This window comes from Typopeltis vanoorti, chromosome 2 (assembly GCF_054136105.1).
Source record: "Typopeltis vanoorti isolate ZY-2024b chromosome 2, IOZ_Tvanoo_1.0, whole genome shotgun sequence".
Lineage (NCBI taxonomy): Eukaryota > Metazoa > Arthropoda > Arachnida > Uropygi > Thelyphonidae > Typopeltis > Typopeltis vanoorti.
The window spans coordinates 85,886,276-85,958,364 of NC_143550.1; the positions used below are offsets into that span (position 1 = coordinate 85,886,276).

Sequence of the window (72,089 nt, forward strand, 5' to 3'; positions counted from 1 at the left end):
ACAAATTAACAATTAAATTATGTTCTTACCGTCATGAACCGTGACTTTATCCTTCTGTCCCTTTTCAAGTGAATTAACGGTGACACAGTTATGTAATTCTCCCAAATGTCCTGGCAATGTATGGTATTTAAAACATCTCCTGAAATACGAAAATGTGTGATTTTTATTTATTAGAAATATAAAATCCATAGTCCATTATTAAAATTTCAATTAATGATTCTTAACACATTTTGATTCATTTGACCAGTAGAATTCTTAAACAGTTAAATAGTGCCTAGAACACGTGGTGACGCACGTGACCAAGTGTTTTGCATATACGCTTCGTGATATCTTCATGATATTTGAATGAACGTTTCAAATTCAGTAGCTGGGGTGTTTATAAACTGATCATACTTTAGCGCATGTATTATAGTTTGTCCCGAAGTTTTAATTACAGTTACTTATATGTAAATAGGAGCAACTTAAAAAAAAACCAGCATTGCAGATGTTAAAGTTTCTTGATTCTTCTTTGCTATTTCTCTTTATAGCATTTGAACACTGATGTTGCTCAACTTATTCTGTTAAACACGTATAAAATCCGACTGTTAAACATGAGAGATGCTTATAAGAAACAGACTTTGATTGCACCTGAGGGCGAAATTAATGAAGCTAGCAAAAACAATTAAAGAAATACTATGTTGACAAACAAAAGATGTTAAACTTCTTATATATCAAGCAATTTCAAGTGGAGTAATTTAAATATATTTTAAAACGAAAAATCGAACAATGCCTTTTGTGTCTATAATCGCTACATATGGATTGAATGGGAATTATGTAAGGATGTTGTCAATTCAATTCATTAGAAACAGCAGCTGACATAAAGAAAAAAAAGGAAAGGTTGTTTCTTGTCGGAGACCCAAATAGCAGAGTAGGAAATTAATTACTTATTTCTTAAATTTCTGGTAGAGTTCAGACCATTTATACTCATGATATTTTCTATCCATTTTCTTCTAGGTCTTTCCAGTGGTATCTTTCCTTCTGCTCTTTAATTTTGGAGAATACGAGAAACCTATTATTTGACGTTCTGTACCCATGTCCATACCACTGCAATAGTGTTTCTCTGATTCTTGTTTTTACTGAAATATTGTAGCCTAACTCTTCCCTGATCTCCAGGATGGGTTTACTTTGATTCATCATGATTTATTTATTTTTCTCAAACAATTATTTTCAAAGCCTGTAAATCTTTGTTCTTCATTCTGTTTGATAATTTAAGTTTCTGCAGTATAAAAACTGTCAGAAGCACCACTGAACTTTGTACTTTGATTTTCTTTGAAGAGACGTGTATTTTTTCAAATATATTTCTAATTTTTGTCATAGCGGACCACCTATCAGTATACAAGAATATGTAGTAATCCGAAATACAAAATTATCAGCATTTCATTTTTTGGGGAATAAAACGAGTATTATAATGAAAAGGAAATATGTATTCAAAGTTTTAAAAAGAATAAAAGTAGGTATTCAGATAAACTACAAATCAAATATATACAAATATTACTTGAAAAAAAAAACTATGAATTTAAAATTAAGAACCGAAACGTAAACGTCCGAGGGAAATATCTGAAGAAGGTTCAGCAAGTGAAACAAGTGTTGTTTCAGCAGTTTGTCTTTAAGAATGGAAAAATCAACACTCCATGGTGGACACGAGAAGTTAACGCTACAGCTTCTGAAAAAACATAATTCATATATCAAAGCTTGTCTGGTAAGGAAGTTAGCGCGTGTCCTTTAAAGAATATACAGGAATATGTCGGAAAAGTGTGCATTAAAGTTGATTAACAAAAGTTACAGGAAAACTCTGGAAAGAATATAAAATATAAATGTCACAATTACAGCATAATTTTCCTGAGACTATTGAAAATAAAAATAAGTATGTAATGAAGTACCCTTTGCAATACTCTTTATCTTATGGAATAAAGAGTACTGCGGAAGAAATCAGAGATGACACTGATGCCATTAAAGCTGAACATAATCATATTCTGAATGTCCAAGATAATTACGTTGGAAAATTATTAAATAACATAAATCTAACGTCGTAGAAAATAATCAGATGGGAGGTTGCACATGCGTATATTTTAGTATTTAGGTAGAAAAGCAATCAGAAGTCTCAAATATGAAAGATAGCTGAGAAATTATGCTTAAACTGAAATGCTGAAATACACAGATGTGAATCTTTTGCACTAACCCCACTGCATAATTCGGAAAGCCTGGTCATAAGATCGAATTCCTGATAATTGGAGCAGAGCTGTCTTATTACTGATCTGTAAAAAATAAAATATCGTTTAATTGACCGTTACAGAATAATTTCCCTGTTCATTGTTCCAGGTAGGATTTTGCAAGCATACTTAAGAAGCTAAGAAACTTGAGGAAGAGAACTTCGGGAGGAATACGATGAGTTTATACCAAATAAGGATTGTTAGAACATAGATAGACCCATCTTTCGATTTTAAGACATGCTGTTGCAAAATAACAGAAATATAAGAAAGATCTTATTTTTCGTTCTTTATAAAGGAATTATACAAGAAGATATACTGCCTGTGCTTAAGGTGTAAGGCTTTAGAAGTTAAAATAGAAAACAAAAAGTACTTATATGAAATCATATGTAGAACAAAGATGATATCTTCGCTGTTAACGCATCATTTTTGGACTACATTATGAGATAAAAATTAAACATGATATCAAAATCTCAAATATTAACTTCCACTACTACTTGTTTAATACAGACATGCCTCTTAGACACTATTTTTTTGAATAACGTCTGCACACATAGAAATTTCAATAGCAGTTTTTCTGTTATCCCCCAAAACGAAGCTCGTGACATATGAGCGAAATATATAGGAGAAATAAATTACTCATATATTTACTTTTCTCTTAAATGTTTTTAAATATGTGAAGCCGCTATTAACAAATATAGCATTATCTTCCTCTCTTCACTTTATGCAAATTATGTCTTACTCTTTAACCAAATTAAATAACTAGGTTAGGGTACTTAAGGGTCAAAGCTGTATAACTGAGAGGAGACTTCCACGTAGCCTTTAAAAGAATGCGAAAAGCCGACCAAGGCTTTTGACCCCTAATGCGCAAACCTCACCTTCTCGTGGTGCACGCTGTTAGGTGGTGGTGATGGTGGTGGTGCACCTGCATACTGAACGAAAGAGGATGGTCTAGCAGTTTGGGATTTAGCTGAAAAACTGTATTCTTACTGGCTTAAAACAGAAATAAAATGATGGTACAACATAGCAGAATATCATACCGACTGGGACATCTCGCGGTTAAACAAGGCCCCCGTTGATGTTGCCAGGGAACCACGGCAAACAGCGAAAAGTCAGCTACTGGCACAAATCCTGAAAAACACGTCCCAACACTACACTACCAGAGTTCAAGATCAGTACTATCAACACAAGAAACCTGAGTGGCAAAGACATGCGCTAGCTGAGGAATTGGATAAGTAGCAGATGGATATAATTGGGGTGATGAAACAAACAAAAAAAAAACTGGTGAGATCTTTCTAAGCAATAAATACAAAATGTTATACTCAGGCAATAATAATCAGGGAAAAGAAGGAATAGCTATAGTATTCGAAACTAAATACGAGGCCAATCTTCTTGAATGGCAGGGAAAAAAGAAACCGAAAAAACAAATTCAAATTTGTTTTTTCGCTCTCTCTCTCTCTCTCTCTCTCGTTTAAAAATATTTGAGAGATATTCACGTTTATTTCACAAGTTGTTCTGTTGAAGTGAGGGAGGAAGCCAGGCAATATCAAGTAGAGCGATATGGGCATATATCAGAATGGGGAAATGGACAATGAGACTTATTTGTGCCTATGGTCCCAGAGAAGGTTCTACTACTGTAGAAGTGGAGGCATTTTTTGAGGCTTCAGAGAAACTGACACAATGAAAAAAGAAAGTTGGGCCTTGTTAGGGATCTAAATACAGAGTGAGAAATGATTGTCAGACGTATGGAAATATTTTGGGAAAATTTGAAGAAAGTAGCAAAGTTAATAATAATCACAAATACCTGTTGGATTTCTGCTCAGGATATGGACAGGTTATTACTAACACAATGTTATAACATACAAATGCGCATAAATTCACAAGGAGAAAAGAGGCAAGGAATAAGAAAAATCTTATTGACTACGTTAATGTTGATAACAGAGGATTTGAAATTGGAAGTGATCACCATTTAGTCTTAAGCAGGATAAAATTGAGTTCCATACTGAAAAGAAGAACATGTAAGAAAGTTGTGAAGCGAATATAAGTTGAACAACTCTCAAATGTGAACTGTAGATTAAAATACACAAAGAGTATTCAAGAAAAAAAATGAAAGAGTTGGAGAATAGGATCCAAATCTTTGAGATTCATTTGAAAGCCCTGAAGAAAACATTGATTGATTCAGCCAGAGAGGCATGAGGTGAGGTGTTGTCTGCAAGGAAGAGAAATCAGAACTATATGGTGGACACAGGAAGTTAAAGAGGCATTAAAGGAAACGAAGAATGCATATCAAACGTTCCTAGCAAATACGTCAGCTTGTGCTCTTAGAGAATACAGAGGCAAATATAAGAAAGTTAAACACTGTGTAAAAGTAGCTAAAAATGTCATGGAAATACTTTTGTAAGAATGTGGATAATTAAATATCAGAAAGGTGGCAAAATATTCTGGAGTCTGTTGAAAAAGCTCAGAAATGGAGATAGGATTGCTGTAAAAGGTAGTCAAGATGGTAAAGCTGATAGAAAAACTGGACGTGTGGAGTAATTAATTCGAAAAATTGATAAATGTAACAAGCAGTGACACTATACTGGTAAAAACACTCAGCAGGCATGCAATCAGGAATACATATCCATACTTGAAGTAGAAAAAGCCATCAAAATCGTGAAATGTGAAAAGGCAGCAGTAGTAGATGATATTAGACCACAAATGCTCAAGTATGCAGGTATAAAAGTCTTGCAGTGACTGGACTACATGTATCAGAAGGCATGGACAGAGGGATGAATTCCAGATGATTGGAGTAGAGCTCTCATAGCACCCATACACAAAAAGGGAAATAAAACTATAAAACTGAATGTGAGAATTACAGAGGTATTTCCCTACTAAGTGTTCCTGGTAAGATTTATGCAAGTATACTTAAGAACCGGTTGAGATGGATTGTGGAAGGGAGGCTTGGTGAAGATCAAGCTGGATTCAGGCCAAATAGAGGCTGTCAGGATCATATTTTCACCTTACACCGAATAATTGAAAAATTGTAGGAATATAACAAAGATCTGTAAGTTTTATATACTGCAAAAGGTATATAACACGGTGCCAAGAGAAAATCTGTTCAAAACGCTACAGTTATATGGAGTCAATGGGACATTATATCAAACAATACTTCGTCTTTATTTGAGTTGTAAATCAGCAGTTAGAATGGAAGGAAATACAGGAAGATTGTTTGATATTAAATCTGATGTCAGACAAGGATGTACATTATCTCCTCTGTTATTCATTATCTATATGGATCGTATTACGATGAGACGCGGTATTAAACCTGATACCAAAATTAGAGATTCTCAGCTCTTTACTTTATGCAAACGATGTTATACTTTTAAATAAATCCAGTACAATCCTGCAAGATTCCCTAACTAAATGGGATAACTGCTGTAATAAATTTGGTACGAAAATCAGCAATAACAAGACCAAGAAAATGAAAATAGGCAGAAGCATTGAAAATCTCAGCTGCTTCATGAATGGAGAGCCTATAGAATAAGTAAAACATTTCAGCTTCTAGGCACAATTTTTAGTGAAGATGGTATATTAAATATAGAAATAGACAACCGAATCAACAAAGCTGGTATGGTAGGAAGTCAACTGAACACATTTATATGGCATAAGAGAGAAATTAGTCAAAACACAAAATTAACTGTATACAAGACGGTGTTCAGACCAATTTAACTTATGGATCTGAGATTTGGATTAGAAATAAAACACTTGATCAAAGACTAGAGACTACAGATATGTAGTCCTGAGAAAGATTAGGGTCGTGAACAGATGGCATCAATGGCAATATCATATTCAAAACGAGGATATTAGGAAAGAACTTGACATTGTCAGCATCCAGAAATGCGCTAGCTGAGCTAATCTCAGGTGGTATGGTCACTTAAACAGAATGGAAGAGGAAAGATTAGCAAAACAAATGTTCTTTGCCATGTTGGCAGGCAAAATATCCAGAGGAAGACCAAGATATAGGTGGATTGATACAGTAAAGAGTGCCTTAGAAGACAGAAATATAAGATCTCATAATTAATAAATATATGAAGAACCAAAGGGTTCAATTCGGCGACATAAGTTATTTAACTTAAGGGATAGTACATCCCATATTGTTTCTTAGCCGAATATAGAAACTATATATAAAGTTCGGCGATTCCAAGCGTAAGCAAATACCTGGATAGCGGCAACTGACCCTTAAGGTAGTGCAAGCTGAGGCAACTCATAGCAAAGGTGGAGCAAGCTCCGATGGTTCACATTATGGGTAAATATCAAGAATAGTGATCGGAACTTGCTCCACCTTTGCTATGAGTTGCTTCAGCTTGCACTACCTTAAGGGTCAGTTGCCGCTATCCAGGTATTTGCTTACGCTTGGAATCGCCGAACTTTATATATAGTTTCTATATTCGGCATGAAATTCTGAGTTTCTTATTCGGCTAAGAAACAATATGGGATGTAATATCCCTTAACTTAAATAAGATCTCATAATGATGTAGTCATGACAGGTAATAGATTGATTTGGAGGAAAATTGTAGATAGGAAATTAGTAATGATGGAAATTCTTAATGTAGTACTATCATAATATCCTGTACACCCTTGAGGATACGAATCAAGAATTTTATGATGATGAAATAAATAGGTAACAAATTTTATATAAAATCAGCAATAAAAAGAGGCGAAAGCTTAATAATGAAGAGTAATTTATAAAATAGAAAATGTTTATTACTGTTGGAAAACCTATTTAATAAACAGAAGAACATTCAAATATTTAAGCTTATTTTCAGCGAATGTGGAAAATTAAATGTAGAAACAGATAATAACAGAATTACTATTGCTTTATAGAAATGTGGATAAATAAATATACGAAATTAGTGAGAAATTAGCCAAAGCACGAAACTAACCGTACAGCTCATTTAAATTTATACGTCTGAAAGATGGATTAAAATAAAACAACTGATCGAAGCTTGACATTAACACTAAACGACAAAATAATATAAAAATTAAGATATTAGGAAGAAACTTGACAGCTTTAACTTTTAAGAATATATGGAAAGAGCTAATCTAAGATGGTATTGTTATTCAAACAGAAAGAACATGAAACTTAGCAAAACAGCTACTTGATGCCAGGGTGGCAAGAAAAAGTGCAGAGACTTTTTTAAAAAAACAACTAGATAGACTGATGCAATTAACGGTGCACAAGAAAGTAAACAGAAGATAACAGTTGATTATATTGGAGACCTAACGAACAACAGATTAAAATGAGAAAAAAATTTCGAGAGGAAGCTTTTAATAATGTAATCTTGATTGAGCACTGCTATCATAATATCCAGTACTCCACTGAGGCTACTTATCAGAAAATGATGATCAAATAGATAATCAAATGAAGCTCTTACCCATCTGAATGGGGCTTTGTACAGTTGATGACTCTTATCATCTCTTCGCTTAATTCTTCTTTAAACAATCCAGAAACATCTGCAAATTGAAATTTTTCACGGATTGCAATGAACAGCTCATCTTCATTTATCTGAAAAACAATACAAAATCTTATTCTTTATTACCCAAATCGAATTAATTATCACTAATCAGTTTATCGATATTTGAAGAAACGTGCACTATTCCTCCGAATAAATTCCCCCCCCCCCCTTAAAGGAGTGATTTCAAATAGGATGTAGTTGACCGAGTTACAATATTACGATAATCAGGACTGTGATAATTTTTATAAAAGTTAAAGCAGATTAAGAGACATTTAGTGAATATAAATGAATACACAACTAAGATTTTAAAGGTTAAAAAATTTCCATTGTTCAATATCGTAATGTTAAGAAATTTTTCTGGTTTCACCGGTTTGCTAAGGAAGCGGAAAGCTTTGTATCGTACTAAATTCAAATTGGTTTTTTCGCTCTCTCTCTCTCTCTCTCTCTCTCTCTCTCTCTCTTTTGTATAAAAATATTTGAGAGATATTCACGTTTATTTCACAAGTTGTTTTGTTGAAGTGAGGGAGGAGGCCAGTGATCATCATGACGAACGAAAAAGTTGAAGAATGGCATATTTTATTCTTGGACAGTCTGCAATACAAATAAACAAATGTATCATAATAAACATTAACAAAAATAACATAAAATCTTAATTTGTCTAAATATTGCTATTCAAATAAAATGACATAAGTATCCACTTCGTTCAGCCAAATACATTGACACTAGGATGCTATGAAAATGAAATGACATACGGTGCATATAACAGTGCAACCCGTCTCTTTGGAGTTTCCTTGGTATTGTACAACTTACAAGACGACTGACCTTGCTCACCAGACTTCATATTTGCCTTCTATTAATGAGTTTGATTAAAGTTTCACTGGCTTTAACCCAATCTCCAAGTATTTAGTTCGACAACCAAGTAGTACAATACCTATGAACCTTCGATTACCATGTTTCTTCTGTCCTATACTGTATACTCATCCTCAGAAATCTGACAATTTCCATATATTTAGAGGTAAAAAGAATAAATAATAGCATATATTTTTTCAGTAACGAAATATAATATTTATATCATTCACATCCATTTACTTGTGTACTTGTTTGGTGTGAATATTTTATTTATATTTTATTTATATTTATTTTCTTTTAATTTACGATATTTTAATTTATCTGTTTATTTGTTAAATAAATTATATTTATTAAATATACATAATTTCTTTATTTAAGTTTACTTTTTATATTCTTTTATTATTGTGTAAAATAAAGTATTTTTTGATTAATTTTATTTTAATCTATTTCGTGTACTTTAATTTTATTTTGAAATCTTACGTTATAAGTTAATAAGTTAAGATGTATATGCCATTAACAATTCTTAAAGTACAGAGTTGAATGAATCGGTTTTTTACAATAACTATTAATATATACAGTTTGTTTATTTCAAATGTTTGATTTCAGCAATAATCACTTTAAAACTGGAAAATCATCAACATCATAACGCGAATTAGGGACATAGACCATATTGGTCTGTTCCAATCAGGATGACCTCCTGGATTTCATGCCTCTTTACAATGATCTCCTTCCTGTTTCTACTCTCGTGATTCATATACCCACTTCGACAAATAAATGAAGTAATCCTTCGCACCTTTGTTCACTGCCCATAGAAAGACTTGGAAGATGCTCTTGATATTTTCATGCTGACAATTTCATGTCTAGAATCGATGTCTTCTTATCAAGTTTTCATCTGAAGGCCTTTCTCCTGTGCTTGTTGATTGAATTGCCAGCTTTTTCTGTAAAAGAGTCTTTTGTTGAGATTCAGCGGATGGCTTCTTCTCATATACCTTTTTCAATGCTGGAGTGTCCCAAGGTTTTAGGCTCTTCCCCAACCTCTTCTTCCCATAAATTAATGATTTCTCTAACCTTAAATAAGAACAAGTTTTGTTGATGACGGCAGGTCTATTGCTGTTCTTCATTAGAGAAACTCTGTAGTGTTCAGACGAGTCATACTTCAAGACCTTCTATAACCAATGTCTTAAAACTGATCTAACGATTCTCAAGGGATGTGAAAACAATCTAGTGAATTTCAATGCCTTTCAAGAGGAATGTTGAAATCAGTTGTTTCTTCTTGGGCTTACTTTGCCATGTAACTTATCTTCATATAAACATATCGCGTCCACAGCGTCCAAATCTTTTGAAATTGCGACTACCATGGAATGGTAGACCAGTAGTTGGGCTAGTTCTTTCCTGATTATGATCATGATTTTCAAATATCAAAAAAAAAACGATGTACTGAAATACATACTGATGTGACGTTTTATTAATTTTTGGACTCTATCCGAAGCTAACACTTTTTCATTGTAAAACTCAATGCGAAAAAAAAAAAAAAAAACTGTCCTCTATTAACGCGATTAATTCTTCCCGCAAGTGTTTCCACGCAGGAAAACAAAATCCGTTTCCATTTTGCGCGATGCACAAAAGGGAACGGCGTTAATCGAGCATAATAATCAATAGGAAAAATAATTATTGATATGTTGTTGTCAGGAATATCGATAAGGAATTTTAAAAATTGCTTTAAATTATCTCTAAACTGTATACCGTGTAAACGATAACGAAAATATGTATACTGTAATTATAGAAATAAGTGGTTATTGCATAATACACACAAAGAAACTATTTCTTATTGAAATATTTGAACACAGTCGTTTGAACAATTTTGACTTTCCGGTTTTCATCATATTATTTCCAATAGCTGAAAACAAGCTTCTTCCCATAGCGAAATAACACATTTTTTCAATGTTATGATCAACATCCATTAACTTTAATTTCAGGTTCTCTGTTATACGAAATATTTAAACTAGTTCTTTTATGATTATCTCCTTTTCCCACCCCCTTTTTTTGTAAGCATCTTCATATGCACTCTGTTTCTCTATTTAAAGGTGATATTTTCAATTACTTGACGTGAATGCGAATTCAGCAATTCTCGAACGATAAACTTATTCACGTCTATAAAGCTGAGGTCAATACCAATTTTGGCTGTGTCTTGGATAACTTTCTGAACTACAGCCTTGAAGCCATTTTATGCAATTAGATGAAAGTTGTTTCATATATCTCTATTGCAGTCGCTTGTTTTCACTTTTTCTTTTAACCATAATTAACCGGGATAAAAATAATTTTAAATGGAAGTCTGCAGGTTACTTTATTAACGGGAAACAAACAAGTAACGTGTCTGCTTACGATGGTTGATGAAATCCACCGAAGCCGGAAACTTATTGCTTCGGAGGTGCAGTAAGCTTAACACCCAATTCAAATCTTTTTCAACTATCACATTAAAAAAAAAAAAAAATCGCGTTAACTGGAAAGTTGCATCTTGAAAAATAAACAGTGATATAGATTTTTTCAAAACCCTCTAAGTGAAAAACGCTTTAATCGATTTCGCGTTATGTGAGGCCTAGATGTATTTAGAGACACCTGTACACACAAAAATTATGAAATATTTTTTTCTATTTTAAAAGTTATCTTATTATGGATTTACAGCTCTCATTTTATAGCCTATCGCAATTCCAAGCATAAATTTAAACAGCAGAAAGCAAGTAGGGATAAAGTGAAAAGAAATAAAAGTAAAATGAAAGTTATGCCAATGTTTTACTAAATAAACTGTTAACAATTATATAATTGTTAACAGTTTATTTATTGTGTTAACAGTGTATTTAGTACTGTATCCTGTGTAGTTCACTCACGCATATTTCTATAGATACGGAATGTTAGTTTATTTCTTTTTCTTCTACCTACTACGTATTAGGCCTACTGGCCTGTTACAGAGCTGACTTGAGCGCTTGTAAGTCGAACCCGTCACGAGGATAAGGTGACTAGCCCTATACCTCCCGGTATATCCTATGGCTGTATCTTGTGTGTTCACGGGGCCGGTTTGCCTGCCTGCTGGAGGAAAATTCCCAGACAAACTAGGGAGAAAAACCGTGCTGTCAACGCCCAAGACCGGCTAACTTGGCTATGTGTGAGAAAGATCCTTAAGCTGCTCAGGTCTTCTATATATATATATATATATATATATATATATAGAACAGTCAATTAAATAACGCATTGAAGAACACGTACGAGATATTGAATATCATAGAAGTGAAGCCTCAGCTTTATCATCACATATGCTATCTTCAGCTATCCCACAAGACGCTTCGCAAATGAGACATCAACTATATATATATATATAGTTATATATATATATATAACTATATATATATAGTTATATATATATATATATATATATATATATATATATATATATATATATATATATATATATATATATATATATATATATATATATATATATATATATATATATATATAACTTTGACTAACACAGAATGCAAATCATTTTTAGTAGAAAACATTAAAGATTATTAGAAATTAATCTACTTACATATTTTTATTGCAGATTGTGAATGCGGGTGGCTGAATCTCGCTTGGTTTGGAGACTTGAACATCTACCACAACAGGATAGGAGTAATAAATTTCCATAAACGTGTAAGTTTGGTAACTAAATCCGCATAAACAGAAGATAAAGAACATAAATTTATAAAACCTTTTTCGCTTTATGTTGTTTTCTTCCGAAGAAGAGGCAGTCTTCTGATTCGAGATATCTGGAAGTGAATCACTGTCTTCATTCCGTCTTTCAGATATTTCCTTTACGTTCATTGGCTTCTGATGACGTACAAAAATTATTGTGGAATTGTTCTTAATCATGATATTATTTAATGCATGTCTCTATAACATATAATAAATATTTAAGCTAAGAAAATAAGAAGTTTCTTATAAGTGAGAATAATTGTCGGAGACCGCTATCACTATTAGTATAATGTCACTAAAGAAAATAAACCACACAGAATAATAGTCAGTATAACTTCTGTTGTAGAACAGTAACTATAGAAACTCCAAAGCTGTTTTTTTTTTCGCTTGTGTAATTAAAACACGAAGCATTTTTAATTTTATTATTCACACACACACACACGTGATCGTGACAAAACACCATCAAACGAAATGAACTTATTTTAATGAATGCTATGTACTCTCTCTCTCTCTCTCTCTCTCTCTCTCTCTGTGTGTGTGTGTGTGTGTGTGTGTGTGTGTGTGTGTGTGTGTGTGTGTGTGTGTGTGTGTGTGTGTGTGTGTGTGTGTGTGTGTGTGTGTGTGTGTGTGTGTGTGTGTGTGTGGTTTATTTCAGACAGATTCTGCTATTTTGACTGCAGTTAGAAATTATTACCCTAAGTTTTTGTTAAATAGTGCTGCCTATTCAAATATTCTTCTCTATTGTTATACAGTTCATCTCTACTCTTTCTACTCTTTTATGTGATCCGCTTTTAATACTTTTAAATTTTAAGCTTTAAACTGTCTTTGAATTTCTTTATTTAAAACAGTGATTTTCGAACTGAAAATGTTGCTTACCACTATAGAAAGAAATAAAATTAGTGCAGTAAATCAATATGAAGATCACGTTTAAAATAAATATTAATTAAAATTTATCTTTTTATTATTCTTTTTTTTTTTGAGAGTACACGAATCTCTAAATATGGTTTAACGACAAAAAATGTCATGTTCGTATCTCTTAAAACTAAACGTTTATAAAAAAAATCAGATAATGTTTTTTATAATGACTCTACACATGATAGGTCATAATCCCTATAAGACATGTGTGTGGTATTGTATATGACTAATTGTATTTCATAACCTGTTTTTATTTGATCCGAAATTGGATAAAAATATGTTCTGTTTATTCTCAAATTCCAAAAAAATCACGCGATAGCAAAAGCAATCCCTTGTACAAATTAATGTCGGAATATTTTTGTATGGCAATAGAACTTTATTCAGAACACCATCAAACGAAATGAAAAACACTGTGAGGTGGGGGGAAAATGCGTCAATTTAAATTCTATGTGAAATTAGTTAATTAAACCCTCCTACAAAAGAGGGTTAATGCCTAGATTTAAATTTCTAATGGTATTTAACAGAATGGTCTTCATGCTCGTTAATGAGAACCATTCAAGCCTCAAGCACACGCGGAAGAATAACGGAAGATTTCGTTCCTCGAGTGGGAAAAACTGGACTATGATTCTTCTCGTGACGACTGCAATTCATGGGCTTTACTCAACTGAAGAGGAGATTCGGCTACCTCACCGTCAAAGAAAATGCACGCAATTTACTGGAGAAAAAAACTACCGTTGTTGTTAACTATAGAATCACACGTGTATCAGAGTAAAACATAATTTATTATGCAGATATTTCACTTATTGTGGTGCACGTGTGATTCTATAATTATAGATACTCCACAGGTCTCATTATACACTGGTGTCCAAAACCTAAGGACGAACAGTATATGAAAATTACAATTTCAATTTCAGACAGATTAGCTTGTAGCAATTTGTATAACTGATGATTCAAGCTTTAAAATGTTTCCTCCCCACGTCAAATCATCTAGGTGATGTCTTTGAGACATTACAAACATCCAAGTTTGCAACTGTATTTCGCTTAACGCTGTCTTTTGCCTTTTATCCTGTTGAGTGCTACCACGTACCTCTTTGAGTGAGATTCGAAAACTGGAATTAGTAGGAAAGGGGTACACATTCCAGTTTTCGAATCTCACTCAAAGAGGTACGTGGTAGCACTCAACAGGATAAAAGGCAAAAGACAACGTTAAGCGAAATACAGTTGCAAGCTTGGATGTTTGTAATGTCTCAAAAACATCACCTAGATGATTTGACGTGGGGAGGAAACATTTTAAAGCTTGAAGAAGGACGCAGCATTACTAATATTGCCAAAGTGTTTGGAATCTCACACGGTGTACTGATTAGTATCCAGGTCCTGGGTAACGTTTCAAACCAATGGAATGTATTCCAGACGTTTGCGAAGTGGTCGCCCTCGCTCCACCATGGAGTACGAGAAAAAGTGTTTGGTTATAACAGCAAAACGTAATCGCCGAACCACGGCAGGCTACATTATAAGTCGGCTCCATTCAAGAAAAGGTATACAAATAACTCGACAAACTGTGGCAAGAGGTCTGCGACATGTAGGCCTATACGGCCGAATGCCCCTAGTTTGCGTCCCTTTATTCATAGCACATCGTAGATGCATCTGCGTAGAGATTTCTTGGATCAATTTTCAGTAGTCTTGTATCAATACAAATCAGACAAGACATCAGTGGAATAATGTCCTCTTTACTGATAAGAGAAGTTTTAGTCTCTTTTCCGACTCTAGACGTAAAAAAGTACCACTTTCATGCTAGAACGTTCTTGAAAGGGATAGCTACGGCAGTGCTGGTGTCATGTTGTGGGGGAGACATTATACTTAATGGAAGTACCGAGTTACAACTGGAAAAAGAGACTATGACTGGTGAACGATATTACAACGAAGTTCTTCAACGTCATGTTCGGTTATTTCGTGGTGCTATAAGCGAAGAATTCATTTTTATGAATGACAGCGCCAGACCATATCTTACACGAACAGTGGAGATACATCTCAGACCAAGGATTAAGAGAATCAAGTGACTAGCACGCACTTCAGATCTCAGTCCGACAGAATTAATTTGGGACCAACAGAAAAACGCATTGCTGCTCGAAATTCTTTTCCACAAAACAAACAAGGCCTTATCCTTGCTCTAAAGGAGGAGTGGAACAGTTTGCCTCAAAAAATCCTGAATCACATGGTGCTGAGCATGGTACGAATTTGGAAGAGCAGCATCGCAATTCTGGGTGGACATATTCCATGCTGAAATGTCTCCGCATAGTTTCCTGTAAACACAGTACGTTAATTCCTTAACTACACCTTAGGAAATTTGTAACTTTTGCCAAAAACGTATTGGAATTTAATTTGTAAGAAATTCGTAACAGACCATTTGTGTAATATAATTTATTATTATGCTGGCAATAGATTTATGTTCACATTTGGCTGTAGTCATAAAAATGTTTTCATATACAGGTAAAAAGTTAGTTCCTTGTTTTCGATTTTGCACACCGGTGTACACTAAAATTCTTGTTGGTAGTGTGAACGGTGAATAGCGTGGTGTGTGTGTATTGATTGTATTAGTGTCGTTGGAAAATTAATTACGGAGCGTTGTGTATGGCGATGATTCCTCTAACTCCTTGGAGGTATATGTAATAATAATAATTTTAATTATGTTATAAGTATATAGAGAGTCAAAAAAGTAAAAGATGTCAAGTATCTGCAGACTGGAAAACATTAATCTATTTATTATTTAATTAAAAATTATCTTGCTAAAGCATATGTCTTTAACTTCAGAAAATACGGATGTGACATCACTTCACTACTAGTCACATTATGTAACTCCTACTGGCTTACTGGGATATGTCTTTTAAAAATGGGGCAGATTACTGGATTTTTAATGTTCGTTTTAGCACGTTCGAACTTCTATCCTTGGTAACTGTATTTGGGATTACAAATGGACCAAGAAATATAAATATATTGCTCAGTTTAATTAATATTATTTTCGACTAAATGATAATATAAAATTTCCTGGATTAGTTATTCAGTTTGTGTTTCATTTTGGAACCATATTCACTTGTGCAGATGCTTAATCATTTACTGGAGCTTCTTTATAGACAATGTTCATATAACCATTCTGGACTTTCGTTATATGAGGATTCTTCTTTATTTCTATTGTTGCAAACTATGTTTGCAACAATATTTTGTATACAAGGAGAATTCATGGCAACCAGACAGGTACCCGATTTGTGAGTACAATCAGTAATTTTCCCATTGTTATTAAAAACATTCTATGATTAATCGTAGATCACGAAAAATAAGACACAGGAAAAAAAATGAAATGTAAGCAATTTCCTTCTATAAGTTATTCAAGTCTGTGTCCATGTGAATTGTGTGACACTAAATGATAAATATTAAGAAGGAAATAACGCATAATGATGTCAGAACCAACACATTCTTAAACAAACAACTGAGTTATTGCTTCATTTTACATCAGTTAAATATAAACATGATTATAATTAAAGCTTCTGTTTTGCACGCACACACGCCAGCGGTTGTTTGTCAATGCCTCATAGATCGAAGCAGAGAGGCAAATCGATGAGATCTGGTACCGTAAAACCCTAAAACATCTGTTATGAATAAATTATTTCTCGATAAATAAGAATTGTACTGAATATCCAATGCATTTAGACAAAAAATACAATCACCTTAGAATTTCTTTGCAATTCTATACTAAATAGAAGTGAAGTAATGCAGTGAAGGTCAACTGACTTCATCGAGTAATTAAGCAGTCAGAACAAAAAAAAAATAAAAAAAAGAAAGAAAGAAAAAAATAAAAAATAAAAACAAAGAAACATGACAAATCTTCTAACTCCTTTTACTCGTTAAAGGGAAAAGACAAAACTCTTACACCTAACTAATTTTTTGGTACTAGTGGGAAGCCAAGCGCTATCTTTTGTTGTCACTCATAGTTAAGTTCGTGGCTACTAGTGATTTTGAAGACTTCAGGTAGCAGAGTAGTACTGTTGTCATCTACCATCGTCTTTCATATCTAAGCGTTAACTGGTATTAATTTTTGGATTAGATATTTCGTATTGCTACACCAAATCTCGACTGACTCGGAAGTAGCTGAAAAGTTGTTTACCCTTTCTGAATAGAATCGAACCTATAATGGGTTTTCTTCTTGCAATCCAGTATTATGAAACGACAATGTTTAAACAACGATACTCCTAAATCTTCAGAGCAAAATGATATAATAAACTGTCAGTAATGTAAATATATATATATATATATATATATATGTCTGGTAAAAATAACTTATTAAAACTACGTTATTTACCAGACATAAGTTACAAACATATTTGGGATTTTATTCATGAATGAATTGCGCTTCTTGTTTTTTAACAAATTATTCATTACAATCGAACACTTTTAACGTAAAAACATAATTGTATTGACGACACAAACTTGTTTTACTGAGATAAGTTATTTTTGTAGGGACGACATTAGTACTTTTATTGCTTCATCGTGAACGCCAGAAGCACTAGCATCGGTGCATAAAGCTATGCTGCTGTTTCAAACGTCTCACCATAGTCCCACTGAAGAATGAAATTAGGACAAACACACTTCATGCTAATACATATATACAAATCTCTAAGACTCGAAATAAATGAGAACACACAAAATAAAGAGAGTAAAACGGCTAGAGAAATGTCTAGCTGCTCTACTATCTTAAAAAAAAAAACTCAAAGAGAGAATGATAGAGAGAGAGAGATAAAAGAGAGTGATTTTCAAATCAAGAACGGTTGTGTAAACTGTCGTTGTACACGATAATCGTTGTTGAAAATTGAACATGTAGAAAGGTAAAAATTATTTCCAGAAACAAATACAGTAATTCCGTTTATTTCATACAGCGGTAGTCCGTGATAATTTGCAATCGATCGAGAAAAGAAAGTCATTTAAACCATGTCACAATTTGCGAAAATTCCTACTGTGAATATGTCATTGTGAATATTGGACGTCCACATAATATTGACAGAAAAATAAGTCACCTTCGTTTTTGTGCATAACAGGTATCGTGCAAAATTTATTTCAATTATATATGGCTTAAGTGCGTTTTTTATTTAAAAATGGTTTCATCTTTAGACAATTTATCACACGAAGGAATGAAGGGATCCAGTGTCGACATTGATTGTCAACAATCAATACGTAGTAACTCGGTCGATGTATTATTTTAAACTGTGAAAAACAGTCAAATAATTTTAACGTAAATTGCATTGACGACGCAAACTTGTTTTACTGAGATGAGGCGTAATCAAGAAGGAATCTACAAAACTTCAGGGACTGGAGGGATTTAAAGGAATAAAGTTTATATCAATATTCATCCGATTCCTTACTGGTGAAGATGTACGATCATGTTAACATTTGGCCAAGACTAATTTCAGCATTTCTTGATTGAGCAAGTATCGTGGTCTCGTCAGATAGATTAATTCTTTCAGTATTTTTTTTGATCGGTTTCCACTTATCTGAACTGTGACTATTCCAAATGTTCTGATCGAGTCTGATCTTATTGTTGGCTTACTAGATCCACTGATCTTTTGGGGTATTATTACGACCCGTATAAAGTAGAATGCACAGTGAGGGTAACTATAATAAACGCGTTACCGATGTTTAACTTAAGTTCTAAGATGACAGCAAACGTTTTGGGATTTCCATCATAATCACCATTATCATCTTCATCAATTTCTTATATGTACACTAAAGGAGTGTCTAGAGAAAGAAAATAATAATATATGATTAAGTTTATGTTATTACTGGCTTCTTATTACATTTTTTCTTCAAAATTGGTCAGTATTTGTTATGGTTGCGATACTATCATATCTTGCATTTCCTTCTTCTAAGACACATATGGGCAAACCCCGACCCGCGGACCGGATCCGGCCCTCTACTTCTTTTGATCCGGCCCTAATCTATTTCAGCGAAGTTACTTTGATTCATGGTGGGAGAAAACATGGTGTGTTCTACTAACTCACATTAAACTGACGTCATATGATTTGCGCAAAACACACCATGTTTTCTCCAACCAAGGTCTCTTTCTCACTTTGACTAGCGGCGTGTGTGATCGTGTTACAACGTGTCAGTTCGATACTTGCGTTGGTGTTGTGCTTTGTTCAGTGCCTGTATTGATGTTATGTTCTGTTCGGTGCCTGCGGTGTAGAAGACAGTTTTCTTTGAAAGTTCTGAATATCGCTTATAAATTTAGAACAATGTCAGGGGTATTGCAAAAAAAAAAAAAAAAAAAAGAAAGAAACGTAGATGCAGAGAATCGTCAATTTCAAGACAACTGGACGGAGGATTATTATTTTATCCTGAATAAAGGTTTGCCCGTATGTTTGCTGTGCAACAAACCGTATCCGTCAACAAAGAATACAACTTGAAGAGACGTTTACTTCGAGACATGCGGATCACCCAAAAATTGATGGACAACTACGAAAAGATGAAATACAGAAGTTCGATACCCAGTAGCAAATGTTCAACAAGCAAAGAACGCAGCACCACACCATTGTCAAAGCCAGCTTTGTGGTAAGCGAAAAAATCGCTCAGCATTCTAAGTCATTTGGTGAAGGAGAATTTATCAAAGAATGTGTGCTGGATATTGCAAGTATAATATATCCTGAAAAGAAAAAAGACTTCGAGAATATTCGTTTGTCGAGACGTACTGTTGTCCGACGGATAGAAATTATGACTGATGATATCAAAAAAATTTAAAAGAGAAGATTGCTAGATTGGAAGCATTTTCAATTGCTTTGGATGACAGCATCGATTCCTCCCATACAGCACAACTAGCAATATTTATTGGAGGAGTTGATGCGGATTTCAACATCACAGAAGAATTATTGGCGCTTCGGCCGTTAAAAGGAACAACTACCGGTGAAAATACATTTGAAGCAGTGTCAACACAGTCTTCGAGAGATTGGGCTTAAACGGAGTTCACTATCTGGCATATGCACTGATGGAGCCTCTGCAACGGTTGGTGTACAGAAAAGGTTTATTGGAATAGTTCATGAAAGAGCAATAGAAATACAGATCCATCAGGAAAATTTAACACATTTTCACTGCATTATCCACCAACAAAATCTGTGTACAAAATCGATTAAATTCACAAATGTTATGGAAGTTGTAGTAGCCAGAATTAACTTTATTAAGTCACGTGCACTTAATCACCGCCAATTTAAGGAGTATCTGGCAGACCTATATTCGGATTATGAAGAGGTGTCTTATTATTGTGAAGTGAGGTGGTTAAATAAAGGTAAAATGTTAAAACGATTTTATGATCTGAGACAAGACATTGCAGATTTTATGGACATAAAAGTAAACACAATTAACCCAGTAAAAGATGATGAGTGGGTGTGTGATTTAGCATTCCTTGTAGATATCACCGGATACCTAAACGAACTGAATCTTAAATTGCAAAAACAAGGACAACTGGTTCATGAACTGCATGGACTTGTCAAAGCTTTTTTAATAAACTAAGGTTGTTGTAAAGTCAGATAAGAGCTAAAAATTGTTACCATTTTCCTACTCTAGCAACTCATAAAATATCCCTTATAATTGTTATGGAGATGAACTGAAGGTACTAATAGCGCAATTTGATACAAGTTTGCCGACTTCAAAAACAAAGACTCCACATTCGCTATATTTGCTCGTCCGATGGATGCTGATGTAAATAATGTGCCAGAAAACTAACAGATGGAACTTGTTGAGCTTCAGGCGGATTTAGTACTAAAATCACAATTTAACAACATTGCTTTGACGTATTTTTATACATTTTATTTGGTGGAAGAAAAATATACAAAATTTACGCGCCTTTTCAAGAAAAATGATTTGTCTTTTCGGCAGCACATATATGTGTGAACAGGTTTTTCGAGGATGAAATACAATAAATAAAAAATTCGGACAAGAATAACGGACGATAACCTCAAAAATTCTATGCGATTATCCTTCTCTCATAGTTGAAGTACAAGGCCAATCTTCACATTAAATTGTTATATCGTTCATTATATTATAAAATTTATTTAGAACTTTATACCAAAGCATTATATTATAAATAAATGAAATATGAAGTAGCAACTTGTTTTAATTCATTTAATATTAATTTATTTTATTTAATAATTTGGTCCGGCCGTTGACTCGGAGACGGAATGATAATTTGGCCCCGAACTAGGAAAGGTTGCCCATACCTGTTCTAGGACATCATTATCAGTAACAATCCGCCTAGATCTAAATCTTTGCGTAAAACACTGGTACTTCCTTAACTGACCATATCAATTTAGATCGGTTGTACTCACTTACTCTTGAATTATTCTCACATGTTTTATATGATTTTGTTTTTGTCGTTGATGCCATCTGTTCACTCCGTTAGTTTTTCCTCAGAATTTTTATGTCAATAGTCTTAGTCTTTGATCAACGTTTTCATGTGGCTCCCACAGGCTAAATGCATTTGTAAACTTACAGTTCCTTCTTACTGTAGGTTCGCTAGAGTTTTTTTCCTTTGTTATTCAGTCTTTATATTTTTTTATTAAATTTTTTAATAAAAATTTAATAAAACTTCAGGAAGTAAAGGAAGGAATTTTGCTTCTTTTTCTTAACAAATTATTCGTTTTAGTAATAAATATTTATATATTATTTTTTTATTGATGCTGCTTCAGGTTTCCAGTAAGCTGGATGGTAATCTCCTTCTTGATGATGAAATTCATCTCCCCCTCCTCGAAGGACAATACGAAATATTGTCCTTCGGGGAGGGGGAGATGAATTCTGTCCATGACAGAATTCCATCCTGCACCATGTTGTTTGAAGAGTGACTAAACGTTCAGCCAGCCAAGCTTGCATTATTTCTGATTTCGTAATAATCTCTCAGATTCATTAGTTAAAATGTGTTTTATAGCTTACATAATTCCATTGTGTGTTATCGGATTATCATATTTATTGTGTGTTTCTACTGAAAAGATGCGATTAAGTTTCATAAGTGTAGTACTTTGATATCCATTTCAAAAGATGTTTTTGTAATTACAACGCAGAAGCCACTGTTAATGACAGATTTCATTCACAATCGTATATCGTTACATATTTTATTACATTTTTGTTACACATACCGTATATTATAAATCTATGCAATAGAAAGTGTTTTCACACTGTTAAACACATCGATAATTAAGTATACAGAAAAAATTAGGATATTATTTTTTTCCTTTTTATTAATAATTACATATATTGATATAATGTGATACTTGTGTTGTTGAATATCTTTAGTAGCAAATATTTCGCCTTGCCTTTCACATTAAAATATTATAAATGAAAAGTGGGTAACAGCTTAAAATAAAATACACTGAATTCTGTATTAGAATAAATACGGAAAGATTACATATGTACAAATATTTTTGAATCTGGTAAAATCATAAAATTTCCTTTTCAAAAAAAAAAAATATTTGACTCATATTCACATAATATATGAACTGTTCCTAGACGCATCAGCAACTAATTTTATCATAAACAATTGCCATTGCTCTTCACTAGAAAAATGCATTTTTTCTGAATATTAATATGTAAAAACCGACATTCTTTGGCCGAACCGTTGAATGCGGAGTTCTGAGCATCAACTGGAACACGAATCTGCAGAAAAACATTTAGAACTGGGGCTCACAACATGTGTCCCCTGGTAGAACCACAATTTGCAAGTCCCACATTTCCTGAACCAACATGCGGTGTCGTCTTCTGTGGCGCACAGTACGTGTGCATTGGAAACTTGGAAAGCTGAGTTATGTAGCGACGAATCAAGCTACACCCTATACCGGGTAGATGAACTGGCGCAGATCTGTCGACTGCCGATGTACGTCTCTTAGCAGAGTGCGTAACCAACCAGCTATGAAATTTGGAGGTGGCAGTTGGATGGTATGGTCCTGTCTTTCCTGATTTGACCTTGAACCTCTCTTTGTGGTTCAAGGTCATTGAACTCAGAGAGAGGTATCTGAAGATTCTGAACAATGCAATGATTTCTACTTTGTGGCGGTTCTAAGGAACTGATAAGGCTCCGGTGTTATAAAGCTGCTGCTATAACTGCATAGTTTGTGGAAATAAAAGTCGCCACATTTAACTGGCCACCACAGAGCCCTGATCTCAACCTTATTGAACATCTGTTGGATAAAGTAGGGCGTCAGGTGAGGTCAAGGGAAGGCCAATCAAAAACAGTCAGGAATCTCATTACATGCGTACAGGAAGAATGGTTCAAAATTCCCTTTGATCACCATCGTACGTTTGTGGAAAGGATTTCCAGGAGGATTTTTGCAATCATCGCACCAAACGTAGGCACTACGTCTTATTAATGTGACCGCGATGGTTGTTTGTTTCTCATATTATGGTGTATGTTAACTTCTGTTGATGCAGTGTATATATGAGACTGATGGAAGGGAGTACTTCAAACTGGATATTATAAAACATGTGCATAATGCTATATGTCAAATATTAAATTTGTGTATTAAATATAATCGCTCGTCTCAAAGAATTTCCTAGAAAGGAACTACACTACAGATGCAACGTATCCCTACTAAAGTTTACTGTAGTTCTAGAAAGCGGTTAGCAAATGAGGCATAATTTCTTTGCCTCATTGCTTTGATTCTTTGGCGAAATAAAGATGTCATCTATAAGGATGTCGAAGATTATGAAACACTTTTACGAAGGTTATTAAAAGCAAGAAAAATTGGACTGTAAATATATCAAAAGTAATGCTTTTGTAAAAATGAAAATATTTTTTATATTCAGTATGTTTGTATTTTATTTTCTGAAAATAAAAATGGTAAATTAATAAGGTTTCTTTGAACGCTATGTTGAGGAAAATTTCTATGAAGTTTCCAGAGGAAGAAGATGGTGGAAAACAGCAAAACTTCATATTTTCAAGATAATAACTGTATTGAATACATGTAGTTACTTAAAACTTTTTAAAATACCTTACACCTATTTCTATAATGGCTTAATTTTACTATCTTCAGCTGCTTGACAATGTTTCAGGAATTCAGAAACCTTTATAATTTCCCCAAGAGAGAAATGGTCATCGGAACTACAAGCAGTGAATGAGTTTTAAGATAATTAAATGGGAGAATACCAAAACATTATCACCATTTCACGTGCTTGAATATCATTCTTGTTGTCTTCTGTAAGGGATTTACTCCCTATATTCTGTTACTAACCACAGAAAACGAAGCTATAATATATTTAAAGTCTTTCCTGCGTTTACTAATTGTTTGATAGAGACTTGTAAGTTTTAGTCGTATATTTTTTGAATAAGGCTTCACACGTAAGAGACATGACATATTGAACTCATTGCATATTACGCGAAATATATAGGAGTAATAAATGATATTTAGTTTTATCTTACATGTGTGAAGCCATTATTCAAAAAGTATAGTATGTTTTCCTCGTATATCATATTCGTATGGATCTGCAGTGAGTTAATTTAGTAGAGAATGATCTAGAAGATATCTGCATTTATGAAATTGCTCTTTTCATTTAAATCAGAAAAATGAAACATTACTTTAGTAGTGTAAATATGTAATCACACCGTGGTAACTTTCTCATTCAAGTCCACGGTAATGCCATAAAGGTTTTGGCACCGTCTCTTTTGAAATAACGTTGACTCTTCTGCGCTTTGTGGAGTGTTTCCTTTTACAGAGAAAGCGGTGACAAAATGGACCTAACGTGAAATACGCCCCTTCAAAATACTCAAATACAGCAAATAAAGACATTCCAAGCCAGATGCCTATGAAGCCTCCGATGTAACTGAATAGCTCCACTTCCTAAAAGATTGTGCACAAAAGAAAAATAATAATTAAAAGGATAATATATAAGTAAGATTTTTGTTATTTATATAACATTTGCAGTAATAATAAAAATGATTACTTTCTGGATTGATTACTAATAAGTAAATATGATATACGTGTGATTAGACTAAAATGAATTATGCAGCCCTACACTATTATTATTATTTTATTTATTTATTTAAAAAAATATTATTTGGAGCATCTCCATAAAGTCCCAAGGATTGCCTCATCGTGAGTGAGATGTTTTATAGAAGGTACTTGGTGAAGTCCGTTTTCTTTTGAAGCAAGACATAATGCAGCATTTCCTCTCGTCATTATACTTATCAATATAAAAATGAGCAGAAATAAGCTTAGCTAACTGAATTACTATTTATTGAAAAAAAGCATTAAATATGTATACAGTAAGAATGTAATCAAGAAAATTTAGGTCAAAAAAGGAAAACATTTAAAATAACACAGTATCATTTTAATCTATAAAAATATCATTTATAGAATTGATACAGTGGACGATTTTCAGTGGAGTTGGGTTCTTTTGAAAGTAATGTTCTCGTTTATCTTACATATTTTCCGATCTAATATAACATCTTTATCTCAATAAGCAAGTCTATCTCAATAACCTCCTGCGAGCTTGTTTATCTGAATAAACAAGCTCACAGGAGGTTTTGCTTTATACTATCTCACGATGATTTTCCCTAATCTGTCAGCACATCGTCATACAGCTTTCACGTCATGTTCTGCAAGCATGCATTTCTTTTTCTAAACTCTTAATTTTTGATCTATTTAATCTGTTTATTCTTTTCATATATACATCTTCAGTCTTGCCATTTTATCTTATTTGATTCCATATCTTTAATTTCATTTCTAATGAAGGCAAATACCAGAATTTAGAACCTAACATTAGAATTATTTTTCTATATAATCCCATAGAAGATTTTAAATTGAAAGAAGTTAACCCACCAACCGGCCACGACGTCTATAGACGTCGAGATAAATCAGGATACGAAGCTCTGAAACCCATTGAATAAAATGGATAAGAAGTGCAATTTGGTATCACTATTTCATCCATATTGGCCGTTTTAAGGCATTTTTCGAAGGCATAGGAGAAGCATTTGAAACTACGAAACAAGAAAAGTAAGTCTTTAGTAAAGATCTGAATAGCAGATTAGGTAATTACTATAGAAAAAATTATTTTATTAAACTTTGGAGAACTAATAATTAGTAGTTATGAGCACCTGTTGTATTTCTGTTCAGAATGTGGTCTGGTTATTATTACGAACATATTTCAACATACAAATATGCATAACCCCGAATGGAGAGAAGATGCAAGATACCAGAACAATATCATTGACTATTGTTTGATAGCAATGTTTTCCCACTAGTGTTTACCATGATCACCAGTCAGTTTTGAGCAGGATAAAATGGAATTTCATATCGAAAACGGGAGTATTTAAGAACTATACAAACGTTATTCAAACAAAAAATGGAGGCATTCATTTGAAAACAAGAATTAAACCTTGGAGATTCAATAACAAATCCTGAAGAAAACGTTGAAATGTTTCAACTAGAGAGGCATATTGTGAACGTTTCTGCAAGGATGGAATAATCAGAACTCGATGGTGAACTCAGGAAGAGAAACCAAACAAAACAAAGAAAAATGTAAGGAAGTGAAGCACTATGTAAAACTCGTTAAACAGAAGTTATTCGACACCTTTTCTCTTAATGGTTCTTCACTAAGAGCAAGAGTGTCGAATTTTAATAGCAGTTTATAACCTGAGATGTTTTCGTTTGTTATTAACAAGATATCATATTCGGGGACTAAGTCTTAGTTAATTACTTAACAATATATTAATCTATATTCAGTGTTACTCACCTCGTACTTCGGTCTGTAAATGTAAGTTGTTAATTCCATCCTTTGAAAACTCATTTTAATGGTGAGGTCAACACAACTGAAACATAAATAAGAAGGGAATATATCTATATAACATCGTTTATATTTTTATATTATATATTGTTTATATAACATAAATAACATTGTTTAAGAAACACAATTAGTAACATTAACTTATCAAAAGAATTATATAAACTGTGACTGTGATTTGTTTATTAGTTATGAAGGGCAGTTTCCAAATGATATGTGGATCTTTACACCTTATTTTCGTTAGTAATCCATTCATATTAGAAATGTCTTCCAATAAACATTGTCTCAAAAATATCTGCATTCGGTTATATATATATACTGTTAAGGAATATTCTATGAATTCTTCAGATCACTTATGGTTATATTAACACGTGTTCATAGAAACTGCTTTTAATATTATACACACGGTATTTACCATAAATATAATCAACGCAAAAAATCTCATGATTTAGATAGAAATTCTTGAAAGTGTCCATGAAACATTTCATGTTATTTATGTGCAAGTCTCGGGGAACTTTTGCAAGAAAGATTTCACACATAATTTTATATTCCATCTGTTTTAAGGAAATTTTAAGGAAAAGTAATAATTATATTGATTGAATACTTTCTTCTGACAAAAATCCATCTAAGACAATGTATTTACTAAGTATGAGATTTACTTACGAAGTATTTCTGTGTATCAAATCTTGTTCATTTTCTTTGCATTCTGGCTACAAAAAATAACATAAAGGAAGTATATACTTGAAAACTATGAATAGCGGCTTATTTATCTGCAATATATTGTACTTATTATCTAATTCATAAAGTTGATAATGATAATGCCAAATAATTCCAGCCATGCTGGCCTAGTGGTCAAGGGTATGCTCTCTCTCTCTCTCTCTCTCTCTCTCTCTAACCGACAGATTTCAGGTTCGAATCTCCTCATAAGGATGGATATTTCTAATTATGTTTAGGCCGGTGATGAATTTCATTGCAATGTGTGTGACCACCGCCCTGATTAGTGGAGACCTCAAGTGGCTTGGGAAAGCCCTACAGCTAAGCTCTAGAGCAGAGTTTCTCAACCGTTTTCTACGACGGAACACTTCACAAATCATGAAATGTTCACGGAACACCTTGGTTATTTTGTAGTGTATTAATTAATAATTAATTGGTAATTTAGCTTATTTTATTGTTAAATAATAATTGATAATTAATTAATAATTATTAATTAATTACACATCGATTAAACCATTATTAAATTAATTTGTGCTGATTTTCATTGACATATCCCATTCTGATCACCAAATATATTTATAATATTATTATAAGTACTTACCAGTGAATGCAGACTTTTTCTTCTGTGTGCTGGTAGTTTTCCCCTCCGTTTTGTACATCCTGGAGATCTTTGTAGGCTTGAGGTGGATGACTCATTATCTGTTCCAAACACCTTCAATAAGAGATTTCTTAATAATAAAATTAAACAAAGTGCCTTGTCTCTTATTCATATTAGGTTTTAACTCTGTATTCCTATTACTTTAAAAAAAATCACGGCACTCCGGTTTCAGAATAAGCACTTACACACTGCAATACGAACTTGCGAAGAAAGTATTCAGTAAGTAGTAATAGATTTGAGAACCGGATGCAGACTACCTTGATCTTCAATTTCAGTGGAAAAATTTTCTTTTTACATCCTTGCTGATTGGTCACTGACATTTGCTACACAGATATCATTTCTTTCAGTTTTGAGGACAGAGGATATGACCAATTGTTGTAATGGGCTTGCAGGCAATTTTTATGACCTGTCATAAACAGCGGCATTCCCTTTCCCAAATGTTGAAAGGTTTCGATGTTTGAAAATTAACGATACACAGATGTTATCAGGGGTTCTGGGTCTGAGCTTTTAGACATATTCTTGAATATTATTCTCCCCAGAATATTTTTACTATAAAATATTTTTCATGAAAAATGCTTAGAAAACTAAAATGACAAATTCCAGAACTTCTGGCGGAACACCTATTCACCTTCCGCGGAACACTAGTGTATCGCGGAACACAGTTTGAGAGACCCTGCTCTAGAGAACGGTATATGTGTGTCATTGAACTTTGATGTTTAAAACACCATTACAAGAATTAACAAGCTGTTCTTAACATCTCGTCTCATCGCTCGTGTCTTTTTTATTTCACACTATATGAAAACTAATTTTCACAAAATAATACTTTATGCAATTAATTAATTAAGAGAAAATCCTTCAAATATTCAAAACATAATTAAACAGATAGTTGATATCTTGAATAATGTAGTTTACTGTCCGTTTTGCAAGTATCTGGCAGTCCCGAAGAGGCAAATATCAAGGTTGTTTTTCCAAATAGCCATGATTTAATTCAGCTATAATTATTCTGCATTTATATAAGTTGCTTAAAATCAATTTTATTATCCTCCAATATCAATATATAAATTAGTGGTTCTAGATTAAAAAAACTCAGACAATTCCACTATATTCTGTATTCCATTCATATGAGTATTTACATCTTTACCAATTAAAGAAATTTTATTTATTTTCGATCATACTTCTAATTCCTGTAGTTCTCTGTGCTAAATAACTAAAAATAACACAGAAAGTTTTTCTACTTTGCTATACTGGCTGAAAGTCCAATAACACAGAGAGATAACAAAGTACACAAAGCGGAAAGTGCAATAACGATGAGAAATGCCATAAAACGAATTCCGTTATTTTGAATCCGAATATTATTCAAAAAAATAAATAAATAAAAAGCAGTAACTAATGTAAATTGTGAAGTGTATATAACTTCAAATAAACATTTTTCAAAATTTGTCGTTCTATAAAATGGGAGGAACACCTGTGAAGAATGAAAACTAGCTTTTGCAGAAAGGTAGAAAGCTTCTCAATCAAAAGTGTAGTGATTTCATTTAAAAATAATAATCCACTGAAAAATGTTTTCCTACCTCAGTATTATTACATGCTATGAGATTTGCAAATTTATTATTTCCAAGATTGTAATTTCATATGAAATTGAAAAAAAAAATCCATTTTGTATTTAATCACTCATATATAGTTATGTACCAAAGTAGGAATTCTCGAAGAAATCCTAAATTTTACACGTTTTTCAAATCATTATGAAAAACATTTGTATGAATTATTCATACAAATATTTGGAGTTTACAAATATTTAAAGTAAACAACTAAACCTTAACTTTTATGATTTGTTACGATAGAAACTTACATTTTGTTGAAAATACTGAGTGTATTCCATACGATTTTCATAAGTTCTCGATCTGGAAATATAAGAAATGATATATCTAGTGTGCCGTTAATTAACAAGAGAACATTCATTTAACAAATAAAGAGCGACGGCATGAAGGCGAGTAATTCATTTCTCAGTATAATCTACTCTTAAATTATATCTTTCATACAAATAGGAGTACTGCTGCTAGGTATCTGAAAGTACAGTGTCGAGATTATTGGTCATTTTCCTGAATGACTTCCATTAAGTAAAACGAATATGTATTAAATTTCCTTTTCAGTTTTGGAAACAAGAAATGGTCCAGGTGGAGCAGACAGTGAGAAACTATTTCGTGTTTAAAGCAAAATATGCAGGCGCAATGTTGTTCAGCACTTTGTTCAGCTGTTTGTTCAGTATGGCACCGTCATGAGAAGGGAGTAGTACCGAAAAAACAGCTGAGGAAAGGGATTCATAAGCAGTTCGTTTCATTAGGCCAATCAGTTACCCTTTTTGGCCATACGGAAAAAAGTTTCTTATGAATAATTTCAGAAATATCTAAGAAACCATTCCGCATTCTCGAACTCGGACTTTTACAGTCGTAATTTTCTGTCTTGGAGAGATCGGCAATTTACATTCCATGTCTTGCCATTTTTTACCATTTCATACCACGATTCATCTCCTATTCACGATCCTCTCAAAAATGGTATGATTTTGTAAACCATGTCAACGAAACTTTTACGGCAAGGAACATGACGATCTCCCTATCTCTATCACTCTCTGCCCAAGCTTCAAAGAATGCAGTACGATTTACAAACAATTTTTTTCCCAAAATGTCAGCAAAATTTCACAAGCTGCTTCCTTTCTGATATATACTTTTAAGAGTCACCATTCAAATTTCATTTAAATGGTGACTCGTGAATTGATATTGAAGTGTATACGAATTTTTTCACAATTTCATCTTACCAAACAGCAATAGGCGTTCCCAGCCTTACGTTATCTTCTGTTGAATGCCTACCATCTGAAAATCGCGCGACCCACTCACAAACATCACTAAATATTTCAGGATCATAGTTTTCCGCTTTAAAAAAAAATTTCACCGTGCATTATTCCAGTGTTTCGAATTTTTGACATTAGGCATAACAACGTTTAACTCAAATAGCATCAGCAGATATGGTGGAAAGAGTGCCCAAATTCATTCTGGATCATAAAAGTCAAGTGGTGGCCCTTTAGAGGTCACACAACAGAATAGAGGAGGGCGGAAGGCAGAGGCTTATATTTGTTACTTTACAAGTGTTCCCTGAGTGTTAATAGGAAACGGCGAGCATCTTCATATTACCATCTCTGATGGAGTATCTATTTTTGTTGGTAATAGTCTATATTTCTAATCTGACATTCCAGAAAGTGAAGAGGGAAAAAAACAACATTGGTTTCTAACTTTGCCATTAATTATTTAATTTTTGGAGGATGGTTGTTCAGGTAATATAAGAACTCTTTAATTGGGTCCTTACCATAACTCTATATAAACGAACTTCAATGTATCTTTTCTAGCTTATTGGTCTTAATGGTTAAGTGCTTATATCTCTTTTTTAAAAATATTATTTTATAGATATTTGCTTGCGCAGTAGATAGAGGCTTCCTATTAACTGAACTTGTTTGTAGATAGTACCGGTGTAGGTGTATGTAAAGTAACCTGAATCTATATAATGTTATAAATTTAATATGTATTTTTGGAGAATTTCTAGCTCAGTGGAAGTGAAGCTTGCATAATATGCGCTAGATTGCCGAAAGATAGACTTAAGTTCAAGTCTGTTCGCCGACTGGAGGAACTTATTATGGAGCCTTTCTTCTAGCGGTTCATGAGTTAGTAAATTTCTGACACGTGTTAGTAGGTTTTTATCCCCGAGACTCGGGTTTTTCGTCCCGTTAACTCAAGAACATGGAACGTGGAACCCATATTATTATTTCAGACAAGAAGATATCCTGTTAGTGTTAGATACCAAGATATGGCAGCAGTTGTTTGCCAGTTTCTTCATCGGTTGCCACTTCTTAGGGATATTCTTGAGAAAGCTATCTCTGATTGGCTGCCGGTGAATATTGAACTTCCCACTTGTCTTCAAAAGCTGGATAGAGTTTTAAAAAAAGGCCTCGCCTACTCCATCTAAGAGAATAAAACGTGTTAGCTGATTTTTTTTTCACTGTTATTATTTCTTCAGTGGAAATATTCGTGAAAGGGGAAGCGATATCGATGGTGAAATCTTTACGAGTATTGTGGAAACAAAATGGTCAAAAGTTGTAGTCTCTCAGTAATTTTAATGATTTATTTAAACGCTTTGATAACTTAGGTGAGTCAATGCTTTCCACAACTTGTATCAATGGAATATTTTCCATGTTTATTTTGAGAACACCATATAAATGAAGAATTAGTCGAAAACGCGATCATAATTAGAGTCTTATTACTCTTGCCATTTCTACTGTTCTTTTAAGGAAATTACTGATTTGATTTGTTTGCCAGGTTGGCAGAGCGACTAGAGTGTTAGTTCCCCAACCAACAGGCTATGTTTCCAAATCCTGCCTCAGACACAAATGTTTATGATTGTTAACAACTCGGAGTTGAATGTCATCGCCAGGTGTGGGGCTATTTCCTACACTTATTAGAGGCTTGAAAATGTAACATGTTTCGTTTCTAGAGCAATGTTTGTGGATTACGTATACAAAACAAATAAAATACATTGGTTTCCATAAATTAAGGAACAAATGCAGTTCATGAGTTACAGCAAATTTTTTCTTTGTTCCTTAATTTATGGAAACCAATGTATTTTATTTGTTTTGTATACGTAATCTAGAAACGTTGCTGTAGAAACCAAACATGTTACTTTGTAGATGTGAAAGTTACAAGGAGATATAACTTGACATTAATAGTTTTAATTCAGTAAGAATGGGTATATGAAAGCAATGGTCAAAAATAATATGTCAAAATCAGATTGTTAAAATGCTTCAATAAGGAATGTGGTCAAAGCTCACAGCGATGTTTCGTACAGCATATAAATGTGTTCAGTAGCTAAGATGGTGGTGACAACCATTCCTCTTGCAAAACTCTCCCAAAAGTCCCTCAAGATTTTGAGGAAGGGAGAATGGAGAGCAGCAACACCTCTACCCAGATCATCCCAGACATGTTTAATAATAATAAGGTCAAGACGTGGTTGACCAGTCCATACATACGATAGTCGCTTCTTGAAGATATTGGTCCAAGAGCTTAGCTGGGTGATGACAAGCATTACCATCTTGTAGGATAATGCCCCGCCCCATTGCCCAGCATATGGACAAACATAGTAATCCATGACCTTCTCTCTATATATAAGTTGTAACGTTCGATGTTCCGCTAAGAAACACATCCCGTTCGTTGGAGCCACCGAGATGCACTCATCCCCCAAATCAGCACACTATATCCACCATAAGAGGTGGAAGGTACACCGCAAGTGTACCTTTCACGGATATTAGAGTGATGATAACATGTCTATGTCTCTCTCTCTCTCTCTCTCTTTCTCTTTCTCTCTCAGGAGCATGACTGGTATCGCTTTGTAGTAGAGCAATCGAAACTCGTCTGTAAACAATAACGATTCCCATTGGCATCAGGTGTAGTTGACATGCATTTAGCATAGAGACTATCTTCATGAAGCATATTGAGCACAGTTGAAGCTGATACCAAAGTTCCTTTGCCTGTTTCGAAGAGTGGTTAATCAGTGGATATGCGTCACCAACTGTGGTTGTAGCTCATGGACTTCCTTCAATGTATCTACGGGATGCACTTTGAGACTGTTGAAATTATTTCCACAGTTTGTGAACCATGGAATGTCTCGCATTCAACTATCTGACCCGCCTGACTTTAGCATTTCTTTAGTCTAACAGTGGCTTGAATTGTCGCCAGGCTTCATCCATTAAATGATGTCTGGTAGTCATATTCAAGAATGTTTCTATCACGAAAGGTTTTGTTCTCACTCCATACACGAAATGGAAAAAAGATTCCAAAATACCGCTTTTATGTCGAAGCTCAGTTTCATATGCCGCTGACAGCGCCACTTGTTTGTATACAATAGCCAGACTGAGCGTGTGGCTTGCTGGATAAGAAGCGATGTTCCTATCATTTAGTTGTATACAAGTTCGTATTTTACAATCGGGTTTACGGAATTGCAGTATTAAAACCTATCTTCTAAAGAAAGACCTACTTGACTACTCCGGTCATGAATATATACTACATTAGAAAATGTGAGATATTTTGGCCTGTATGAAATGAAACGTAAAGGAAAATATTTCTAAAACTTGTGTTAAAACTGTTTTTACATAAAACCTTTGTAAACAAACATCACTTGGTATGAATCAATAATTGGCGTCCTGTAATCTACAACTATGTTCTCTATACTTCTGAGCATATCCAAAGGGAAAACTTCAGCATCAAATATTGAAAGCCATTACTATAAACTGTTGTTGCATACAAAGATGCAAAAAGAGAATTTAAAAATCCTACTTACTCACAATCTGGCTTGCATCTTGAAGCGCACTCGTTCATTTTCTTTAAATGTCTCAAAACAGCTTCTAAAAGAAAAATATTTCAAAATTAAAAAATGAACTCTTAGTAGTAATTGCAAAATATTTTAAGTGATAGTAATGGTACGAATAATAGAAAACATAAAAGAACAATTAAATTATTTTGTTTTCCAAAACCATTTAAAACCTAATTTGTTATCTCTTTTAATGGATTTATTCCAATTACATTATATATTATTCGTCAAACGCGATAAAATATCTTGTTTATTATCAGTTTGTTTATCATCTCCTCGCACACCAAATTGGTTACGCGGTTAAGAGGGTAGCTGTTGGATAGATATTAAATAGTGATATACGGAAGAGCAAAATCCAGGCGAAAGCTTGTGACTAGTGGTATATGCCGTAAGGTTCAGTGCAGGGACCATTGCCGTTTAATTTGTACATAAATGATATAGGAAATAACTTGAAAGGAAATATTCAGTTGTTTGCTGATGATGCAAAATTAGGTAGAGTAATAGGTAACACAGGCGATGTGAACAGCTTGCAGGACGATTTAAATAAGCTGTCAGTATGGACAAAAGTTAATGGGTTTTCAGTTTAAAAACGAGATATGTAAAGTCATGTATTTTGGGATAAATAGATTAAAACCTGTGTACCACATTGAGGAACTGTACTCCAGGAAATAGATGAAGTTAGGGATTTAGGAATAGTGGTATTAGACAAAGAGTTGAAGTTTAGAGGTCATATTGCGAAGGTAACTTGTAAGGTTACCTGGCTATGGGAGGATTTAGTGGCGAGCAACCGTGATTTTTGAGAGGCATAATAACCAACTGGTGTCATCCTCAGATAAGCTTACATATAAGCTTCGAGGATGAAAGCAAAGAAATTAGTTCTCATCCAAGATGTATCATATGTATCCAAATGCATGTAATGTACGTATCACATGAAAACCAATGTATGTAATGTATGCATTATATGTAAACCAATGTACGTAAAGTAAATATCACATGTAAACAAATGTAAGTTATGTATCATATGTAAACAAATGTATGTAATGTATATAATAATTGTAACAAATGTATGTAATGTATATAATAATTGTAACAAATGTATGTAATGTATATAATAACTGTAACAAATGTATTCAATGTTAACAAAAAATTCTTTTAAATGTAAATCATGAGTTTACACCGTGTAAGGAAACATAATATTTAGATTGCATATGTGTAAATACTGTTGTATAATCTCACCTTTTCAAACTTGAAAAAAAAATAGTAAACTACAACATGTAATATTATACAAGTTATGTAATTCTGAACAATATAATTGTAGATTATTATTATGATTGTTATATAAAAAAAACAGCAACTGTTATCAACATTACTATTTAAATCTCATTATATGTAGTACAAAGTGCTGAACCTTGTAAAATAATATACTGAATAGATGATCATTGTACATATGTAAATATTTGAAAGAACAATAAAAAAATAATAAATAATAATAATAATAATAATAATAATAATAATAATAATAATAATAATAATAATAATAATAATAATTTTTATTGATTTCTAAAATATTTACACAATTACAATAATCATCTTTAATGACATTTCAGCTTGTAATTTTTACAAAATTCAGCACTAAGTGTTGCATATGTGTTTCGTTATCTATACTGATTTATTATTTCGATAATTATTATTATCAAAATTTGAATTGATTTCAATTCAAATTTTGATAATAATACTTTATGGCATCTATATTTGCAACACGTGTTCTACTATTAACAATGAAGATTACAGAATTTTTGAATAATGGATAATAATATTAATAATAATAATATCATAATATCTTAGATAAATTACATACATCTGATTATTACAGATATTTTTCGCATGTTTACACATTACATTAAAATAAAAAAATTTCTATTTTCATCGTACAGAGTATTTATATATTTACAATTAATGCGTATTACACTTGATGCTCTGTACATTGTACTGTATGCAGTTTAAGGCATATTATTTCTTTTCAAAATTTTTTATTTAGATACAAATTCATGTACCTTTGTTATCATATATATGTGCCTTCATTATTATTATATACCATACTGACTGTTTTGTTACATAATTTGCAGTATTTGATTATGAGGATTACTCGTGCTATCCGCATGCTGAAAAATAATAAGGCTCGAGGAGTGAACTGCATACCGACAGAGCTCCTGAAGAATGGTGGGTACGTCCTGCTGGAGCAGCTGCTCCGGCTCATCTTGATGATCTGGCGAGAAAAAGAGTTGCCGAACGGGTGGAAGGAGTCGCTGATCACCCCAGTATATAAGAAAGGAGATAAGGCTCAATGCGGCAACTATAGGGGCATCTCACTTCTGTTGACTGGCTACAAGGTGCTGTCTAACATCATGCTAATGCGCCTCACACCATATGCAGAAGAGTGCCTTGGTGACTACCAGACAGGCTTCAGGAGGAACCGTTCTACAATAGACGAACTCTTCACGCTGCGCCAAGTTTTTGAAAAGTGCTGGGAATATAACCGGGAAGTTCATAATATTTTCATAGACTTTTCTAAAGCCTATGACTCAATGATACGCCCAAAAATATTGCAGGTGTTAGAAGAGCTGGGAATTCCTCGAAAACTCCGAAAAATGGCGGAAGTGTGCGTAGCTGGTTCGAGAGCAAGTGTGAAAGCAGAAGGTGACCTTTTGGACCCGTTTCAAGTACAGACCTGTGTGAAGCAGGGTGATAGGTTTCTCCAATTCTCTTCAATCTAGTTTTGGAAAAAGTAATTAGAAACACACAGCAAGTGGCAGGTGGAGTCGACATGGGGGTGCAAGTTAGCATTCTTGGCTACGCTGACGACCTGAACGTTATGGCGCATCAACGGGACGACGTGGTGGCATTGATTACTGCTATTGAAGAAGCTGCAGAAGAAGTTGGTCTGAAAATAAATGCCGAGAAGACAAAATACCCTTTTATGACTCGCCATGCTGCTCAAGATCCAGAGGGAGCTGGAAAGTTTGAGAAGGTGAAGGTATTTAGGTACTTGGGTTCTTTCGTGACTGAAGACAACAAAGTCGAGGCTGATTTCCAGAGTCGGGTAAATGCTGCGAATGTGGCCTCTTATCAGGTGCGTCCCCTTTTCGCCAGGCTTGTTCTCCTCTACGGTGCTGAAGCGTGGACTCTCACGGCGAGACAAGCTCATCACCTGAGATTATTCGAGAACAAGATGCTACGACGTATCTATGGAGGGGTCATGGCAGAAGGAGTCTGGAGGAGACGGTCCAATGCTGCCATACACGCTTTATACAACTCGGCAGATGTCTTAATGGAGCTGAGAGCCCGCGTCTTCAGTGGCTAGAGCACCTGTACCGTATGGGCCCCGAAAGGACTGTGAGACAAGCGGGGGAGGTCCGACCCCGATCAAGGAGGCCGTCAGGGAGACCGAGAAAGAGATTAGCGGATTAGGAGAAGAAAGACCTACAGGCTGTCGGGCTGGAGACCAGAACGTGTCGGACAGTCGCAGAGGACCGTGCCCAGTGGCGACATGTGGTGCTTGAGGCCAAAAGTCCCCCCGGGCTGATAGCGCTGGCTAATGTAATGGTATATTTTCCAGAGTTTGTGTTTTAATGTTCTGTACTTCTATGTGTTTTAAATGTCTTGGTAGGTTGTTGAGTAGCGTGGGTATCTGATGTGATCTCAACAAAGAATCATATGAGTTGTTGAAGGATGTAGAGGTGTAGAGATGTTGAAGTAATTTTATGTAGTGTTTAAGATTTGTAATTATCAGGATTCTGTGTATCGCCATGTGCTGGTCGGATATTGGTTGTTGTGTATAAGGTGTCCAAATCACTGTTGACACAATTTTCCTATGTAATATTTCTAATTTTGTTAGGTGGCTGTTTGATGTATTTGCATAGACTGTTATTCCGTAACTGAATAGGGATTCGCAGACCGTGATATAGGAGTTTTTTTTATGTTGGATGGAATAATGTCTTTTACTTGAAAGAGTATCACTGCGATGATGCAGAGTTCGGTATGTAGGTATTCTATATGTGTTGTCCATTTAAGGTGGCAATCTATGTAAAGACAAAGGTATTTTGCATGTGTTTCAGGTTTCATTTCGGGACATTGGCAAGTATTTTTGTTGTTAATGCAGAGGTATATGTGACAGTGTATCGATAGTGGTGCGGGGCGCATGATTCTTGAGTTTTGTATTGTCAACATCTGTGTTCTGGTGGATTAGAACTGCGTTTTTGCTAGAAGTATGTTGTGATTTCATTTAGGTCCTGTTGTGCTTTGGAGAAAGTCGTATTAATGTCTGTGTGGATTGCTAGTAGTGCGGTGTCATCTGCGTACTGAAATATTTGACTTCTAATGCCAGGAGATGAACATCGTTAATGTATATGTTGAACAGAGTGGGTGATAATATGGGGCCATGAGGAACACCGTGTTTTATTTGTATACCATGGCTGCAACATGTACCTATTTTGGTTACTTGTGTTCTGTTTCAGAGATAGTTCCTGAACCAGGTATGCAGTGTTCCTCTCATACATCTTTGGTATAGTTTGGTGAGTAGTATGTCATGTTCAAGTGTATGAAATGCTTTGGTTAAGTCAAGTAGTATAAGGAAAGCGTACTTGTTTTTGTCGATAACTTTGTTTATTGCGTCGGCGATGTCTTCTAATAAAGTGTGGATGATTTTTGTTTTCTGAAAGCCGTATTGGTTTTGTGAGATGATGTTGTACTTCTGTAGATAGTTCTGTACTATGTTATGTGTTATTTTTTGAAATGCCTTGTAGAGTTTTGAATTTTGAATTTTTGAAATGACTTGTAGAGTTTGCTATTGGTCTGAAGTTCTGAGTATCGTTTCTTTTACCATGTTTGTAAATTGGCGTAATTATTGCAATTTTTAGTTGTTATGGAATAATGCCAGTGTCGAATATTATGTTCACGAGTTTCAAGAGATTTGAATTTATTTGTTCAAAGTGTGTTAAAAGGTCTGTGAGTCTTATTTTATCTATTCCTGGAGTGGTCTTTGGATTTAGCTGTAAGAGTTTAACAAAACATGAACTGTTTCATTACAGGTAGAAAACACATAGTTTGTTGTTGACTTTTTGTCGGTAATTTTTTGTTGATAATTGGTAGATTGTCTTTTTTGAGTTGTGTGATATTGTTTGTGAAGGCATGGTTGAATGGATTTGCTAGTTCCTCTGGGTTTGTGTCCTGACCGAAGTTTTTTGCAATGAAATCTTGTGCTGAAATTTTCTTTTTTCGAGTTACCAATTCATTGAGTGCAGTCCGTATTTGCTTCATGTTGTCATTATAGTCCAGGAATTTTTGAAAGTAGTACTGTCTTTTTGTGCTACGAATTTTTGCTGTTAGTTGATTTCTTGTGTCTTTGTATAATGTTTGTAAATGTTTGTAAAAGTCTGGGTTTTCAAGGTTTTTTCCAGTGATGTCGACAATGCTTTTTAATATGATCGAGTTTTGTAAACATTTTTGATGGTGAGAGTGGGGTAGGTAACGTAAAAAAAAAAGTTTAGACAAAGCAGTGATCGGCAATTTTGACGTTAATTACTGATGATGTATATGTGTGGATGGGAGCCCGTATGGTGATATGATCAATGCATGATTGTGTTAGTGAGTTGTTGAGTATTTCTTCTCTTGTTTGGGAGTTAATGGTAGGGTTTGTACTGACAAGGTATGTGTTAGTGGGTGAAGAAGCGTGGTCAAGAGTATTTATATCAATGTCTCCTATAAGAATGAGCCTATGTGTTGTATAGGGTTTGATGATACTTAGTCATGCTTCTAACTCATGCAGAAAGCTGAGTGGATTATTATCTGGGGTTCTTACAGTATGGTTTTGTATATTTGATACTATGTTTGTCTCTATTTGTGATTTCCAAGTTTAGTGTTTCCACATGCTCGAAATGAGTTTGTTTTTCTATCACAGTGTATTTTCTTTGATGAATGACACGATACCGCCTTCTCTTTGGTTTAGATTTGGTAATTATTAATGTTGTATGCCTAAATTCCTGTGTCGTTTATTGCAACGTATGCCTAAATTGTCGTTTATTAGCGCATCTATGTTTGACAAGGTGTAGTTGAGCAGTGTTATGAGTGTAAGCCAGTGTTTTTATATACTTATTTCTCGGTGTATGATAGTGAAGTTGGTATTGGTGGAACTGTTTTGTGACCATTTCTTCAAATAGTCAAGGACCTTAAAATTTATATTGTCTGGTTGAATATGTTCGCCTATATTTGAGGTCTCCATGATGTAGTTTTTTTTAAGTGATTTCTAATCTTGTTCTTAAGAATGTAAAGAGTTAGTGTTTTATATTGGTAGACTTTGTAGGTCGAATTCTTTTGCAATTATATAAACTCGAGTGTTTTCATTCTTTATCATAAATATCCGTGAATTCTTCGTCCACAGGAACTTGCAATTTTTCTCTGTTTTTGTCTTCCTTGCTTGGTATAAAAGATTTTTAAAGTATGCAGTCCAGTGTTCAGATATACAGATTGGTTATTATTATTATTATTATTATTATTATTATTATTATTATTATTATTATTATTATTATTATTATTATTATTATTATTAATTTTGACAATTGACAAAGTTTATTATTCTCCCTGCATATATTGAATATTTACAAATATGCAGTTGACATATTACTGACGGCGCTTTTTATTCCAGAATATGTTTCTCAGAATTTTACATTGATGATCAAGGAAGAAAAATTCGACAAATATTTTTCAAAGCAGCGAAAACGTGTACTGTTGTCATATTTATAACCGTGATTTTAGAGATTCTTCCAGGTGTTCAAGAAGTTGGCCGTTAGTGGATTTCTCCATTAATTTAACAGTTAAATAGACTCTGAGTAAAAATTTACCAAATGTTATGGAATCTCCAAAGACATTTGTCTTAACTATCCGAGGAAAATTTGTTTCTTTTCGGAGTAAATTTCCATAAATATCTAAAACGACTTCCTCAAATATTATTCTTCATATCATTCTATGTAAGAAAAGTAATATTTCCAAATTAACGCACTTATTCTCTCTCTCTGTCTCTCTCTCTCTCTCTCTCTCTCTCTCTCTCTCTCTCTCTCTCTCTCTCTCTCTCTCTGTGTGTCTCTTAGAATTTCAGAGATCAGAGATCGAAAAAATCATAATAAGTAGTGGAGGAATGAGAATGAGAGAGAGAGAGAGAGAGAGAGAAAATCACTATATTTAAGAAATGCAATAAGTCATATAGATATCTTAGATCGATAAATCTAAATTGAGAAATCTTACTTACGGAAAGTAGCATTCTTAAATTTTGGGTCCTGTCTTCGTTTCAAGGATTCATTCTTGCAATCTATAGAAACATAAAGCCATATTTAATGATAATTGTAATAATAGTTATAACCAAAACAAATTTCTTTATATTTGTAAATATTTACTACAGATTAAAGAGACGGTTGTTAAAAAAGATGTTTGTCTTTTTTACCAATAGTCAATTTTACAGATATAATATATATTCTAAATATGAAAATCAAAACTTAGACGAGTTTATTAAATAAGAGTAACCAGCAACTAACAACAACATACATAATATATATATTTTAGTAAACTAATTTTATTGATTACACGACGAGTCTTGATATCCTGATTAAAGCAGATTGAATTTTGTGTAGTGTGCTGGGAAAACCGGAGCCATAAATAGTGAGCCATTTTGACGGCTGAAATTTATTTTTTCATCTGCTTCTGTACTGCCATTCCAAGATACTTTATTATGGTAATGACTCCCCCTCAAGTTACAGTTACTGCTGTGGTTCAATCTGTGTTTATATATTTTTAATGGAATTCACAATGATGAATGGTTCAAAACCTATAGTACATCAGTTCCGAGAGCTGACTAAGGATTTGTTTTCTGTATTTTATTAATTCTATAATTTTTTGTAGATTTATTGATTTTTTACATAGTCCAGAAACCATGCTATATAAAACGAGTATGGAAGGTGTTCTCACACCGAGCGATGAAATTCCTCCTGCACCTAAGGACAATCAAAGACATCACGGATGATATTGATCAAATAATATCATCAGCATTTCGTACTAGCTAGCCATTGATGGGAAATCTGTTATCACTTTCCTATAAGTATAGATTATTAAGATCAGGGAAAGAATGGTTCCTTATAGCACACCTTGTCGAGATAACTTGAGATAATTATTTTACCAATGTATTTTCGTGCATAAGTGGATTGCATCTTATCTTGGATATTTCTCAGATCACTTAGTTTCGTACTGAGACCAGTTTCATTATCAACGATGTTCATATACTTCCGAATTCTTTCCCAAGATAGTGATGGAGCATAGGAAATTAACCACTGATTTCTTTCTTTTACTTTTCTTTTTTAAAAATTGTTATTATTCAAAAAATATTTATTTTTAATTATAATAAAAAACACAGTCCAAATATACCATTCGAATTTGGACTGTGTTTGCTACGTTGCTTTTCCTTTCGGCGCTTTCCTTCTCCAAATATACTGCAAAGCTGAATCCGAGCACATTTTATAATCTGGATATACATAAGGTTAATTGAGCAGATTGTAAAAATCGGTTGACTGTAAAGTTTCCAGTTCCGTCCTAAATAACATGGCTATGATTATTGTCTATTATATAAAAATTATATATAATAATTTTTTATTATATATATATATATATATATATATATTATTATTATTAAAATATTATCTGAATGCAAACTTGTATCATTAATTAAGCTTCTGCTGCCGTAGAAATAATTAAAACTAAAATAATGTTTAATAATTTATTTTACTAATCGGTTTAAATATATGAGCTGATATAATTACGCTTGTCCAGTGCATATAACGCAGTAGAAGTTATCCATTTCTAGAAGCAGTTCTCCAGTGGAATTTATTACTCGAATAGTACTTCAATCCTTTATTCATAAAATGAAATGGATAGACGAAATACTACTATAATGCTTTTTAATTGTCACTGATTTTAAATATTTCAAATAGATAACCAAGTTTCGTTCATAAGAGTACTCAAGAAAGTGGTACCTCCTGACGTTGCTCGTAATTTTTCTGTCATCAACAAACTTTTCGAAGCTATATTTTAGCATCGAAAATACCTATCGTTTTGTACACAGTGAGGATTGCAAATTATGTGGGACATATGACTGACTGCAACATATGTTTATTCCGAATATACCTCAGTCTTTATATGCTAAATCTAAATTTTTAGAAATATAAAAATTACCGATGAATCATGAAAATCTAACCATTTAAAACATTTACCTTGCTTTTCTTCTGAAGACATCGACGTCTTTTCTATTCCTTCCTGACACGAATTGTTGCGATTTCTTTCCATTTTATAATCTTTTATTCTTCGGCACTCAATTGTGCAAGTCGTTTGCAATATAAAATCAAAAAGAATTAGATGTAGCGTAAAAATATTAACAAGAATTCAAATAAAGCGTTAAACTCGTCTAATGAGGAAAATGAATGTTTTGTTGTTGTTGTAAAAGTTAATAATATCCGATTCACTGGTCTCTCTAACTGGTAATTGAGATAAACATGAGTGACATTGATTATATCAAAAATAACGGAAAACGGAGGCATATCGTTCGCCACATTTGCTTATCCTTAGAATATTAAAATGCAAAACTGTTAATTGTAGTACAATGCAGAATACTGAAACGAAAATGCAATATAATAGAACAAAATATCAACAAATGTGTAAAACTGAGAGATATAGCACACTGGTTCCATTGCCTTAGTTGCTTCAGTCAACCAACCAACCATACCAATCTGATTTCGACATTAATGTATGAATTTGGTGCCTTTCCCATCTTTCAAATCAATTAATAGAAACAATTTAGAAGTATTGTCTGTATTATTTGTCCAATATCTTATTTTAGCGGAAATATGATCCTTTAATAGGTAATTATTTTAACTTTTCAGGAAAAAAAGTTGGGTTTTTCTAAATAGTTGAAAATAGTTTTCTCTGCAGGGTGAATTAAATCTTTGCTATTAGTCTTCAATCCTCTTTGAAAAAAGTATGCTTAATCGGTGTATGCTCGTGAGTTTTTATGATACGAAAATAATTCTGGTCCTCTCGATAAATGCAGATAATTATTCGCTGTAACTCTCCACGTAATTTTATTCGCCCATCTTACAGGCAAAAAAGAATTTCAATGTTTTCAGTTTAAAGTTCTCTTTACAACAAAAAAGATAATCACTTTCTTGCTTGTGACATAAACTGAATATTTTCAATTATTAACGATGTCAAAATTTTCCCTTGCTGACATGCTCAGATTTCATCCTTTGCTATTATTCTATTAAGCAAGTAATGTTCTCTGGGATTTGTTATAAAATATGAGCATAAATTACTTTCCTTTGAGAATTATCTGCGTCTTGCAATTTTTGGAATCTATCTTTGATCCAACCTTTCTTTATGCCCAAAAGAAAAAAATCTGGTAGATTTTTATGCTGGTCATTCTTTTAATATTAATTTCGTCTAGTATCGTTTAAAATTTCCTCCTGTCATCCTTGATATCGTCTCATTCACAAGGAAACATTTCGTTCATTGAAATTCGAGAGTGCAAAGTGAACTTTTCCACATTATAGCGGATATGATTTAATATTGCATTTTTTTTTGCTTCACAAAAAATTGTTTTTTGTGAAGCAATATTTGCACAAAAGTTATAGAGTCCTCAAAACATTGAGGTAAAGAGTAATTCTGCCTTTGTCCGTCTAAAATGAGAGGAGAAGTGAAGGAGAAGTTTTTTGGTTTTCGCAAAAGTTTGTCAGACTCGTTAAATATATCTAACAAATTTATAATTGTTAATTATAAATTCAATCAGTGCAATTATATGTTACAAATTGGTTATAATTGCACTGAGACCAATATGTCTGTTTATTGTGTACGTTTATACTGTAAAACAAACCAACCGCTTTTCTGACGCCTGGATTTGTGTTGGATACTACTACAAAACCGAGTTTCCTTAGACTATTTCCTCAGATCCTAGTGAGAATTTGAACCATGGTGTTTTCAACGATTAATGGTTGGAAAACTCTGGCACAGTCATTGAAGACAATGTTAGAGGTTGCACCAGAATCATAGATATACTTCCTAGTTTACACAGTTGTCAGGTTTTGTTGCAGTATGTTGTCCGCCATTGTTTAGAAATAAACTAGATTCATAAGCAACTTAAAACATAGAAACAAACGGAAATTAGACTCAAAATTCTACGTGCTGTAGCAGTTCAAAGGTTTATTGAACTGCTACATTTAAAGGTACTTTCAATAACAGGCAGGTATGGAAAGTATATTATCACAATCAATGGTCGTAATTCTTGTCGAAGGAAAAATATTAAACAACCATTTCCTTGCAGATGATAAACTTTGCATAATGCAGCACTTACAAATCAATTTCTGTTAAACATATCGCAAATTTCACAAAAATTTCTCAAAAAACCAACTGTTGCTCTCTTAACATAACCTGCACAGTTCCTACTTTGGCACAGTTTCATTTAGTGGTTACAAACAGCTGTAGTTTGAATAGCCTGCTCATTTCTTTAGCACTAATATCAAATGAGTGTGGCTATTCTTTTGTGATATTGTTCATATCTCGAACAAGTAGTTTATGTACCTAATTATCCGAATTTCCATGAAGTCATGTGCAGTGCAAATGTTATGTATTTGAAATACTAAAATAGTAGTCTATCAAATGCATTGATGCTGGCTCAAGTCTCTAACTGGAGACAAGCTCAAATATATATTTTATAAAATTCTACTTACCTTATACGAAGTTACGTTGCTGTTTTTCTTATTCTCAGTTTTGTAATCGGAACAGTTTGTAGGATACGGTTCAGGTAGTAGATACTTCATAGTCTTCCTCAAAGAAATTACAAAAATAAATGAGCAAATAAATAAATATGATTGATAGCTAACTGGTTGCAAAACGATGGCTAATGTTAATCAAATTATGTACTAAAGCATATGTTTGTTGTTGCTATAAAACTGAAATATCATGGAAGAATATCGTTATTATTATTACACTGGTTTTGCGCTAGCAGCGTTACTGACGCTATGCTACCGATGCTATTGAAACCAAAGCACATGCAGGCGCGCGAACTATTACGAGTACGCACGAAATATCACGAATATACGCAAATGTATCCGAAGACGCAAATTATAAACACTACCGATCGCTTCCGATTAACCATCGTATTATTTATTTATTTTTATTAATTATTTCGTTATCTGTATTTATTTGTCAAATTAGGTCCATTAAATCCGAAGTTCGTTGAATCGGGGTCCATTAAATGGAGATTTTACTGTATTTTTAATATTTAATTAAATACATACTTTTGTATGTAGAAACAATAGTGGTCACGGGAAAAATTAAAGCGCTTGCCATCGATAACCTGTAATCTAAAAATGCCACTTCCTCAAATACCTTGGAACACTGAATATTCGAGACAAAAAAAAAAATAATAAAATAAAATAATAATACAGATATTCAAGGTAGAATACATGAATGCAACAGAACTTATCATTCTGTACATCATTTATTATCTTCCAAAATTCTATCAAACAGAGTAAAAGCAGAAATATATAAGACAATCATTAGGTCTATTGTTTTATGTGGAATAGAAAGCTAACAGACCAAGATGGAGAAGTTTTGCAGACCTACGAAAAAAATCCCTTAGAAAAATCTTTGGACTTCTAAATCGACATAATCAAGAAATATGTAAACTAAGTAAATCTTCACTTAGAAATCAGAGCATGCAAAGTACGATAGGTTGAACATGTGGGGAAACAGAATGAAGTGTAAATGGCTGAACAATTGTTCAGGATGAATCCTAATGTTAAGAGACCTATACGAAGACCCAGGAAAAATTGGGAAGATAATATCCTTAAAGCATAGCTTAGATAAGAATCATGAAATGGATTAGAAGAGCTCGCCCCAAAAGAATAATAGAAACTGGTTGTTGTAGCGATGAACCTAAGAGATTCATCAAGATAAAGAAGAAGAAGAAGAAGAAGAGCTGAGTGTGTATATACTTGATCAATATCTTTATATTGTTCCTGACTTTTCTGTTACCCATACAATGAAACCAGTTAATAATACATTTTATATGGCTAAGTCAAAGAACGAGTTAATCTCACATCTGTAGTCTTTGACCAAACTGGTGTAAGTAAATTTCTGAAAGGTGAGCAAAGTGTAACTAACTCACTCAAGGATATTGTACAGGAGAAAATGGGAAAATAGTTATTAGATATTTCTTTAACTTTCTTTGTTTTTATTAGTACAATTTACTTCCAATTTCATTTATAGCATTTATTTCATTAGATTTTTAATATTAAGAATTCTTTAAATATAAAAATCTATAAACTTATAGCATTTAGAACTACTTTTCGAAGGTAAAGTTTCAGTTATGACAATCGGTACTAACGGGGGGGACGCTGATAAAAAATTAAATCATTTAAAGTTTTTAAATAAACCATCAGCCATCTAAATAAGTAAAGCTGGAAAGAGCACGAGAAATAATATTAGAAATATTTCAGATTATTCTTCTGATTTTTTTATTTATATCATTGATGAGAAACAATTTAATGAAGATCACTAAAGGTTAAGTGGGTGTTCTTCGGTAATATTTCTTTATATATCATACAAAAATAGTAAATACTAATTGAAGATTTAAGGCAATAATGCAAAAGGCATTTAATTGGATAGGAAATTTGAATTTATTGACAGAAATTTCATGACGTACCTGCTGCACAAAAATCGTATAACTGTGGAAAGGACGCAAAGAAAATCCTTCTTTGATTGGATTTGCTTCTTCATATGGATCATGAATCGCCATAAAGGCAGAAGCCCTCTTGGGATAGGAAATATACTTGTCCAAGTTCAAGTTTATTTCTAAATAAATATCTGGAGGGAACAAAGGTTTTTATATTATTTTAAAATACGAAAAGCTTAAAATTAGATTATGATGAACAAATGATATGACATTTAAATATATGTAGGTGAGAGATTGAAATGAATTTCGATATACAATTGAATTCTTTATTAAATTTAGCAAACCATGATCACAAGACATTCAGGGGAACAAATGAGATGACACTTGTGCATTTTACTTGTATGTGGGGAGTGCAGATATACGTTACTGGACCAGCTAAAAACATATAAAGAATAAACTAAATCTTCTTCTTCTTCTTCTTCTTCTTCTTCTTCTTCTTATTATTATTATTATTATTATTATTATTATTATTAAGAGAGACCTCCAGGGAGTCAGGGACGCATCGAGGGAGGCCACATACTACACGCACCTTGAATTCATTCACGCTGTTTGCATTCACAACATCCAATGGCAATCCATTCAAATCACTCACAAACTTATGAGTAAAAATTCTAGCCGTCGCCTCCTCTTTGGCGGCATTCATTCTCAGCTTCGAAAGATACTCTATTGTTCTTTCCCCACCCTCCATAAACTGAAAGATTCCATCAAGTGAAATCCTGTATGACCCTTTCGGAAGTTTGTAAGTCTAATCATATGACCCTCTTTCTCCTGTTTGCTAGTGTTTCTGGTCCACAAATTCTCTATCTGTGTTCACTGTATTCACAATTCTGATATCATTTTAACACTCTTCTCTGCATTCTCTACTGTATAAGAATCACTACGGAATCCAAGAGACTAGACCTGTGCACAATAGTCCAAGTGAAGTGTTATCAAGGCCTCGTAAAAAGTAAAATTGCACGCTTATCTTTACATGTGAATGTTCATTTCAGCACTGCAATTATCTTTTGAGTTGTATTTGCAAAATACATGGCCCCTGAACTTCAGCTTCCTATCTATTAACACTCCCATATCCCTAACTTCATCAGTTTCTTCTAGCATAACCCTACCAATACAATACAATACGACATGGATATTTAATCACGCCAAAATGAATAACTTGACATTTACAGACATTAAACTGACGTTCATTTTCTCGTGCTCACAATTCCAGCCTGGTCCAATCATTTTGCAAGTACTGCATTTCAACAGCATTCCTGAATAATCTACATATCTTTTTCTTTGCATCGTCAGCAAATAGCTGTGTGTTACTTGTTAAATCCTTCTCAATATCATTAATGTATAGATTGAATAACAGTCGTCGACCAAGCACTAATCCTGTGGTACACCACTAGTTACCTAATCTCTTACAAACTGACATCCCCCGTATACCACTTTTTGATATCTGTCACCAGCCATCCGCTTATCCACGCTAATATTCTATAATCCAAATCCATATTCTCCAATTTTTGTTACAGTCTACCATGCTGCATTCTGTCAAAAGCCTTAGCAACATCCAAAAGTATCATGGTATCCATTCCCCTTGTCTAGTTCAATGATAACATTGTTATATAATGTGAGCAAGTTGCTAAAACATGACCTTCCCTTAGTAAACCCATATTGCGCATTACAATTTACAGATTCACTCTCAACCCACTTCTTAATGCGAGCTCGAACCATTTTTCAAAACCTTCACCACATCTCCTGAGACATTAATCGGTTGATAGTTGGATACTTCTGTCTTTTCACCATGTAATTACATTTATAACTTGTGCAATGTAATTACATTTAGATCATTATATGATATTATATTATTTTTATAACATAACATAACATAATATATTCTAGATAGACAAAATGGTTCACGGATAGATCATGTAGTGATATATCTAAGAACTTCACATACAGGTCTTGGATATCTCACTAAAATAAAGTGACTGTCAGGGAAAAAAAAGAGAAAACCTAATCAAGGATCTGTGCATTAGAAGTGCAGAGATAACAAATGAAAATAAAATACTGAAAGTGCAAAATGATCGAACTGAAATGGGAAGTTAATGGATTTCAGAAGTGCTGTTTAGGTTGAACAATATCGAACTAAATGGTTTACCAGAAGCTCGTAATGAAAATATGCATACACCAATTGAAAAACTGGTGTTAAAAGGGAGGACATCGTGCATTCCCATGGAATACTCACCAGCATAAAAAGAGACATCAAGCTAGTTGTTATTTAATTAGTGAGCAAGAATGCAAGAATATTAAAGGTAAATGGATGACCGAGGTAAGGAAACTCAACGAGATTACAGCTCAACAATGAACAGTTAAAACCGGTGCATGTCTACATGAATGACCACTTGACCAAACTTAATAAGCAACTTCTTTATGAAGCAAAAGAAAAGAGAGCAAGTGGTTCAGTCAAGTATGTACAGGAAATGTATAGGAAAGAGATGGTAAATAACCTCAGAATATGCTTTCAGAAAAAGATTGAAATACTATCTCATGGTACTAAATAATGTTGATATTTATTTTAAACGTATATTATAAGCGATCACTATAACTTACATACCATGTCCAACTACCATTCTAATATATCAACAAGAACTCGATTATATCATATATAAATAAACTAGCTTTATTTGTCTATAACAAAATAACCAGCCAAAAATAAATATAAAACTAACAGAAAATATGATAATATTCGATTTGATACTTCATTTATATAATTATAAATATTATGTATCCACTTAATGAGAATAATAAACTTTGAATTGTATTGTATTGTAATGTAATGTAATTAGTAAAAAGATGCAGGAAATACTGTGATGAATAGTATCGATGAATAACACATGCCAGCTACTAAATTAGAAACCTTCATGTATACATACCTACGCTGCATATATGCAAAATAGGTCACGTCCTCTAGTTATAATTAGCCCTTTATCCAACTCTTCGGAGTTGGACAAAGGGCTTAATGTGGGTGCCCGTCAGCTGGGCCAACGATTGTGAAAACAGCATAGTACTTGTTTCTCAAAAGATGGGATATCTAGGATGTTTAATAAGTGTAAAAATAACCTACACTCGTTGACAGTCAACCAATAATTAGTATTTGGTTCACTGTTATTCAATCTGTATGACATTGGGGAGGATTTAACAGGCGACACACAGCTATTTGCTGCTGATACAAAGATAAGTGGGGTAATCAGGAATGCGGATGATGTGGAATGGAATTTAGAATTGTGTGTATATGGAAAGGAGTGTAAGTTCAATGTCAGTAAATGTAAAGTCATGCACTTTGGCGCGGTTAGATACAAGATATCCAATGTCGTATTAGATTGGTGGGATTAAGCTAGAAAAAACTAATCATGTTAGGGATCTGAGAGAGTTATTAGACAGGAAGTTGAAATTCAGAGGACATGTAGCAAATATTGCAAATACAAATGAAAAGATAATTGCAATGCGAAAAAAAATTTCACATGAAAAAAATAAGGATGTCATTTTGCTTTTTTAGAAGGCCTTCATAAGATCTCACTTGGATTATTCTCACAGGTCAGGTTTACTTGGTTTCCGTTGTGATTCTGATAGAGTGGAGAAAGAGAATGCAAATGAGAGAGTGTTAAAAATGATATCAGGATTGCGGAATACTGATTAGAAGACACATTTGTAAAGAGAATTTGTAAAGTGCAGAGACTAGGAAACAGGAGAAAGAGGGGATGATATGTTTGAGACTTACAAACTTCTGAAAGGGTCATACAGGATTACACTTGATGGAATTTTTCAGTTTATGAAGGGCTGAGAAAGGACAAGAGGGCATCCTTGGAAGCTGAGAATGAAGACCACTAAAAAGGGGATGAAATCTAGATTTTTCTCCCATAGAGTGGTGCGTGATTGGAACTGATAACCATTGGATGCTGTATGTGCAAGCAGTGTGAATGAATTCAAGATTAAGTATGATAGCCGGTGCGTTTAGTATGTGGCCTCCCTCGATGAGTCCCTGACTGGAGGTCTCTCATAATAATAATAATATATGAATACAGAGTAATTCCGCGCGCGCGATAGCGCACGCCCCCCCCCCACACCTATTGCAAACTTAAGCCATATGCTACACCTCAAAACCAATGAAAAGATGGCAATAAACCCAAGTCTCGAACTTTCCATCTCTGAGTGCTCTTAGCAAACTTTCTTTACTAGTCGAAAATGAAACTCTTACGATGAATGTAACTCACAAAAGTTGTTTAAAATGATCTCTGTTATTACTAGAACGTAGCCGTTGTGACTAACTACTGGCATTCTTATGTGTTCTAAAGTTTCCGACTGGCATCTAATGAAAGTGCATTCATTTTCAACAAATTACTACAATTTATCAACAATTTCCACTCGAGTAGAGTGCGCCAATGGTTTCAAATGGTCGAGCAAATAAATATCGACAGCATTTAACTATTAAGTTAATTACTTTTTGGATTATGCTCATAGAATTGATAAGTATTTTTCTTTCTTTTCAGCATGTACCGTGCAATGATTTTTTTGTATGAATATCTATATGATTTCAGAGAATTTAGAAGCAAAATATTAAATTCGCTCATAATCTTTTAAGGTATGAGAGATGGTAAATGTGCGAGGATTTTTAACCTCTCGCATATCTTAAATATTAAATTCAAATGTTTTAGGTATGCCAGGGAGATAGAGAGATCGCGATTTGTGTCTGTGGGTGCAAGGATGAACAATCGTTTCATATATAGTTCTTTAAAAATTAAATAACTACATAATTTGATCTACTCATTCTCACAGATGTAGGCAAAACTCATGTAAGCAAAATGATAAATGTATTTTAATAGTAAATTTGTAAAAGGTGTGTATTATGTTTTGTTGTTGTGCATTATTTTTATCAACATGCCTTTAATGTAATCATTGATTTAAATCTGCAGTCGTTGTAAATTCATTTACATAGGACCAGGTTTAATGAATAACATTTTTTCCTGTTTAACCATGGACGATAAAGAAACAGAAAGAAAAATAAACAAGCTTGAAAGAGCACATTATAAACAATATATTTTAGTTTCAATCCGCGGTCTTGTACGAGTTATAACAGCATTATTTTAGTGTTAAATTTGCTTTATTTTTATTATTTGTATAAGTGCAAAGGATATGCGGCGAGTCCTGAAAGAATTAAATGTGTTAATAAAAGACGGGTGATGACCCTTTAGAGATCATGAAAGGGTGTTCGAGGAGGGAATTGTGAGAGTGACGAGATTTCAATATGATGCATCTAGGTGTTTCCCTGGATGTGAGGGATACAAAAATAGCTGCGAATCTTTTTGTATCCCATTGTATCATTTGGTGAGGCTTCTTCATCATTGGCTGCTACGTCAATCTCTTGCTGGTATATATTTCTAAACGTTATATGTTTCTGAAGAGATGTATTTATTGCTGGAGCACAGAAGTGGGAATGCCAATTTCCGAAGTATTGCTTTTGTCTGTTCCCGGTGTTGGTTGGTTAGAAATATGTTTGTGGGACAAGAGAAGTACATAAAGTAAAGCAGTAACAGAAATCATATCCCTATACCTAGTTTTATGTGCACTAGCTATTCTAATTTTCTGTTAAAAACAAACTTTATTTTAATCTCATTTCTAGAAATCAGATTCTGGAAATTCGAACGTTTCTATATGTTATTATATTATATTATTATATTATATTGTATGTTACTGGTAGCCATAATTAGGATTGTTTTTATTTTATTTTTCCAGAATAATACGTATAGGTCCACGATGCATGTCATTAAGAAGTTCAGAAAACACTTTCCCTTTTGCAGACTACGTCTATTAGCTTTGTTTATTTAATGAACTAGGCTGATGCTGCTGGGTTGCTTGTGCTCTTAGCTATTACTTTTATATAACTCAATATCCTTTTTGGTTCTTTTATCGAAATAAATAGAGTTTCACTATAATGAATGTTACTGCATGAATAATATCAATTATTTTGGTACTTGAACCAACAGTCAGATATTCGGTGCAGTAGCAAAACTGGTGTGCATATGCTTAAAATTTCCTATATACTGAAAAGGTACTGCTTCTCTAAATTCTTATACAAAGAAAGCAAAAATTATTTCGCATACCTTCGTAAATTGAAATTGTATCCTTTTGCCCTTTTTCAAGTGAATTTATTGTGATACACTGATGTTCCTCATTTAGATATCCTATCCTTTTAACCTTATTAAAGCAATTCCTAAAAATAATAAAATAATAATAATATTAATATTAATATTAATTTTTTATTAATAATAATAATTTTTATTGATCTCTAAAATATTGACATATATAGAATAATAACCTTGAGTAACATTCAGTATGTTATTTTACAAGGTTCTGCACTAAGTGCTACATATATTTTTCACAATGATGAGATTTCAATAATAATGATGATAATATAGTTTTTTGCTATTTTTTAAAATAATAATCACAGTAATAATTATATATTTCAGAGTTGCACAGGTTAAATAATACTACATGTTGTAGTTATTTTTTTTTCCAAGTTTGAGAAAGTGTGATTATACAAAATATTTACACATATGCAACTAAAGTATTATATTTTCTAATTCTTACAAAGATACAATGTAAATTCATTTTTTAGATAATTTTTTAATAATAATAATGTTTTATTACATTATTATTTTATTATATGCTAATGATATTATCACATAATACTTTTTTTAATATCAGTATCTTCATTGTTGTTATATACTTTACTGACTGTTTTATTGCATAATCTTCATTATGTAATATTTTTTTTAAATTTGTTTTATTGATTTGCTAAAATATTTACACATCCAATAAACATCTTGAGTGACATTGCAACTGATAATTTTACAGAATTCAGCAAAAAGTGCTACATTTTCTACATTTCATTTCAATTAAAATTTCTAAAAATAGTTTTTTGCTTCTATATTATGTATTTACAACACATGTTCTTCTAATATTATCAATAAAGTTTGTACAGAATTTTTGAATATATACATAATAATAATAATAATTTTTTATGTCTTTAAGATGTGCGTTTTATTGGTACGTGCTTGAAAGACTTCGACTGCTATTACAGTTTAACTTTTTTTTTTTGTGCAAATAGGGTTGGATTTAGACATGGTGTGTTTGTTTCTTTGTGTTCTTGTTGTGATAGTTTTTGAGGGGGGGGGGGGAAGTTGTCATAGGTTTGTGTGTGTGTATGTGTGTGTGGGAGAGAGAAACAGAAATTGCTCTATTTTTCATTCTCGCTATAATATTTATATAGTGCCTGTTTCAGCTCTCTGTATGTTCCTAGGTTTCTGTTGTCGAGTGGCAGTTTGTTTATCATGTCAGGTACATTGAAGTTTCGGGTGGCTTTGCCGTTCTGATTGTTGTACTTATATGTTATGTAGTTTGTTGACTGTGGTCTTGTTATTTGATATGTTGTTCTGTTACTCTATATGTTGGGCTGTAGTAGTGTTTTAACATGACTGTGTAGTGGCATAAGTGTTTCACCTTAAATATTTTGTGTTTTGTCCGTGCTTCCTACATAAGTATGGGTTGTTCCCAGAATATCAGTTTTACCATTTTATCTTGCAACCATTGTAGCCTGTTAAGTCTGTAGTCTGGGCAGAATGTGTAAGATGTGATTGCAAATCTTAAAATATTTTCACATAATGCTTTATAGATTAGTATTTTTATAAAGGGTTGGATTGGGGCAATGTCTTTTAATCTGTATAGTTTGCTTGTTATTATCCTAATCTTGGTGTGTAGGTAATTTGTATGGCTATTCCAACTTTGATCAGCATCGACGTGAATTCTGAGTTAGCGTATTGTTTTCACCTGTGTGACGGTTGTGATTTTAGGTTCTGCACTTTGTGTATAGGAGGATGAATGTTGGATAGTGAGATATTTAGTTTCTATGGGCAGGGATTGGGGGTTTTTGAATATCTGATATGGTTAACAAGGTTTTATGTGTTAGTGTGTCAAATGCTTTTGTTAGGTCAATGAGTACCACTAATGTTATTCTGTTTTTATCCAATGCAGCGTTTATTAGATCTGTGAAAACTTCCAGGAGTGTTGCTGTTGCTTTATTTTTTTGAAAGCCATATTCTGTTTTGGGTATGATTTGAAATTTTTCAACGTATGTGGAGAGTTTCTGATGTACAATGTGCTCCATGATTTGGTTGATTACAGGCAGTGTGGCGATAGGTCTGTAATTACTTATTATGTTTCTTTTTCCCTGTTTGTGTATGGGTGTGATTAATGCAGTCTTCAGTGTTTCAGGTATGTATCCAGTTTCGAAGATTTTATTTAACAGTTTTTGTATAACTGGAAGTAGGTCGGTTAAGTATTTCTTGATGTCTTTTGGTCTGATTCCGTCTATCCCCGGTCCTTTGTTAGGATTAATTTGTTGAATTGCCAGTGATAGTTCTTCTTTTGTTACTGTGGGGAACCACATCGACTGGGTTGCTCGTGGACCTAGTGGAGAATGTTCTTTTGTGTGAGGAAAGGTTGTTTCTTGTAGCTTTTGGACAGAGTTCACGAAGTGCCTGATTAAAGTTGTTTGCCAACTGTTTGAGAGATTTGGGATCGCAGGCAAAGCTGTGTTTTATTGTTTCTGTGGCAGTGGTTCTGTGTATATTGTCCAACATTTCATTAATCAGGTGCCAGGTTTCCTTTATGTCATTCTGTGCTGTTGTTAATTTGTTGCTGTAATAGTTTCTTTTTGCCGTTCGAATCTGGGTTGTTAGGAGATTCCGCTTTCTTTTGTATTCAGCTTCTAAAGTGATATTGTTCGGCGACTTCTTAAGTTGTTTCCATAGGGCATCTTTTCTTTGTATGTCTGTTAGTATGTTGTCTGTTATCCATGGATTTTGTTTCGTTTGGGGACGTATTTTTATTTTTGTTAATGCTTTGTTATATATTTTGTTAAATGCAAGTTTAAGATTATTATATACAGCTTTAGCAGAGTCTAAAGATGCTATCTGCATCCAGTCTGTTTTTCTGATTTCATCGTTCACTATTGTTTCGTTTACAATGCTATGATACTGTTTTGTAGTCTCAGTGATTTTTATGGGTTCTGGTTCAGTGTGTAACTGCAATGCTGTGAAATAATGGTCTGCTAGTTTGCATGTTATGACGGCTGCTGTGTGGCTGTTTGGAGGGGCCCTTATATTTATATGATCAATGCAGGTTGAGGTTGTTGTGTTTCCGACTATCTCTTCTCGTGTATACGACTGTATGGATGGGGTTATGTTATATGCCGATAATAGGTCTAGGTATTGTTCTGTGTTGTTATTTATGTTCCTAATGTTTATATTAATGTCTCCTATTATTATCAAGTATTTTGAGGTGCCTACTTTCGTGGCTGAAAGCCATCTGTTTAGTTCTTCTAGGAATTTTGTTGTGCTTAAGTTGGGTGGTCTGTATATTGCGTTTAATATCAGGGAGTTTTCTTGTTTGATGTTTTTAATTTCGATGCATATGTTTTCTGCGTATTCTAATTTATAGTTTATTTCTGTTACTTCTAGTTTATGTTTGGTAAATATTATTATACCACTGCCTCGTTTTGTAGTCAGTAGTCAGTATTCAGTATTAAAATATTCAGTATTAAAATTTGTAGTCAGTATTAAAATGTCTATTTCGTCTATATCTTCCTTCAGATAAGCTTGCAGGTTCAGCCAGTATTTTTGAATGCTTCTGATGTTGATGTGGAGAATAGATAGTCCTTTTTTGGGAATTGTCACTTGTTTCCATTCCGTTATTGATTTCAGAATGTGGCAATTATCATGTTCTGGGGTGATTACGTCTGCTTGATGGTCTGTATTCATGTTGGTTGGTGTGCTGTTCCTTCTTTACGAGTTGTGAATATTCCTTTCAATGTGACAGCCTGTTGAGGTCATCTACGGATTTTATTTCGATTGGTTTTGCGTCTTGTGTGCTTCTAAGGAATATTTTGCTGTCTCTTATTCATATAAACTGGAAATTGTTTTTCTGTTTTTACTTTCCTTGCTTGGTAGAATATTTTCTGATAATATGGCGTTAGGTATTCGGACAAGTATATTGGGGTATTGTCGTGGTCTCCTTTCAGATCCTTTACTACTGGATTTTTAATCCTGCTAGCTTTTATAAGTGTAGTTTTTGTTAGGCTGTTGGTGAGTCGCACTACGACGGGAGATGGACGGGTATTATTTTCTCTTTTCCTTTTTGTGGTAGCCGATGCACTGACTGGATGTCTCTTGATTCAATGGGAGAGCCGATTTTTTGGCTTAGTTGTATTACGGTGTCTCTTAGATGTTCCGTAGCTATTTCTGGGAGACCATTTATGAGGAGGTCATTTTTGTGCTGCTGTTGGTTTGAGAGCTCGTACTGTTGCTTTAGAGAGTTTAGTTCTTGCCGTAGGTCCGTTGTCTGTAATTAAATTATGCTGTCTTTCAGTTAGCTCTTTGACGAGTATTTAATTTCTCTAGCGGTCTGTAACATACCTTCTATCGAGTTATTATTAAATTTAATAAATTCCTCATATTGGTAGAATTTTTCTGTAATTTGTGCGGTATGCTTTTTAAATAGTTCTCCAACAAAATCGATTAAAAAGTCTTTTAGGTTTTGTAATCTATTTTTAAGTAATGCATTTAAAGATGGCTCACCTTGGTTTCCGTTGTTGTTTTCTTTGTTTTTAATTCCCTCTGTTGTTGATAGCTGTTTACTGCCTGCGGTTGTTTTCTGCATTGGCTGTTTTCCGCCTGCGGTCGAAGGCGACGTTCCTTTGTTGTCTCTGCAATGGGGACACTTCCACTCGTCACGACTCTTGTTTGATTTTCGTTGCCAAGTAGTCTCGGACAATCCTGAACATAAAAAGTGCATGTTTCTTTGGCAGTTACTACATGTTACGTGGTTTTCTTCCCCCGTTAGGTCTTTTTGGCATTTATAGCACTTCATATTTCTTGTTTGACGATCTTGCTGTATTTTCTAATATGGCGTCTTCCTTTGTTTTCTTCTCGCGTAGTTGACAAACGTACACTTCGAACTTTGAATACTTATATTTTACTTATTACTTAACAGATACTTACAGTTTTTACATCTATATGTTCGTCTTGAAGAAAGGAGTTCACTGATGTACTTTAAATTTTAATTCACAAGAAAAGATCTACTTTGCAACTTAAAATATGGGCGCATCGAAATAGCGTGCTTGCAACTGCTTGCTGCTAAAGCGCCCTCTTATATTAATAATAATTTTATTAATATTAATTAATAATTAATTAATAAAAAATTAATAATAATAATAATAATAATATTAATAATGTCTGCGTACATTTTTTCAAATCTAGATTACTTTGATTAAAATACCAAATCCTACAAAGCATCAGATATATTAGATAATTAAGCTATTCAATAAACTGACTAGCATCGGTTTTGCAGTTGGTTTCGGCGAAAGCCCTTTGGTTTCAGCAGGCCTTATTCGTATCAGATTCAAGAACATAAAGAATCTTTATTAGGGCTTTTCGCTTGAAGGTAAATTAACCAGTCTCCTCCAAAGGTAGAAAGGTTTCTTTCTCCTGGAAAGTCGAATTATCCATCCCACAATAAAGCAACCGGTCACCAAAACATGTGCAATTTACTCATAAATAATGTACACAGACGTGAGTCTAACCATCTAGCAGGTCCTGACTCTAAAATGCCTATACGTTCCACGTCTTTTATTATTTTATTTCATAAACTTAGTCTTTTGTAGCATTATCTTGCGATTCACCTTGTGTTCTTTAGCTTTATTACTGAATACATTACATTTTTGTCCTCAAAACGAAATTTCAAAAAAAAAAAAAAAAAAAAAAAACCGAACAGCTTTTTTAAAATCTTGGTTGTAATGCATTTAGCGACTGCTGATACATTAAAGAAAACATTATTACCTACAGGAATCGCTATTAGCAGTGTTCAAATATTGTCATTTATTGCCATCCATTTCACTCATATTAAACTTCCTGATTCATGTAGGACATACATAATAAAGTGTCGTCATCCCTTGATTCTTAATGTGCTATGCCGTAATAAGTATCACCATCGCATCTTTGAATCTTTTGATTTATCTGAATATGCAGTGTACAGCATTTTTTGTCTCGTGTTAGATATAATTATGTTACTCCTTCGCACTGTGCAACACTAATCTTAACTTTTTTACTTCTGTTTACTCAATGTTTTTGATATACTCACCACTACGAGTTTCTTTCGATTCACCGACCCTTCGGAACTTAGCAAATGCCATACATATTTCATTCAAAATGATTATTCTTGAATTTGTGCAGAGATTTCTGAATCTAAAAATGAATGCAATATTCTTAATTCATGAAGTCTACTTTAATTTCATTATTGTTGAAAATGTGTACGCACTTCTTAGTCACCAGCTTTTAATGTGGATAGATCAACATTCTTTCATAACTGTGAGCTGTATTGATTGTTCGTTATCTGTAGTTAATTTCTCTGTAATAAACTAGAATCATAACCATTTTTGATCGCGATATCTTTAATGTAATGCAGTTCTTGAGTTATTTTGTCTCATCACTTCAGATAGCATCATTTGCTCTATCATTCAGAGTGCGTAGAAATAACATCCCTATTTCTGATCATGAATTACGATGCAGCTCTGCATGCAGGTATCATATTTGTTAAGGTCATTTCAGTATATGACACAAGTGAACTTGTCTGTTGACTGTTAATATATATGACAAATTACATAATCTAGAGGTAACCTCAAAAGTCCCAAAGATGGCCTGAAATTCGAGTATGCACTTCATTCCGGGATGAAAATGTTTCTCATTGGCATCCCTGAATTCATATTTGCATTTAAATCTTGGTGAATTTTAATTTTATATTTTCCTGAGCATACTTTGAAAATTAAAAAAAAAAAAAAAAAGATTTCAGCATATTTTTCTACCCACTGCAGCGTGAAAGCATCTCCCATTGCTTTGTGTCTCTTACTCCGATGGTGACCCATTCCATATTAGAAGAGGACAATCACAATCATCCATTCCTAGGAGAGATTCGAACCCACAGCCTTTGCGTTCGAGAGCCGATATGCTAACTACTCGGCTCTGAAAATACGATATGTATATCAGATACATTTTATTAGTTAAATAAAGTAATGTAATAGGTCATTATTTAAAGGACAAGAGGAAATACTTGCTAAGCTGAAATGATATAGTCGATATATATGAAAATTTAAAATAAAAAGAAGAAACAGAAGTAATATATAAACGCGCTTCATTCACTTTATCTTGTTACTCTCGGAACACCTGTAAACAGACTTATCACTTTCAAGAAAACTATAATATTAGCGGCTTCAAAAATCAAATCTTTGGTTTGATTCCAGGAAACCTGTTTCATCTAATATGTTTTTAGAACGTTTGGTGTCAATAATTCGGACATATTTCGTGCTATATATATCTCATGGTATTGAGATATATATAGCACGATATATATAAGGTGACCGGAGAGAAAACCGTGTGCCAATTAGTAATGCAAGAGGAACACAATGTACTTAAATATTTCTCCTTAGGGCAAGACTCAATCAAGTGCTTTGGAATTATCAAACGCAGAAACCTTTGTTTTGTTTTGTTATTTATATTTCCATCGCTGATTCCTGAAATATGCGAAATAAAATAGAAACCTGAATGTCCAGCAGCAGTAATGAAAAACCAGTTATCACCCCGAAGATTAGTTGATTTAGATTTAAGACTGTCGCAACTTAGGCTGTGAAGTCAGTGCATTATGTCTATTAACTGTGTGCATGTGGGTTCTAATGCAGGTTTGCCTGTTCTAGAGGAAATCAAACCCAAGTTTCTGGGTGAAAGGCATTTCACCTCTGTATAAGTCCGGATAACTCACCTTCAGTTTAAAAGCCTTTAACCAAAGATACAAGAAACGTTCAGACAGTTGCAGGGATAGCTGTTAATAGATTTCCCTCTTTTTAAGACAAGTATAGTGAGAGAAATATTCCAGTAGTTTAATATCAATTATCTGTATCCGTTATTAGGAAAGCCTGGATATTGACTAGTTTCCAGTTATAGGGCATAGATGTGCAGGGCAGAATACAATAGAATAGAATAGAAAGTACTTTATAATTAAAAATGGAAGTAAGCTCTCAGGAGCACAAAGTTTGAAGGTGATTGGAGAGTAAACCATTAATACCAACAGATTTTGTAATATCCAAGTTGCTGAAGCGTTTCTTTAATTATATAGAGAGGTATTTGATATATGGAATATATAAAGGTGCATTTCTATTGTCAGCTGTGTAGAACCTCTGAGAATACTTACGGTGCCAGGTAGTCAAAATGTATCTTTCAGTAATATTACAACAGAACGACCAAGTTCTCGTAGATAGATTTTCATCAGAATTGTTATCAATAATTACTAATTTACTACTGAACATGCTGAAGTACAAACAGTAGCATACCGCTAACCAGTGAAGGTCGACATTCAGGGTCGTTTAATTAATTATTTTTCTTAAATTAGCATTTCTTCACACTAAGAGCATATTATGAATAGATAATAATAAAATACATTTGCTACAAGTGGTCCAGGAGGATTGGTACCTTTGGATGCCTGGTTAGAGACATAGCTTCATATTATCAGTGTTACATCTCTGGGGCTTTTTTTGTCTGAAGCACCAGCAATATTCCACAAGGGTAACACAACCAGCGGGGGGGGCGAGCACGGGAAGGCTGTCTCAATTCCCCGCTCCCGGCTAATCATTTACTGAAAACCTCCAAAATACTCCCCAGCTCTATCAGGAAAGTCAATGTGCAATCTTCCATTAGAAAATACCTGAAGATGGGCAGCGAGCTTCCTGAATTTGTACACGCAGTATCTCGGGAAGAGGTACAGAAAGCCTTAAAACTCACCAAGAATGGCAAGGCTGCAGGAGTGGAGATGGTATCCTCCCCGAGTTTCTAAAACATCTCGGCCAATGAGGTCAAACATTGCTGGCCGCCCTTTTTGCAAATATTATAACTGGAATCTAGGAAATCTGTGACGGAAAGCCAAAATAATTGCGATGCCCAAACCAGAGAGATATCCAAAGGTTGTCACAAGTCTACGACCTATCTACTTGCTTTACTCCACCTTTAAGCTCTTTGGAAGAATTCTCCTTAAAACAATTTCATCACTCATTGAAAGAGCACTACCGTTTGAACAAGCTGGTTTCAGGCGTGAAAGAAGAAGTTGCTCTGACTAGGTTCTTGCCCTGACACCTCAAATTGAAACAGGCTTCCAGTGAAGCAGGCTTCCAATGAAAGTAACTCCTTAAATCCAGAGTCACTTTCATTGACCTAACATCAGCTTAGTCTGGAACAGGAGCCTCCTCCTAAAGCAAAGCAATATTATAAGGTGTAAAAAACAATTTCCAGCTTTTTGAATCCATTCTCTCCGACTCAAAGATCCAGGTCTATATTGCTGGAAAAAAAAGGCAGGCCCAGATTCCTTCACAACGTTCTCCCACAGGGCTCTGTGTTAGTCCCTTTACTCTTTAACATTTACGTGTCCGACTTACCACATACCAGCTCAAGAAAATATACGTATCCCGATGACCTAGCGATCCTACAGAAATCTACATCCTTTGCCAGCCTGGAATCAACCTTGAATACAAACCTGAACATCCTGAAAGATTACTTCAAGAGCAGTGGTACCTGAAGCGAAATCCATCAAAAACTGTGCCCTCAGTATTCCACCTGAACAATGCAGAGGCAAATCGACACCACAAACCTCCTTCTGTAACAAAATAGCAAAACATGAGCCTTATCCGAAATACCTTGGAGTGAACCTCGACAGAAGCCCAACCCTATAAAATGAACATCATCAACCTGCCCAACAAAATTAAAACAAGAAATAATATCATTTCAAGACTTTCTGGTAAAACCTGGGGATTGTGGTGCAGTAGTCCTAAGGTCGTCTGCACTAGCCCTAACATTCTCTGCAGCAGAATACTGTGTCCTGTCTGGGAAAGTGCACAAAGCCTTGATTAAAAATTTAATAAAGTAATGAGCAACCCACTCCAGCCCCCTCATCAGATTCTCATAAATCCACATAGTCTTCGCCTAAAATCAAGAAACCCCTTTCTGGTCCATGGACAAACTCTCTTCAGCTACCTTACCAACAACACTCGACATGTGGAGAGACCATCGACACTTGATATGCGGAGAGAACACTGGTCCAACAATCTTCCAACAAACGACTTCCAGGTTGAAGATCACTGTGCTCCACAGCCGGAATTAGCTCTTTTTAGGAAGATCTGGACGTCTATTGACAGGATCAGAACTAACCAGGGAGACGTGGTTGCCTCATTCACAAATGGAGACTGTCAGACCACTCTTATTATGATTGTCCCTCCGTGGCCCAGACGATTACTCATGTTGTGAATGAGTAATCGCATGGGCCACGGAAATTGGCTCAAAGCGCCAATTTCATGGTGGTGGCCTCCAGGACATCCCAAAACGACGAATGAGGCCCTGGATTGGCTTTCTTGACTGGATATTTACCCATAGCTGCTTTGTATTCCTTTTGCCATAAGAATAAATAAATAAATAAATAAATATAATACATTCATAAATTTACTGAACGTTCGGAAAATGTGCCAAAAATAAGAAAAGTTAGATATATAATATATGTAGTCATAGTATTTTTTCTCAGTTAGGATTATTGTCATTTACTAGAAAAAATTTAACACTTATTTCAATATGTTTAAAGAAAAATGTTTAATAATCAGTGAATTATAAATCTTTTTTATGGAATGCATGCAGATCAACAGAAAAACACAAAGTTATTTTTCACCATAAAAGCATTTTGTTTATTTTAATTTTAAGTTCTAGTCCCAAAGAAAGACCTAAGTTCGATTCTAGTCGCCTAGTGGAGGAACTTTTTCTAAGCGGTTCTTCCACCAGTTCCTGACTTAGTCGATATCTTGAACGGGCAAACGGATTTATCTATAGGAAACTATGTTTTTTTTTGTCCCTTAAACTGAAGAAAATCGACGGTAGATCCCACATTATTTCAGACAATGACATATCGTGTTAGGAAACACGAGATGACAGCATTTTTTGCCAGTTTCTTCATCGGTTGCCACTTATAATTAGTAATAGTCGTGGACCAGCTGTCTCTAATTGGTTACCCGTAAAGACTGAACTGCCCACTCAGTCTACAAAAGTTAGATGGTTGACATGGCCTTGCCTTTTGCGTATATAAGGGAATAAAACGCGTTTACTGATTTTTTCAACATTACACATTGTGCTATGAAAGTCATGAAATGAAATTTAAATATGTAGAACGTGCTTAAGAATAAAATTAGATAAGGCTGATATATCAAGTCACTTACTCAATGGGTGACTTCTTGCAGTTTATAACTGTCACCAGTTCCTTCCCAAAATGTCTAGAAATTGCGTTTACCAGTCCTGGACCACGTGCACGAGGATAATTACGAATGATTGTCATAAATAAGTCTTGTTCTGTTAGCTGCATACCGAATAAAAATATAATGATGTTACTGAATATGCACTGGAATCTGAATATTATAATATATTATTTAACAATCACACAAACAACATATTTACCATAAGGACCTCTTTATATCGGTACCATAACATAAAAATATTTAAAAATGAAAAAACATGAAAAAATGTACCTTTCTGAATTTCTGGAATTAACGTAGTCGAAATATTTGACATATATGTTTCTTGCTTTAATTTTTTGTGGTTCTCAGGTAGAATGTGGAATGAAAAAAAAAATTATCCAAGACTTCCTTTGATAATGGGTAAGACATTCTAATGTGTCCTCTTAATTTTAAAAAATCGAACTTGTTTGTTCCATTTTTTCTATATTACTTCGGCATTATTTTATTTTTGTTTTATCGTGTTATCTTAACTTAACTCTTGTTAAGAGTTACCAGGTTAACTACTGTCTGTGTGTTGTGTTAAATATTTTCATGATATTTATCTATATATCACCATTAGGATTCCAGATATGCCAATTTGCCAGTGTGAATAACATACTGTATATCCAACCATTTTTTATGCTTCTTACCATGTTACTTCAGTTGCAATAATGCCTCAATGATATTTCATTTGCAATAGTATAGTTTGTATCCATATTTTGAGCGCCACTAAACATAGTGATTAAGGTTGTTTAATTAATAATACAATTATAACTGACAGTATTAATTATTAGGTAAAATATCTATTCTCTAATGTGACCTCAATTTTTTTCTTTGCATTACATTTTTTTTTTTTTTTGATACTTTTTGATACTAACTTCACTGACTTGTCTGTTTGCTTACTTGGGAAATGGAGTAAAACCAGACTTATTTATATTTAAAATAGCTTGGTATCTTTAACCTATAAGTGTGATAGCTGAAGGTATGGGATTTATTTTTTTCAAGAAAATATATGGTAGTCCAAGAATATGATGGTCAAGGACATATTGCCAGCCTGGTTGACAACGTGGTTAGCGTATACACTCTCCATTGAACAGGCTGTGGGTTCGAATCCCGCCGTATTCATGGATTTTTGGGAAGACAGATGAAATTCATCGTGTGATGTGAAAATACCGCCCTCCTTATTGGAGGCCTAAAGTGTCTTCAAAATCTTCCATGTATATATAGATGTGTGTGTGTGTGTGTGTGTGTGTGTGCGTGGAATCCTAAGCCTACCCATTGTACTAATGTACTATAGGTTTATTACGTTTTGTATGTGGGAGTCACATAAAAAAGGTTAAACGTTCATGATAAATAGGGAGTGTTCAGGAACTTATGATTTCAGCTGCAAATAGATTTATACTATTTAAACGTATCATCTCGAAACAATCTAAAATGGTTAACAACCGATCATCAAATAAGGCAGAAATGGGTTTGATACCACTGTTGACCGCAGAGTGATTCGTATAGCTATGATAATTTTAAACCCTTTTGTTATACTCTACTGTATTACTACTAAATATAGGAGACATGCAAAACGAGCTTATTCGCGAAACGTTCTAGCTGAAAGGAGTAAGGAAAGAAAACAAGAAAACATTATGTTATTTATATCACTAAAGGAAAGATGCAAATCGCTGGCCCTTGAGCGAAGAGTAAATGGAATTTTATTGACAAACAAGCGACATAGCTAAACTTCCTGCAATGGACAGACATCAATGCCAGGAACCTACTCTCACTATCTCAGGATGTAATCAATGACTACGAGCTGACACCTATGACTTCAGACACCTGCACCGCATGATGTTATTGCTGTTGCAGATTATTTAAGACTGAATGGTTGTTATTCTTTAAGGCTAAAGTCAGGGTAATTACTCAAAGGTATAATCACCAGAAAATTTCAATAAACATTCAGTCTTAAATAATCTGCAACAACAACAACAACAATAACATCATCCGAAATCTGAGGATAACCAATCCTAGAAGCTACAATACGCTCACATCTTGAGCACTCTGCAAGAGGAGCACTAATAACAGCACGACGCAAGCATATTACCTTCGCAGATGCACCCACAAATTATTTCTTTTCACTGGAAAAACACCAATTCTGCTATAACAACAAATAGTCGAAAAATCATAAATCATAATGCCAAAAACCTCTTATATGGCTTACAGTATTACAAAAACCTGTACCAACCAAATTCGACATCCATAGATGTCATTGATATAATTCTTTCTGACGTAAAAACACTCTCACCAGCAGTGCGGCATAAGACAGACTTCTCCATCATGCTACACGATTTGGCAACCGCCAGCTCCTCTTTACCTAAGGATAAGTCTCCTAGCATAGACAGGCCCACCACTGAATATTACCAGTCCATCTGGGAACAATTTGACCTGTCCTCTGCAGAGTATATGTCGAACCCATTACAAATGGTTTCTCATCCAATATGACAACATCTGTAATTAAGTTTATCCCAAAGAATATTTGTTTGTCTGGTCAGATAATTTCAATGGGTGAAATGTGTCGGTTGGTATCTCAAGGGGAGATATCCAGTTTCTATGTAAGGCCGAGTTCTTGTTCACATCTTAGCTTCTCAGACTACTCAACCTCTCATTCTAAAGTCACTTAAATGGATCGACTCTATTCCTAATATTCTTGAGTGTTCGTTACTGTGTTCTCTTTGCAGGACGTCTAAAGCAGAAAATTTAAGTGTGAGGTAACATTACAGGCGCATTTATAATATTATTACTTAAACTATGCCCGGAGCCTACGTAGTTCAGTCAGTTTTGAGGAAGTCTATCGTTGTAAAGACCTAGGATTTAGAATCACGCCCATGACGCAAGGGATCTTTATCGACCCTTTTCAATTAAAGCTCAGTTAGCTGGTCTCATACGGAAGCTGTGAGTTTTTCTCCCTGAATCATGCGTTTTTCATCTTTTAAAACATATCTACATACATAAAATAATACTTACCTTTAGATGAAGGCAGCAAAGGAATGCCAAGCAGGCTGCATTAAATCGCGGAAATTACTGATTATTAATGGCCTCAACTCGTCTAAGGATGGGCTAGAATTGGATGGAAACTACGTCCCTTAAAGAAGATCCGTGCAACATTACGTTCACAGATAATATATCAATAGAGTGATTAAAATCACCTGCGCCAAAGAATAACTCTGTTACGGGCGTCCAGAGCAATGATAAATACAATTTATTGATAAATCTTCCAATTAGAAAGTAACCTGTTCCAGTCTAATGTCATCGGGTTCTTGCTCTTCTAATTCTTTTTTCATTTATTTCATATCAGCATGTGCTAATACTGACCGCAGTTGCAATAAACAACACAGAAATTTACGCATACAACATTAATAATTACCAAACCTGCAGCTTATGCAGACCAAACAAAAGAGGAGGTGGCATCGTGGCACTTATCACGGAAAATACTATGTGACTGAAAAACAGACTCATTTCGAACATACGGAACACAAATAGCCACAAACAGAGTATCAAATACACAACAAAATATCAAATAGTATTACTGTAAAAGAAAATCTATGGAAAAAACTAAAAAAGACTCCCAGTAACACACATTTACGAACCTTATACAAAAACACAAGAAATCAACTCACAACAAAAATTCGTATAGCAAAAAGACACCACTACTTCCAAAAATGCATGGAATATAACGACAACATGAATAAAACATGGTTTACAGTCAACGAATTAGTAACTCGAAAAAAAGAAAACTTCAGCACAAGGTTTTATTGCAAAAAGTTTCGGTCAGGACACAAACCAAGAGGAACTAGCAGACGTATTCAGCCATACCTTCACAAACAATATCACACAACTCAAAAATGACAATCAACCAATGATCAACAAAAAACTACCAACACAAAATCAACAACAAACAATGTATTTCCCACCCGTAACAAGATCAACGAGATGCCCATAACAAGATCAACCAGATGCTAGATTTGTGCTCTCAACACCACCGCCTCTGAAACCATAAAACACAGCTTCATGAAAGACGCAAAACCTATCCAACAACTAAACAAATTGACCAATACTTTGCAGACTCCATCCAAGAACTGCACAGAAATATTCCCCCAATCACAAAACGTGATCATCCACTTGGACCACAATCAAAACATTTAGTGGTCCAAGAGCTTATGGTTCCCAACCATAAAAGAATCAGAACTTCTCTCTGTAATACATCATATCAAACCGAGCAAAGACCCTGGAATTAATGGTATAAGACCTATAAGACCTTGGTATCTGTCCTGTTTTAAATAAAATATTTAAAACAGGACAGATACCAAGTATGCTAAAGACCGCCATAATCACGCCCACATGCAAATATGAAAAAAGAAATTTAATCAGTAATTACAGACCCATAGCAATATTACCAATTATCAATCAAATTATGAAGCGGATCTAAACAAACTCACAACATATACAGAGAACTTTCATATTATCCCCAAACTACAATGCGGCTTTCAGAAAAATAAGTGAACAACATCCCTCTTGGAAGACTTTACGAACATAAGTAATACCGCCATACACAAAAACGAAATCGCTGTGGTAGTTTTTATGGATCTAACTAAAGCATCTGATATACTCACACATCAAACCTTGTTAGAAAAGCTGAGGAATAGATGGGCCTCTACACAGGTGGTTTACACACTACCTTCAAAACAGACAGTATATCACAGGTGTCGGCTCAAACCGAAGTAGAGAGCTATGAGTAACCTGTGGAGTGACACAGGGAGCTGTACTCTCCCCAACTCTATTCAACATTTATACACACGATATTAATCAGCTACCTCTCAAAGGCAAGCTCTTCCAATACCGGGACGGAACAGTTATAATATCTGTCCATAATATCTGTCCGCAAGCATACCCCAAAAAAAAATATGCAACATGACATAAATCTGCTCATAGACTGCACTCTCTAAAAACTCCATACACCTAAACTCAGATAAGACAAAATTAATGATATTCAGAAATACACTCACTCGACCAGTTGATAACAAATATATAACCATCCAACATAAAAAAACACACAGAAGAGTAAAACCACTACAATCACTCAATTTGAAAAACACGATACCTTGGAATTTACTTCGATGTAAATATGAACTGGAATAGCCACATAAACCATCTACACAAACTCGGAACGATAACTGGCAAACTCTACAGGTTAAAAGACATAATTCCCACATGCCTAAAAACACTAATATAGAAAACACTATGCTAAAATTTACTAAGATACGCTACAGCAACATATGCTTTCTGTGCATCCTACAAACTAAATAGATCAATGTCGTTACGTTACAGTACAAAATGATAAAACTGATCTTTTGGGAACAAAGAGACAATAACGATTTTATATACACTGCAATGTCAGAACACAAAATACTGGCAGCAAAACACTTATGTCATATGCAGCTTTGCTAAAACATTATTTCGATGCCAACTACAGGACAGTCAGAAATACATACCATATAACAAGACCTCAGACAACTAATATAAATATATAAATATGTATTTATATTAGTTTGTATTTATATAAATACAAAAATATATAAATATAAATATAAATCACATATAAATACAATAATTACTACGGAACGGCCACACGAAATTTCTACATCCCATACATGATACACAAATTACCCCATGAATACAGAAACCTTACAAACTACAATAGCCTGAAAAAAGCTCCAGGGACAGATACTATGAGCAAGAAATATACCATACAAACGCAATGAAACAATATATTCGTTCAAGTTTCCAGTTCAGCGACGCATCAATGTGTGTGTGTGTGTGTGTGTGTGTGTGTGTGTGTGTGTGTGTGTGTGTGTGTGTGTGTGTGTGTGTGTGTGTGTGTGTGTGTGTGTGTGTGTGTGTGTGTGTGTGTGTGCGTGCGCGCGTGCGTGCGCGTGCGTGCGTGCGTGCGTGCGCGCGCGCA

General features: G+C 33.9%; 1 protein-coding gene across 3 annotated transcripts; it reads right to left on the reverse strand.

Annotated features, from left to right (window-relative positions):
* Window positions 1-22,360: 22,360 nt before the first annotated feature.
* LOC150109223 (uncharacterized) lies at window positions 22,361-46,823 on the reverse strand. Of its 3 annotated transcripts, none has more exons than XM_090406378.1 (8): window positions 46,631-46,823; window positions 44,126-44,222; window positions 42,118-42,177; window positions 34,788-34,851; window positions 30,262-30,313; window positions 27,704-27,750; window positions 26,993-27,068; window positions 22,361-25,098 (listed from the first exon to the last, which is right to left on the reverse strand). In XM_090406378.1, exons 1-8 carry the CDS (start codon window positions 46,718-46,720, stop codon window positions 24,877-24,879), a joined length of 708 nt encoding a protein of 235 aa, XP_090262504.1. In that variant the 5' UTR covers window positions 46,721-46,823; the 3' UTR covers window positions 22,361-24,876. The 3 variants fall into 3 exon arrangements, with proteins under 3 accessions (XP_090262504.1, XP_090262496.1, XP_090262513.1); XM_090406370.1 differs by having other exon boundaries at window positions 44,126-44,237; XM_090406387.1 differs by having other exon boundaries at window positions 44,126-44,214; window positions 46,631-46,749.
* Between the last annotated feature and the right edge of the window lie 25,266 nt (window positions 46,824-72,089).

Bases quoted from the DNA above. Each gene is read 5' to 3' on its own strand.
- LOC150109223 (XM_090406370.1), bottom strand. From the start codon at position 46,720: ATGAAGTATCTACTACCTGAACCGTATCCTACAAACTGTTCCGATTAC. The intron at 34,852-42,117 runs GTAAGTAAGATT...TTTTTCTTTTAG, and splicing joins ATTTAAGAATGCTACTTTCC to AAGCTGTTTTGAGACATTTA. The intron at 25,099-26,992 runs GTGAGTAACACT...ACAATCTTTTAG, and splicing joins TTTACAGACCGAAGTACGAG to GAAGTGGAGCTATTCAGTTA.